Here is a 72089-nt window from a genome sequence, read left to right as displayed (position 1 = left end):
ACTGTACTGATAAATAACACAGACAGGGACTGTACTGATCAACAACACAGGGACTGTACTGATAAACAATACAGACAGGGACTGTACTGATAAACAACACAAGGCACTGTACTGATCAACAACACAGGGACTGTGCTGATAAAACAACACAGGGACTGTGCTGATAAACAACACATACAGGGACTGTACTGATAAACAACACAGGCAGGGACTGTACTGATAAATACCACAGACAACGACTGTACTGATAAATAACACAAACAGGGACTGTACTGAAAAACAACACAAACAGGAACTGTACTGATAAACAACACATACAGGGACTGTACTGATAAACAACACAGAGAGCAACTGTACTGATAAATAACACAAACAGGGACTGTACTGATAAAAAACACAGCCATGGACTGTACTGATAAACAACACAGGCAGGGACTGTACTCATAAATAACATAAGCAGCGCCTGTACTGATAAACAACACAAACAGGGACTGTACTGATCAACAACACAGGCAGGGACTGTACTCATAAATAACACAGGCATGGACTGTACTGATAAATAACACAGGCTTGGACTGTACTAATAAATAACACAGGCTTGGACTGTACTAATAAATAACACAGGCATGGACTGTACTGATAAACAACACAAGGCAATGTACTGATCAACAACACAGGGACTGTACTGATAAACAACACAGGGTCTACACTGATCAACAACACAGGCAGGGACTGTACTGATAAACAACACAGGCAGGGACTGTACTGATAAATAACATAAGCAGCGCCTGTACTGATAAACAACACAAACAGGGACTGTACTGATCAACAACACAGGCAGGGACTGTACTGATAAACAACACAGGCAGGGACTGTACTGATAAACAACACAGGCAGGGACTGTACTGATAAACAACACAGTTAGGGACTGCACTGATAAACACAGAGGAATGGACTGTACTGGTAAACAACACAGACACAGACTGGACTGATAAACAACAGACATGGACTGTACTGATCAACAACACAGGCAGGGACTGTACTGATAAAAAGCACAGGCAGGGACTGTACTGATAAAAAGCACAGGCAGGGACTGTACTGATAAAAAAACACAGGCATTGACTGTACTGATAAAAAGCACAGGCATTGACTGTACTGATAAAAAGCACAGGCATGGACTTTACTGATAAACAACACAGACACAGACTGTACTGATAAATATCACAGGCAGTGACTGTACTGATAAACAACACAGGCAGGGACTGTACTGGTAAACAACACAGACAGGGACTGTACTGATAAATACCACAGGCAGTGACTGTACTGATGAACAACACAGGCAGGGACTGTACTGATAAATAACACAAACAGGGACTGTACTGAAAAACAATACAAACAGGGACTGTACCGTTGAACAACACAAACTGGAACTGTACTGATAAACAAAACAGGCAGGGACTGTATTGATAAACAACACAGGCAGGGACTGTACTGATAAACAACACAGACAGGGACTGTACTGATCAACAACACAGGGACTGTGCTGATAAACAACACAGGGACTGTACTGATCAACAACACAGGGACTGTACTGATAAACAACACAGGGACTGTACTGATAAACAATACAGACAGGGACTGTACTGATAAACAACACAAGGCACTGTACTGATCAACAACACAGGGACTGTGCTGATAAAACAACACATACAGGGACTGTACTGATAAACAACACATACAGGGACTGTACTGATAAACAACACAGACAGGGACTGTACTGATAAACAACACAAGGACTGTGCTGATAAACAACACATACAGGGACTGTACTGATAAACAACACAGAGAGCAACTGTACTGATAAACAACACAAACAGGGACTGTACTGATAAACAACACAGACAGGGACTGTACTGATAAACAACACAGGCAGGGACTGTACTCATAAATAACATAAGCAGCGCCTGTACTGATAAACAACACAAACAGGGACTGTACTGATCAACAACACAGGCAGGGACTGTACTCATAAATAACACAGGCATGGACTGTACTGATAAATAACACAGGCTTGGACTGTACTAATAAATAACACAGGCTTGGACTGTACTAATAAATAACACAGGCATGGACTGTACTGATAAACAACACAAGGCAATGTACTGATCAACAACACAGGGACTGTACTGATAAACAACACAGGGTCTACACTGATCAACAACACAGGCAGGGACTGTACTGATAAACAACACAGGCAGGGACTGTACTGATAAATAACATAAGCAGCGCCTGTACTGATAAACAACACAAACAGGGACTGTACTGATCAACAACACAGGCAGGGACTGTACTGATAAACAACACAGGCAGGGACTGTACTGATAAACAACACAGTTAGGGACTGCACTGATAAACACAGAGGAATGGACTGTACTGGTAAACAACACAGACACAGACTGGACTGATAAACAACAGACATGGACTGTACTGATGAACAACACAAACAGGGACTGTACTGATCAACAACACAGGCAGGGACTGTACTGATAAAAAGCACAGGCAGGGACTGTACTGATAAAAAGCACAGGCAGGGACTGTACTGATAAAAAAACACAGGCATTGACTGTACTGATAAAAAAGCACAGGCATTGACTGTACTGATAAAAAGCACAGGCATGGACTTTACTGATAAATAACACAGACACAGACTGTACTGATAAATATCACAGGCAGTGACTGTACTGATAAACAACACAGGCAGGGACTGTACTGGTAAACAACACAGACAGGGACTGTACTGATAAATACCACAGGCAGTGACTGTACTGATGAACAACACAGGCAGTGACTGTACTGATAAACAACACAGGCAGGGACTGTACTGGTAAACAACACAGACAGGGACTGTACTGATAAATACCACAGGCAGTGACTGTACTGATGAACAACACAGGCAGGGACTGTACTGATAAATAACACAAACAGGGACTGTACTGAAAAACAATACAAACAGGGACTGTACCGTTGAACAACACAAACAGGAACTGTACTGATAAACAAAACAGGCAGGGACTGTATTGATAAACAACACACGCAGGGACTGTATTGATAAACAACACCGACAGGGACTGTACTGATAAACAACACAGAGAGCAACTGTACTGATAAATACACAGGCAGGGAATGCACTGATAAACACAGAGGAATGGACTGTACTGATGAACAACACGGACAGGCACTGTACTGATCAACAAAACAGACAGGGACTGTACTGGTAAACAACACAGACACAGACTGGACTGATAAACAACAGACATGGACTGTACTGATGAACAACACAAACAGGGACTGTACTGATAAACAACACAGACAGGGACTGTACAGATCAACAAAACAGGCAGGGACTGTATTGATCAACAACACAGGCAGGGACTGTATTGATAAAAAGCACAGGCAGGGACTGTACTGATAAAAAGCACAGGCAGGGACTGTACTGATAAAAAGCACAGGCATGGACTGTACTGATAAACAACACAGGCAGGGACTGTACTGATAAACAACACAGGCAGGGACTGTACTGATAAATAACATAAGCAGCGCCTGTACTGATAAACAACACAAACAGGGACTGTACTGATCAATAACACAGGCAGGGACTGTACTGATAAATAACACAGGCAGGGACTGTACTGATCAACAACACAGACATGGACTGTACTGACGAACAACACAAACTGGGACTGTACTGATAAATAACACAGGCAGGGACTGTACTGATAAATAACACAGGCAGGGACTGTACTGATAAACAACACAGTCAGGGACTGCACTGATAAACACAGAGGAATGGACTGTACTGATAAACAACACAGACACAGACTGGACTGATAAACAACAGACATGGACTGTACTGATGAACAACACAAACAGGGACTGTACTGATAAAAAGCACAGGCAGGGACTTTAGTGATAAAAAGCACAGGCAGGGACTGCACTGATAAAAAAACACAGGCATTGACTGTACTGATAAAAAAGCACAGGCATTGACTGTACTGATAAAAAGCACAGGCATGGACTTTACTGATAAACAACACAGACACAGACTGTACTGATAAATATCACAGGCAGTGACTGTACTGATAAACAACACAGGCAGGGACTGTACTGGTAAACAACACAGACAGGGACTGTACTGATAAATACCACAGGCAGTGACTGTACTGATGAACAACACAGGCAGTGACTGTACTGATAAACAACACAGGCAGGGACTGTACTGGTAAACAACACAGACAGGGACTGTACTGATAAATACCACAGGCAGTGACTGTACTGATGAACAACACAGGCAGGGACTGTACTGATAAATAACACAAACAGGGACTGTACTGAAAAACAATACAAACAGGGACTGTACCGTTGAACAACACAAACAGGAACTGTACTGATAAACAAAACAGGCAGGGACTGTATTGATAAACAACACACGCAGGGACTGTATTGATAAACAACACCGACAGGGACTGTACTGATAAACAACACAGAGAGCAACTGTACTGATAAATACACAGGCAGGGAATGCACTGATAAACACAGAGGAATGGACTGTACTGATGAACAACACGGACAGGCACTGTACTGATCAACAAAACAGACAGGGACTGTACTGGTAAACAACACAGACACAGACTGGACTGATAAACAACAGACATGGACTGTACTGATGAACAACACAAACAGGGACTGTACTGATAAACAACACAGACAGGGACTGTACAGATCAACAAAACAGGCAGGGACTGTATTGATCAACAACACAGGCAGGGACTGTATTGATAAAAAGCACAGGCAGGGACTGTACTGATAAAAAGCACAGGCAGGGACTGTACTGATAAAAAGCACAGGCATGGACTGTACTGATAAACAACACAGGCAGGGACTGTACTGATAAACAACACAGGCAGGGACTGTACTGATAAATAACATAAGCAGCGCCTGTACTGATAAACAACACAAACAGGGACTGTACTGATCAATAACACAGGCAGGGACTGTACTGATAAATAACACAGGCAGGGACTGTACTGATCAACAACACAGACATGGACTGTACTGACGAACAACACAAACTGGGACTGTACTGATAAATAACACAGGCAGGGACTGTACTGATAAATAACACAGGCAGGGACTGTACTGATAAACAACACAGTCAGGGACTGCACTGATAAACACAGAGGAATGGACTGTACTGATAAACAACACAGACACAGACTGGACTGATAAACAACAGACATGGACTGTACTGATGAACAACACAAACAGGGACTGTACTGATAACAAGCACAGGCAGGGACTTTAGTGATAAAAAGCACAGGCAGGGACTGCACTGATAAAAAGCACAGGCATGGACTGTACTGATAAAAAGCACAGGCAGGGACTGTACTGATAAAAAGCACAGGCAGGGACTGTACTGATAAAAAGCACAGGCAGGGACTGTACTGATAAAAAGCACAGGCAGGGACTGTACTGATAAAAAGCACAGGCAGGGACTGTACTGATAAACAACACAGACACAGACTGTACTGATAAATACCACAGGCAGTGACTGTACTGATAAACAACACAGACAGGGACTGTACTGATAAACAACACGGACATGGACTGTACTGATAAACAACACAGGCAGGGACTGTACTGATAAACAACACAGGCAGTGACTATACTGAAAAACAACACAGGCAGGGACTGTACTGGTAAACAACACAGACACGGACTGTACTGGTAAACAACACGGACATGGACTGTACTGATAAACAACACAGGCAGGGACTGTACTGATAAACAACACAGGCAGCGACTATACTGAAAAACAACACAGGCAGGGACTGTACTGGTAAACAACACAGACACGGACTGTACTGGTAAACAACACAGACACGGACTGTACTGATAAACAACACAGGCAGGGACTGGACTGATAAATGCCACAGGCAGCGACTGTACAGATGAACAAAACAGGCAGGGACTGTACTGGTAAACAACACAGACAGGGACTGTACTGATAAATACCACAGGCAGTGACTGTACTGATGAACAACACAGGCAGGGACTGTACTGATAAATAACACAAACAGGGACTGTACTGAAAAACAATACAAACAGGGACTGTACCGTTGAACAACACAAACTGGAACTGTACTGATAAACAAAACAGGCAGGGACTGTATTGATAAACAACACAGGCAGGGACTGTACTGATAAACAACACAGACAGGGACTGTACTGATCAACAACACAGGGACTGTGCTGATAAACAACACAGGGACTGTACTGATCAACAACACAGGGACTGTACTGATAAACAACACAGGGACTGTACTGATAAACAATACAGACAGGGACTGTACTGATAAACAACACAAGGCACTGTACTGATCAACAACACAGGGACTGTGCTGATAAAACAACACATACAGGGACTGTACTGATAAACAACACATACAGGGACTGTACTGATAAACAACACAGACAGGGACTGTACTGATAAACAACACAAGGACTGTGCTGATAAACAACACATACAGGGACTGTACTGATAAACAACACAGAGAGCAACTGTACTGATAAACAACACAAACAGGGACTGTACTGATAAAAAACACAGCCATGGACTGTACTGATAAACAACACAGACAGGGACTGTACTGATAAACAACACAGGCAGGGACTGTACTCATAAATAACATAAGCAGCGCCTGTACTGATAAACAACACAAACAGGGACTGTACTGATCAACAACACAGGCAGGGACTGTACTCATAAATAACACAGGCATGGACTGTACTGATAAATAACACAGGCTTGGACTGTACTAATAAATAACACAGGCTTGGACTGTACTAATAAATAACACAGGCATGGACTGTACTGATAAACAACACAAGGCAATGTACTGATCAACAACACAGGGACTGTACTGATAAACAACACAGGGTCTACACTGATCAACAACACAGGCAGGGACTGTACTGATAAACAACACAGGCAGGGACTGTACTGATAAACAACACAGGCAGTGACTATACTGAAAAACAACACAGGCAGGGACTGTACTGGTAAACAACACAGACACGGACTGTACTGGTAAACAACACGGACATGGACTGTACTGATAAACAACACAGGCAGGGACTGTACTGATAAATAACACAAACAGGGACTGTACTGAAAAACAATACAAACAGGGACTGTACCGTTGAACAACACAAACAGGAACTGTACTGATAAACAAAACAGGCAGGGACTGTATTGATAAACAACACACGCAGGGACTGTATTGATAAACAACACCGACAGGGACTGTACTGATAAACAACACAGAGAGCAACTGTACTGATAAATAACACAAACAGGGACTGTACTGATAAAAAACACAACCATGGACTGTACTGATAAACAACACAGACAGGGACTGTACTGATAAATAACACAGGCTTGGACTGTACTGATAATTAACACAGGCTTGGACTGTACTGATAAACAACACAAGGCAATGTACTGATCAACAACACAGGGACTGTACTGATAAACAACACAGGGTCTACACTGATCAACAACACAGGCAGGGACTGTACTGATAAACAACACAGGCAGGGACTGTACTGATAAATAACATAAGCAGCGCCTGTACTGATAAACAACACAAACAGGGACTGTACTGATCAACAACACAGGCAGGGACTGTACTGATCAACAACACAGGCAAGGACTGTACTGATAAATAACACAGGCAGGGACTGTACTGATAAACAACACAGACATGGACTGTACTGACGAACAACACAAACAGGGACTGTACTGATAAATAACACAGGCAGGGACTGTACTGATAAACAACACAGGCAGGGAATGCACTGATAAACACAGAGGAATGGACTGTACTGATGAACAACACGGACAGGCACTGTACTGATCAACAAAACAGACAGGGACTGTACTGGTAAACAACACAGACACAGACTGGACTGATAAACAACAGACATGGACTGTACTGATGAACAACACAAACAGGGACTGTACTGATAAACAACACAGACAGGGACTGTACAGATCAACAAAACAGGCAGGGACTGTATTGATCAACAACACAGGCAGGGACTGTATTGATAAAAAGCACAGGCAGGGACTGTACTGATAAAAAGCACAGGCAGGGACTGTACTGATAAACAACACAGGCAGGGACTGTACTGATAAACAACACAGGCAGGGACTGTACTGATAAATAACATAAGCAGCGCCTGTACTGATAAACAACACAAACAGGGACTGTACTGATCAATAACACAGGCAGGGACTGTACTGATAAATAACACAGGCAGGGACTGTACTGATCAACAACACAGACATGGACTGTACTGACGAACAACACAAACTGGGACTGTACTGATAAATAACACAGGCAGGGACTGTACTGATAAATAACACAGGCAGGGACTGTACTGATAAACAACACAGTCAGGGACTGCACTGATAAACACAGAGGAATGGACTGTACTGATAAACAACACAGACACAGACTGGACTGATAAACAACAGACATGGACTGTACTGATGAACAACACAAACAGGGACTGTACTGATAACAAGCACAGGCAGGGACTTTAGTGATAAAAAGCACAGGCAGGGACTGCACTGATAAAAAGCACAGGCATGGACTGTACTGATAAAAAGCACAGGCAGGGACTGTACTGATAAAAAGCACAGGCAGGGACTGTACTGATAAAAAGCACAGGCAGGGACTGTACTGATAAAAAGCACAGGCAGGGACTGTACTGATAAAAAGCACAGGCAGGGACTGTACTGATAAACAACACAGACACAGACTGTACTGATAAATACCACAGGCAGTGACTGTACTGATAAACAACACAGACAGGGACTGTACTGATAAACAACACGGACATGGACTGTACTGATAAACAACACAGGCAGGGACTGTACTGATAAACAACACAGGCAGTGACTATACTGAAAAACAACACAGGCAGGGACTGTACTGGTAAACAACACAGACACGGACTGTACTGGTAAACAACACGGACATGGACTGTACTGATAAACAACACAGGCAGGGACTGTACTGATAAATAACACAAACAGGGACTGTACTGAAAAACAATACAAACAGGGACTGTACCGTTGAACAACACAAACAGGAACTGTACTGATAAACAAAACAGGCAGGGACTGTATTGATAAACAACACAGGCAGGGACTGTACTGATAAACAACACAGTTAGGGACTGCACTGATAAACACAGAGGAATGGACTGTACTGGTAAACAACACAGACACAGACTGGACTGATAAACAACAGACATGGACTGTACTGATCAACAACACAGGCAGGGACTGTACTGATAAAAAGCACAGGCAGGGACTGTACTGATAAAAAGCACAGGCAGGGACTGTACTGATAAAAAAACACAGGCATTGACTGTACTGATAAAAAGCACAGGCATTGACTGTACTGATAAAAAGCACAGGCATGGACTTTACTGATAAACAACACAGACACAGACTGTACTGATAAATATCACAGGCAGTGACTGTACTGATAAACAACACAGGCAGGGACTGTACTGGTAAACAACACAGACAGGGACTGTACTGATAAATACCACAGGCAGTGACTGTACTGATGAACAACACAGGCAGGGACTGTACTGATAAATAACACAAACAGGGACTGTACTGAAAAACAATACAAACAGGGACTGTACCGTTGAACAACACAAACTGGAACTGTACTGATAAACAAAACAGGCAGGGACTGTATTGATAAACAACACAGGCAGGGACTGTACTGATAAACAACACAGACAGGGACTGTACTGATCAACAACACAGGGACTGTGCTGATAAACAACACAGGGACTGTACTGATCAACAACACAGGGACTGTACTGATAAACAACACAGGGACTGTACTGATAAACAATACAGACAGGGACTGTACTGATAAACAACACAAGGCACTGTACTGATCAACAACACAGGGACTGTGCTGATAAAACAACACATACAGGGACTGTACTGATAAACAACACATACAGGGACTGTACTGATAAACAACACAGACAGGGACTGTACTGATAAACAACACAAGGACTGTGCTGATAAACAACACATACAGGGACTGTACTGATAAACAACACAGAGAGCAACTGTACTGATAAACAACACAAACAGGGACTGTACTGATAAACAACACAGACAGGGACTGTACTGATAAACAACACAGGCAGGGACTGTACTCATAAATAACATAAGCAGCGCCTGTACTGATAAACAACACAAACAGGGACTGTACTGATCAACAACACAGGCAGGGACTGTACTCATAAATAACACAGGCATGGACTGTACTGATAAATAACACAGGCTTGGACTGTACTAATAAATAACACAGGCTTGGACTGTACTAATAAATAACACAGGCATGGACTGTACTGATAAACAACACAAGGCAATGTACTGATCAACAACACAGGGACTGTACTGATAAACAACACAGGCAGGGACTGTACTGATAAATAACATAAGCAGCGCCTGTACTGATAAACAACACAAACAGGGACTGTACTGATCAACAACACAGGCAGGGACTGTACTGATAAACAACACAGGCAGGGACTGTACTGATAAACAACACAGTTAGGGACTGCACTGATAAACACAGAGGAATGGACTGTACTGGTAAACAACACAGACACAGACTGGACTGATAAACAACAGACATGGACTGTACTGATGAACAACACAAACAGGGACTGTACTGATCAACAACACAGGCAGGGACTGTACTGATAAAAAGCACAGGCAGGGACTGTACTGATAAAAAGCACAGGCAGGGACTGTACTGATAAAAAAACACAGGCATTGACTGTACTGATAAAAAAGCACAGGCATTGACTGTACTGATAAAAAGCACAGGCATGGACTTTACTGATAAACAACACAGACACAGACTGTACTGATAAATATCACAGGCAGTGACTGTACTGATAAACAACACAGGCAGGGACTGTACTGGTAAACAACACAGACAGGGACTGTACTGATAAATACCACAGGCAGTGACTGTACTGATGAACAACACAGGCAGTGACTGTACTGATAAACAACACAGGCAGGGACTGTACTGGTAAACAACACAGACAGGGACTGTACTGATAAATACCACAGGCAGTGACTGTACTGATGAACAACACAGGCAGGGACTGTACTGATAAATAACACAAACAGGGACTGTACTGAAAAACAATACAAACAGGGACTGTACCGTTGAACAACACAAACAGGAACTGTACTGATAAACAAAACAGGCAGGGACTGTATTGATAAACAACACACGCAGGGACTGTATTGATAAACAACACCGACAGGGACTGTACTGATAAACAACACAGAGAGCAACTGTACTGATAAATACACAGGCAGGGAATGCACTGATAAACACAGAGGAATGGACTGTACTGATGAACAACACGGACAGGCACTGTACTGATCAACAAAACAGACAGGGACTGTACTGGTAAACAACACAGACACAGACTGGACTGATAAACAACAGACATGGACTGTACTGATGAACAACACAAACAGGGACTGTACTGATAAACAACACAGACAGGGACTGTACAGATCAACAAAACAGGCAGGGACTGTATTGATCAACAACACAGGCAGGGACTGTATTGATAAAAAGCACAGGCAGGGACTGTACTGATAAAAAGCACAGGCAGGGACTGTACTGATAAAAAGCACAGGCATGGACTGTACTGATAAACAACACAGGCAGGGACTGTACTGATAAACAACACAGGCAGGGACTGTACTGATAAATAACATAAGCAGCGCCTGTACTGATAAACAACACAAACAGGGACTGTACTGATCAATAACACAGGCAGGGACTGTACTGATAAATAACACAAACAGGGACTGTACTGATCAACAACACAGGCAGGGACTGTACTGATAAATAACATAAGCAGCGCCTGTACTGATAAACAACACAGACAGGGACTGTACTGATCAACAAAACAGGCAGGGACTGTATTGATCAACAACACAGGCAGGGACTGTATTGATAAAAAGCACAGGCAGGGACTGTACTGATAAAAAGCACAGGCAGGGACTGTACTGATAAAAAGCACAGGCATGGACTGTACTGATAAACAACACAGGCAGGGACTGTACTGATAAACAACACAGGCAGGGACTGTACTGATAAATAACATAAGCAGCGCCTGTACTGATAAACAACACAAACAGGGACTGTACTGATCAATAACACAGGCAGGGACTGTACTGATAAATAACACAGGCAGGGACTGTACTGATCAACAACACAGACATGGACTGTACTGACGAACAACACAAACTGGGACTGTACTGATAAATAACACAGGCAGGGACTGTACTGATAAATAACACAGGCAGGGACTGTACTGATAAACAACACAGTCAGGGACTGCACTGATAAACACAGAGGAATGGACTGTACTGATAAACAACACAGACACAGACTGGACTGATAAACAACAGACATGGACTGTACTGATGAACAACACAAACAGGGACTGTACTGATAACAAGCACAGGCAGGGACTTTAGTGATAAAAAGCACAGGCAGGGACTGCACTGATAAAAAGCACAGGCATGGACTGTACTGATAAAAAGCACAGGCAGGGACTGTACTGATAAAAAGCACAGGCAGGGACTGTACTGATAAAAAGCACAGGCAGGGACTGTACTGATAAAAAGCACAGGCAGGGACTGTACTGATAAAAAGCACAGGCAGGGACTGTACTGATAAACAACACAGACACAGACTGTACTGATAAATACCACAGGCAGTGACTGTACTGATAAACAACACAGACAGGGACTGTACTGATAAACAACACGGACATGGACTGTACTGATAAACAACACAGGCAGGGACTGTACTGATAAACAACACAGGCAGTGACTATACTGAAAAACAACACAGGCAGGGACTGTACTGGTAAACAACACAGACACGGACTGTACTGGTAAACAACACGGACATGGACTGTACTGATAAACAACACAGGCAGGGACTGTACTGATAAACAACACAGGCAGCGACTATACTGAAAAACAACACAGGCAGGGACTGTACTGGTAAACAACACAGACACGGACTGTACTGGTAAACAACACAGACACGGACTGTACTGATAAACAACACAGGCAGGGACTGGACTGATAAATGCCACAGGCAGCGACTGTACAGATGAACAAAACAGGCAGGGACTGTACTGGTAAACAACACAGACAGGGACTGTACTGATAAATACCACAGGCAGTGACTGTACTGATGAACAACACAGGCAGGGACTGTACTGATAAATAACACAAACAGGGACTGTACTGAAAAACAATACAAACAGGGACTGTACCGTTGAACAACACAAACTGGAACTGTACTGATAAACAAAACAGGCAGGGACTGTATTGATAAACAACACAGGCAGGGACTGTACTGATAAACAACACAGACAGGGACTGTACTGATCAACAACACAGGGACTGTGCTGATAAACAACACAGGGACTGTACTGATCAACAACACAGGGACTGTACTGATAAACAACACAGGGACTGTACTGATAAACAATACAGACAGGGACTGTACTGATAAACAACACAAGGCACTGTACTGATCAACAACACAGGGACTGTGCTGATAAAACAACACATACAGGGACTGTACTGATAAACAACACATACAGGGACTGTACTGATAAACAACACAGACAGGGACTGTACTGATAAACAACACAAGGACTGTGCTGATAAACAACACATACAGGGACTGTACTGATAAACAACACAGAGAGCAACTGTACTGATAAACAACACAAACAGGGACTGTACTGATAAAAAACACAGCCATGGACTGTACTGATAAACAACACAGACAGGGACTGTACTGATAAACAACACAGGCAGGGACTGTACTCATAAATAACATAAGCAGCGCCTGTACTGATAAACAACACAAACAGGGACTGTACTGATCAACAACACAGGCAGGGACTGTACTCATAAATAACACAGGCATGGACTGTACTGATAAATAACACAGGCTTGGACTGTACTAATAAATAACACAGGCTTGGACTGTACTAATAAATAACACAGGCATGGACTGTACTGATAAACAACACAAGGCAATGTACTGATCAACAACACAGGGACTGTACTGATAAACAACACAGGGTCTACACTGATCAACAACACAGGCAGGGACTGTACTGATAAACAACACAGGCAGGGACTGTACTGATAAACAACACAGGCAGTGACTATACTGAAAAACAACACAGGCAGGGACTGTACTGGTAAACAACACAGACACGGACTGTACTGGTAAACAACACGGACATGGACTGTACTGATAAACAACACAGGCAGGGACTGTACTGATAAATAACACAAACAGGGACTGTACTGAAAAACAATACAAACAGGGACTGTACCGTTGAACAACACAAACAGGAACTGTACTGATAAACAAAACAGGCAGGGACTGTATTGATAAACAACACACGCAGGGACTGTATTGATAAACAACACCGACAGGGACTGTACTGATAAACAACACAGAGAGCAACTGTACTGATAAATAACACAAACAGGGACTGTACTGATAAAAAACACAACCATGGACTGTACTGATAAACAACACAGACAGGGACTGTACTGATAAATAACACAGGCTTGGACTGTACTGATAATTAACACAGGCTTGGACTGTACTGATAAACAACACAAGGCAATGTACTGATCAACAACACAGGGACTGTACTGATAAACAACACAGGGTCTACACTGATCAACAACACAGGCAGGGACTGTACTGATAAACAACACAGGCAGGGACTGTACTGATAAATAACATAAGCAGCGCCTGTACTGATAAACAACACAAACAGGGACTGTACTGATCAACAACACAGGCAGGGACTGTACTGATCAACAACACAGGCAAGGACTGTACTGATAAATAACACAGGCAGGGACTGTACTGATAAACAACACAGACATGGACTGTACTGACGAACAACACAAACAGGGACTGTACTGATAAATAACACAGGCAGGGACTGTACTGATAAACAACACAGGCAGGGAATGCACTGATAAACACAGAGGAATGGACTGTACTGATGAACAACACGGACAGGCACTGTACTGATCAACAAAACAGACAGGGACTGTACTGGTAAACAACACAGACACAGACTGGACTGATAAACAACAGACATGGACTGTACTGATGAACAACACAAACAGGGACTGTACTGATAAACAACACAGACAGGGACTGTACAGATCAACAAAACAGGCAGGGACTGTATTGATCAACAACACAGGCAGGGACTGTATTGATAAAAAGCACAGGCAGGGACTGTACTGATAAAAAGCACAGGCAGGGACTGTACTGATAAACAACACAGGCAGGGACTGTACTGATAAACAACACAGGCAGGGACTGTACTGATAAATAACATAAGCAGCGCCTGTACTGATAAACAACACAAACAGGGACTGTACTGATCAATAACACAGGCAGGGACTGTACTGATAAATAACACAGGCAGGGACTGTACTGATCAACAACACAGACATGGACTGTACTGACGAACAACACAAACTGGGACTGTACTGATAAATAACACAGGCAGGGACTGTACTGATAAATAACACAGGCAGGGACTGTACTGATAAACAACACAGTCAGGGACTGCACTGATAAACACAGAGGAATGGACTGTACTGATAAACAACACAGACACAGACTGGACTGATAAACAACAGACATGGACTGTACTGATGAACAACACAAACAGGGACTGTACTGATAACAAGCACAGGCAGGGACTTTAGTGATAAAAAGCACAGGCAGGGACTGCACTGATAAAAAGCACAGGCATGGACTGTACTGATAAAAAGCACAGGCAGGGACTGTACTGATAAAAAGCACAGGCAGGGACTGTACTGATAAAAAGCACAGGCAGGGACTGTACTGATAAAAAGCACAGGCAGGGACTGTACTGATAAAAAGCACAGGCAGGGACTGTACTGATAAACAACACAGACACAGACTGTACTGATAAATACCACAGGCAGTGACTGTACTGATAAACAACACAGACAGGGACTGTACTGATAAACAACACGGACATGGACTGTACTGATCAACAACACAGGCAGGGACTGTATTGATAAAAAGCACAGGCAGGGACTGTACTGATAAAAAGCACAGGCAGGGACTGTACTGGTAAACAACACAGACACGGACTGTACTGGTAAACAACACGGACATGGACTGTACTGATAAACAACACAGGCAGGGACTGTACTGATAAATAACACAAACAGGGACTGTACTGAAAAACAATACAAACAGGGACTGTACCGTTGAACAACACAAACAGGAACTGTACTGATAAACAAAACAGGCAGGGACTGTATTGATAAACAACACACGCAGGGACTGTATTGATAAACAACACCGACAGGGACTGTACTGATAAACAACACAGAGAGCAACTGTACTGATAAATAACACAAACAGGGACTGTACTGATAAAAAACACAACCATGGACTGTACTGATAAACAACACAGACAGGGACTGTACTGATAAATAACACAGGCTTGGACTGTACTGATAATTAACACAGGCTTGGACTGTACTGATAAACAACACAAGGCAATGTACTGATCAACAACACAGGGACTGTACTGATAAACAACACAGGGTCTACACTGATCAACAACACAGGCAGGGACTGTACTGATAAACAACACAGGCAGGGACTGTACTGATAAATAACATAAGCAGCGCCTGTACTGATAAACAACACAAACAGGGACTGTACTGATCAACAACACAGGCAGGGACTGTACTGATCAACAACACAGGCAAGGACTGTACTGATAAATAACACAGGCAGGGACTGTACTGATAAACAACACAGACATGGACTGTACTGACGAACAACACAAACAGGGACTGTACTGATAAATAACACAGGCAGGGACTGTACTGATAAACAACACAGGCAGGGAATGCACTGATAAACACAGAGGAATGGACTGTACTGATGAACAACACGGACAGGCACTGTACTGATCAACAAAACAGACAGGGACTGTACTGGTAAACAACACAGACACAGACTGGACTGATAAACAACAGACATGGACTGTACTGATGAACAACACAAACAGGGACTGTACTGATAAACAACACAGACAGGGACTGTACAGATCAACAAAACAGGCAGGGACTGTATTGATCAACAACACAGGCAGGGACTGTATTGATAAAAAGCACAGGCAGGGACTGTACTGATAAAAAGCACAGGCAGGGACTGTACTGATAAACAACACAGGCAGGGACTGTACTGATAAACAACACAGGCAGGGACTGTACTGATAAATAACATAAGCAGCGCCTGTACTGATAAACAACACAAACAGGGACTGTACTGATCAATAACACAGGCAGGGACTGTACTGATAAATAACACAGGCAGGGACTGTACTGATCAACAACACAGACATGGACTGTACTGACGAACAACACAAACTGGGACTGTACTGATAAATAACACAGGCAGGGACTGTACTGATAAATAACACAGGCAGGGACTGTACTGATAAACAACACAGTCAGGGACTGCACTGATAAACACAGAGGAATGGACTGTACTGATAAACAACACAGACACAGACTGGACTGATAAACAACAGACATGGACTGTACTGATGAACAACACAAACAGGGACTGTACTGATAAAAAGCACAGGCAGGGACTTTAGTGATAAAAAGCACAGGCAGGGACTGCACTGATAAAAAGCACAGGCATGGACTGTACTGATAAAAAGCACAGGCAGGGACTGTACTGATAAAAAGCACAGGCAGGGACTGTACTGATAAAAAGCACAGGCAGGGACTGTACTGATAAAAAGCACAGGCAGGGACTGTACTGATAAAAAGCACAGGCAGGGACTGTACTGATAAACAACACAGACACAGACTGTACTGATAAATACCACAGGCAGTGACTGTACTGATAAACAACACAGACAGGGACTGTACTGATAAACAACACGGACATGGACTGTACTGATAAACAACACAGGCAGGGACTGTACTGATAAACAACACAGGCAGTGACTATACTGAAAAACAACACAGGCAGGGACTGTACTGGTAAACAACACAGACACGGACTGTACTGGTAAACAACACGGACATGGACTGTACTGATAAACAACACAGGCAGGGACTGTACTGATAAACAACACAGGCAGCGACTATACTGAAAAACAACACAGGCAGGGACTGTACTGGTAAACAACACAGACACGGACTGTACTGGTAAACAACACAGACACGGACTGTACTGATAAACAACACAGGCAGGGACTGGACTGATAAATGCCACAGGCAGCGACTGTACAGATGAACAAAACAGGCAGGGACTGTACTGGTAAACAACACAGTCAAGGACTGTACTGATAAATACCACAGACAACGACTGTACTGATAAATAACACAAACAGGGACTGTACTGATGAACAACACAAAGAGGGACTGTACTGATAAACAACATAGAGAGCGACTGTAGTGATCAATAACACAAACAGGGACTGTACTGATAAATAACACAGACAGGGACTGTACTGATGAACAACACAAACAGGGACTGTACTGATAAACAACACATACAGGGACTGTACTGATAAACAACATTATACAGGGACTGTACTGATAAACAACACAGAGAGCGACTGTACTGATAAATAACACAAACAGGGACTGTACTGATAAACAACACAGAGAGCAACTGTACTGATAAATAACACAAACAGGGACTGTACTGATGAACAACACAGACAGGGACTGTACTGATAAACAACACAAACAGGGACTGTACTGATAAACAACACAGAGAGCAACTGTACTGATAAAAACACAGGCAGGGACTGTACTGATAAAAAACACAGACAGGGACTGTACTGATAACAACACAGGCATGGACTGTATTGATAAGAACCACAGACAGGGACTGTACTGATAAACAACACAAGCAGAGACTGTACTGATAAATAACACAGACAGGGACTGTGGTGATAAGTAACACAGGCAGAGACTGTACTGATAAATAACACAGACAAGGACTGTACTGATAAGAAACACAGACAGGGACTGTACTGATAAATAACACAGGCTTGGACTGTACTGATGAGCAACACGGACAGGGACTGTACTGATAAATAACACAGTCTATCCACAAACTCCCTCCTTTCATAGTTCTGACACATAGCCTGCACTGCCATTTCTAATTTTTTTAATTTATTTTTAAAATTTATTTATTAGTAGTAATTTAATTCTAGATATAATACATTTACTTGAGATCTGGATTATATTTAGTAGATGGATCATCACTCTGTTTAGCAAGTCACTCCGTTTTGTAGATTCACCCAACTCTCACCAAGCTCTGTGCTTCAACCCTGAGTTGTGAATCACCACAGATTGCTGGACAATTTGCGCCACTCCGCCGTTATCCTCACGAAAATGGGATCTCGCCGTCAACCTCTCCATAAGTGTCAAGAAATTGTTGGATTTGCACCGTAAATACGAATTAAACTAGTCGCAGAAGTTAGGGCTGCTATTTCATGACGTAAGGACCCTGTTAATGGGGTGATTTATGGTCCTGACGTGCTCCTCAACCTTGGAGGCTCAGAAAGGGAACAATTGAAACTGTGGACTCTCACCACTGCAGGTAGTAAATTGTTCCTAGAGATTTTAAAATTTGAAAAAAATGTTCTTACTTTTCCTTTCTCTTTTTTCTCTTTCTCAACCCATTCTTTCTTCCCTTCTCTTCATTTCCCTTTCTGTACCCAATTTGACTCTAATTCACCCTATTGCCTTCTCCGTCGTTCCTCTGTTTCTTTCTCTATCCTTAAATCTCATTGTTTAAGGAGATAGACTGTTGGCCCCGTCATTCACCAAGGTCCCAGATGCCCCATTGACCCCATTATCAGCTCGCACTTCCAGCAATTTGCGGCCCAAAATTTTTCCAGCTGAACCATGAGGATAAAGATCTAACAAACGGGACAGGCTGCGAGATGCCCCGCTCTGAAAACATCTGAGCCAATACAACAGTGAAAGGAGGCACAGGTAGTGCATCAGACCCTCAGACATATTGGGGATGATTTTAAACCCCAAGAACGGGTGGGTTGGGGGCGGGTGGGAGTTGAAAATAGTTGTTTTTTGGGTCTCAACCGCAACCCGGTTTTATTTCCGGGTTTAACATCGACACGGAAAATACAGGCTTCACACTGGGAATGCAAAGTCCGAAAATTTTGCGGTTGCGGCCCAAGAAAACAACTATTTTCAACTCCCACCCGTCCCCAACCCACCCGTTCTTGGGGTTTAAAATCACCCCCATTCAGTCAAATCAAAGAGCAGATGGTGTCCGTCACTGACAGTGAGCCTATGGAAGGGGCTGTGAGTTCTCACTGAGTCACAGAGCTGCTCATTCTATTTTTACATTCCATGTGCATTGTCATAGTAACAAACAACGCAAAACACTGTAACACTGCAGGGGCACGTTCCATATGAATGAAATCGTTTACAGAGTGCATGTCAGTCCTACATTGCCTTCATTGAAGTAAATAAAAGCAGCAATAAAGACAGCACCACCTAAGCCCATAACACCAGTCAGTCTCAGTCTGAGCACTAACCGAGGTACACGTACACACACATGCAAACGTGTGCGTGCCCACACACAGACACACATGTGCACACACACACACATATGCCTGTGCACACATACATTTATATATCAGTAGTAAGGAGGATGAATGCATTGTTGAGCCCTATTGCTTACACGTCAACCTGTTTGCCCCCTCAGGTGGACATAAAAAATCCAATGACACTATTCGAAGAAGAGCAGGGGAGTTCTCCCAGTGTCCTGGCCAATATTTATCCCTCAACCAACATCACTGAAACAGATTATCTGGTCGTTTATCTCATTGCTGTTTGAGGGATCTTGCTGTGCATAAATTGGCTGCTGCGTTTCCTACATTACAACAGTGACTACACTTCAAAAGTACTTCACTGGCTGTGAAGTGCTTTGAGATGCCTTGAGAATGTGAAAGGCGCTATATAAATGCAAGTTCTTTCTTTCTTTATGAAACACAGTGCACATTGAGCACAGAGCAGGCCTTAGGCCTCTGCACTCAGTTAATATGGGATGTCTACAATGACATTATCAACTCCATGGTCACCACATCTGATTGCCTGGAAATAAATAAATCATGGGTGTTGCTAGGGTAACGAGCACTGGCTTGTAGTATTTTCTTCTTGTTATTACTCACCATCTGCATGTCGAATGGAATCCTTCCAACCCACATACACAGTGGGCCTACAGCTGGGAGTGTGAATGATCATGAGAATGGTGTCAATGGGCCTGCACTCTACGATACCTTGTCACCTATCGACATTGCTGTCGTCCCTGGTGAGGCCAAGGTATGGAGACGCGCTCACCGAGAACATGCGATTGTTTGATACATGCTCCCGCCCAGTGAGGCTCCCCGCCTAGGAGTACAGAAGCAAAATATTTAACAAATTGTTCTCCCTCGGCAGGTAGAATATCAATCACTTTTGACCAAGGCGGCAAATCCCTATGTATCAACTGACCTTTGTAGTGGCATCACTTTGATGCTTCAAAGAGATCCATTGGCATAAACACAAAAACAACGTGCATTTATAGAGCGCCTTTAACATTGGAAATCATCCCACGGCCTTTCACAGGAGTGTAACCAAACAAAAAATGCCAGCAAGCCAAAGAAAGAAATATTAGGACAGGTGATTAAAAGCTTGGTTAAAGAGGTAGGTTTTTAGAAGCGTCTTAAAGGAGGAGAGAGAGTTTGAGAGGAGGAAAGGTTTAGGGAGGGAATTCCAGAGCTTAGAGCCTAGACGGCTGAAGGCACGGCCGCCAATGGTGAAGCGATGGAAGTGGGGGATGCAGAAGAGGCCAGAGTAGGAGGAATGCAGAGTTGGGTCATTGAATGGCACTGTCACCTTTGTGGCAATTGACAAGGCCACTGATTGTAGACTGAGCTGACAGCTGTGAACAGACTAAGAAGCACAGGTCAGACGTAATGCCCTTTAATAGATATAGACTTCTCTCTGCAGTCACTGTAACCGCGCTGGGCCTGGTATGTCGTGTTCTGGAGGTTTTTTCTTCGCACTGCGATGCTCCTTCTCTGCCACTCCTCGCACCAGCTGCTCCTTCACCTCAAAGCCAATCAATGGTTCAGCAATGTTCTTGCTTTCAGAGATGCAGTTCTGAGCTGTTGTGTGAATCAGTTCTACAAAGAGTTCAACACAGACCAGTTCTATAACACACCAGTGTCTGCTCCGTAATGCCCGTGGTAACACTGCTTTTTTAACCTTTTTGCACAATGCAAATTCCAGCCATTTTTGCATAATCAGAACTCCACAAGGTGGTTTTGTTCCTCAGCAAGCCTTCAACAAGCTATTGTTTTTTGGGTGGGAGGGGAGGTGGAGGTTTGCTCAACTTGTTTTTCATTAAATATCATTTCATCTCATTGGAGGAATTTCCAACATTTCCCTAAATTATTTCTTCGGAAAGATATAAAGAAAGATGTCCCTGAGTTCCTAACACACAAAGGGGGCGATTTTAACCCTACCCACCCAAGGAAACTGGGCAGCTGGGCAGTTAAAATCCGCAGAGTCTATTGACAGCACTGTGTCAGCCAATGAGTTATCACTACATGCAGCCCATTTAAAAGGAGTCGCTATGAACTGCAGCAAACAGCACTCGTGTGTAAGATGATGTCATCGGGACCTGACTGCCATTTTAACTGGATGACCTGAGCAGGGAACCGGCTGTGACATTCCCGTCAGGCCAAGGGAGCAGGAAGAGAGTCCAGGAGGAGCAGGAGTGCCACAGAAGGAAAGCATAGTCCTCCCCTGCCGCGGACTCCCCACTTCCTGAACACAAGACAGCCCTGGAAGCCGATCCCGTCACCTGCCTTGTGTCAGCGGGCATCCCCCAGGCCGTGCGATTTTCTGCCACGTCACACCGACTTCCCTCCCGGAACGGCTGGCAGAATTTAAATGAGGCCTGGGAGTTAAAATAGCCCAGGTCTCAATTCTACAGCAGGGGATGAGATTTTAACTTAGCTTGTAGGTTAGTACTGTTGGAGAAACCAGCTTGGAGCTGTTGTCTCTGTGTCAGGAATTAAGGTTCTAAACACCAAGCCTTAGTTTTACAGATTTTATTATAGGAAAGTGATACTGAAGGATTTTGGACTTTTTCTACTTGTTTTAGAGAAGACTAAAAAAATGGACTTGAATGAAACCCTCGTTTTATTGGTAAAGGACACAACTGTCAGCTTGAGCGAAGTTAGGATGCAAATTGTCCAGGGTGCTGAGAGAGGTGACGGGATCGGCTTCCAGGGCTGTCTCATGTTCAGGAAGTGGGGAGTCCGCGGCAGGGGAGGACTATGCTTTCCTTCTGTGGCACTCCTGCTCCTCCTGGACCCTCTTCCTGCTGCCTTGGCCTGATGGGAACATCACTGTGGCTTCCCCTCTCAGGTCGCCAGTTAAAATGGCAGTCAGGTCCCAATGACATCATCTTACACATGAGTGCTGTTTGTTAGTTAGTTAGATGAAATGGAGCCTTCGTAAGATCACACCTGAAGTAGCTGATAAGAAGAAATAATGCAGAATATTGCAGAGATAAGGAAGCAAAGCCTGCAAACTGATAAAAGATCCTTTGATGTTTGATAATTAAACAGCAGATTTTAGATAGGAAATCATATAAAACAATTCATTCTACAAGGGTTTTCAGGAGAACCATGGACTATATCAGAACAAGGCGCAGTAGGAAAGGAACCTTCCTTTTCGCCCCAAAACAAAGAATTTGATCAATTCTTTGTCTTGAGTTATAATCGCTAGAAAGAGAAAGGTTGTATGAAAAGTTATTTCTTTCTTTCTGGTACAAACTGTCACGTTGTATGTCAAATTGAATTCTTTAAAGTTAGAAAATAAATAGTGTCTCGCTTGATTTCTTAGCCTTTTGTATTCTGAACAAGAGAAAAAAGTAGATACAATACTCACATACAATACACACAGCGATGTGAAGACAGCAGGAGAACTCACGTTACTGTTGCTGAGCTTAAGTTGCAGGGTTGCCAACCCTCGAACTCTTCCTTCCTTCTTGTTTTTTAAGCTCAACTAAAAGGCTATTACATCACGTCCCTTCCATGACCCTCACGCCTGCTTTCCATTAGGTATCATTAGCTCATCATTCCAAAGACTCACTGTCTATTGTATCAGGAGGTGAAAGGCTCTGCAACACAATCTCAGGACTTAACATAAACTATCTTATCTAAACGTATAGTTGTCAAACAGATAGATGTATCCATGAGAGGGTCAGAGCTTCCAAATCTATTTTAGGTGCCAACAGTACTACCGGTCTTACAGGTTTGACATTCTCCAGATATTAGCTGTTTCAACAAGTCACAGAAGAAACTTCAAGATTTCAACCACAAAATGGAGACTTTAATTCAAAATGGAATCCAAATACAACTTCACCATTCATAGCTTCTGAAATGCAGTTCACCACCCACCCGTCTAAAACCCATCCAGAATTAAAATCAGGGCCAAAGAAATTTTCCGAATTTGTGTTCCCAGCATGGAGCTTCACTCAACGGGAGCACAGGTCAGGATTTCAAGTTTCCGATACATGCTTCGAGGGAGCAAATCTGTGCACTGGGAGTGTAAAATTAACTCTTTAGTGCCTTGATGAAAATGTTGGCATTTAAGTTCTTCCCTGTATTTCTGTAATCTGTCAAGAGACGTCTAGGCTCAATGTTTGAACAGCTCACCTGTTCCTTCTATTAGATCAATTTGTCGCGAACAAATCTACCTCTATTTTCCAATGCTTAGCATGGATCCCACTGACGAGATATGGGAGAGCATAGGGTGGGAAATCAGATTGTCGTGAACTTGGTGGCTTCCAGGTGCTCAGTATTTTTCACAACTGAGTGCTGTGTGGGCCACAATTCAGGCACTCACTTCTGCACCCGAATTCCCAGTATTGCTGAGCAAAGCCTTTGTATCAGGAGCACTCAATTGTAAAATCTACCCTCATATATACAGGCCTAGGAACATCTACCTGGTAACATCAAAGGACAATTGTCTTCATAGGCTCGGGTTCAGCAGGGAAGCAGTGACAGAGTTGTGCCATCTGCTGCAAAAAGACCAATTACCAATTACCAGCAAACAGATCCATCAACCAGGGACTGATTCACTGTTCAACAGGGCCAACATCTTCATCACTTTCCTCAAAGAAAAGTGATAGCAGCAATTCCATCATATCACCGGATTCCCTGAAGAACAGAGGGACATTGATAATCCCCATATGGCCACCCAAGCCTCTCAGAATAATACCATGGTTTACAGAAAGGGCTTCCCCTCCATCAATATACAGCTGGCCAGTGCCAGCCTTATTTAAAAGTGAAGGGAACTTGAAAGGGGGTTCCTCGGAGATCCAGGATATCATTTTCAACCATAACTAATGATAGCTTTGTGCCAGCCACGTACAGAGGCTGACAGCAGATACAACGAGACCCATGCAGCTACCAGGACCGGGATAGGGCATTCCACTGGCATCTTGAAGCAACAATTCGAATGCCTGGATAGATTGAGGGCCACCTGACATTACATCCATGAAAGGGGGTAATTTTCACCTTCACTGCCTAGGCTGTAAGCTGACAGAGTGGATTGTCCGCCCATTATAGAAGCCGTCTTATTTTCATTCCATTGATTTCAAGGGAATACAAGGCAAGTTTATACAACCTGTCCTCATAATTGAACCCTCTAAGCCCTGGGTACTGATTTGTATGAATCCCCTTCAGAGGCCATGAAAACAGCATAGCCTAGGTCTGACAGCAGTGAGGCTTTGGGAATCTCTACAGTCTAGGAAAGTCTGACACAAACCAATTGGTAACAGTTGTGTACTTTATTTGGAATAAAACAGAGTCAAGTACACACAGTACATCAAACAGCGATTTATTCTGAACAACAAAGGCAAAGCTCACCTGGATGATGTTCAGTGCAGAGTTGTATTCCGGTGCCAACGCAGTCGTTCTGGACTGTCGCATCTTAGTCGCACTATTTCTCTACAAAAACATGATTTTTGAACTCATCTTTTTAGTAGAAATGATGCCTGATGATCGACCGGTGTTAACCCAAACAGATTACTTTCCCCTATCTCTAGTAAGAGTGGGCCAATGGAGGGCTGCCAACAGTGGGCCCTGGGCTGGTGATGTTCACATGCTCAAGGATTACCTCCTTCTAAGTTGGAGACCTTTAACCTTTCTTTGTCCAACTTTCTTGCTGACCCTATAGTTTTCATAAAGCTGCTAAGCATGTAACCATGCCTGTTCCCACACATGGGCCTCTGTGAGTTACTGTTTTGTCAAGGCCACTCTTGGCAGCTGCTCGCCCTATCTCTGTTGGGAAGGCTGTTGGGGCTTCCTGTCTTTTCTCAGACTGACAAAATTGCTATGTTCAAGAAACTTACAAAGAAACCTTATGCTTATTAATGTATTACAGAGGTATCTGAAAGCATGTGCAACTACATTGATGATTATATGATTCAAGCTACTGAAAGCTATCATGATCAAGTTTAAGTCACACATCGTTTGTTTGACCAAATTACCTACTCAATTGTCTTAATATACTAGTGATTTGGAAATATCATGGTTACATGTGGCTTTATATATATTGAGTGCAGTATAAACGAAGTTAACTGTGATTGAACAGAAGTAAATGGGAAAGCATAATCATATACCCAGTAACAGAGAGTCTCATTTCCTTTCAGTCCACCCTTTGGCAGTGTCAAACTATAAATGTAAGCTGTCATATAAACATAATGTTCGTCTGTTGGGGCGGCATGCACGCCTCTCTGGTTTTCCTCTAGCTGTAAGTTATCTCATCCCCATGCTGATTCTTAGAGTGTGCCCTTGTCTCCACCAGCACCGCCCTCTTGCTAAATGCCCAGATGCTACAGGGGCTGGAATAATTTACTATGCCCAGTTCAAACCAAGTTCTTCTAATTTCACTCCCTCTGAGTGATACTGCTGTGGGTTACACTGGCCACTCGCATGGCTTAAATGTGAGTATATAAGGTGGCCTGGATTCTCTGGTAGAGCCGGCGGGTCTCATACATGGCAATGACGACTGCAATTGTCACTTGGCGTTTAGGCAGGGCAGCCAGCCAAAGAGCCATCCAGGTGGTGAATTACCCGCTCCACAATCGCTATGGCCAGAGATTCTTCCATATCCTCCCCCACTCCATGATCGTTATGGCCAGAGATTTTCCCATATCCTCCCCCACTCCACGATCGCTATGGCCAGAGATTCCCCCATATCCTCCCCAACTCCACGATCGCTATGGCCAGAGATTCTCCCATATCCTCCCCCACTCCACGATCGCTATGGCCAGAGATTCCCCCATATCCTCCCCAACTCCACGATCGCTATGGCCAGAGATTCCCCCATATCCTCCCCCGTTCCACAATCGCTATGGCCAGAGATCCCCCATATTCTCCCAGACGTTCATTGATCGGGGGTACACACCGATAGCCGTGACCATGCCGGGACCATACTTGAGGTCAATATAATGTCTGTGAGACAATTACGAGTTTAGGGTGTGTGGATGCAACGCGTACAATCTCACCCAAGTACGGGATACCAATTCGTCCTGTGCACCCTCTATTAACACCCTTAACACTGCACTCCCAACTCCACAGGCTGCCAGAGATTATCCCAGGTTTCATGTCCTTTTTCATGCACTGACACTCCAGTTGAAGGCCATGGCCTTTTTCGACATACACACCCCAATCTGTCCATATCTCTTTATCAGTTCTAAGCATCCTGAGGCGAAAACAATGGTGAAACAGTACCATAAACTGGTGTTGTTTTGTACGACAAAGTTGGCATCTAGTGAATCGATGGCAAAAACCTGCTTTCCATCCCTCAGGGGGATGGGAACGTACTGGTTGACTTCCGCACATTCCCCTTTTTTAACAGGTGCAGGTCAGGCTTCTAGCAATAGCAGCAGCGTCACCAACAAGAGGTTGATCATGATAGCTGCTACCCTATGGCAGATCAAATGAACAATATCAGTGCTCATCACGTTACGTATCAACGACAGGTTTCAGTTGACTGATGTCATACTATTTGCTAATGGTAGAGCGCCCACGTTTGGCTGGAAATCGTACCCAGTATACGGACGGGCTGGCCCAGTCCATAATTGAAAACAGACCAAGCCACCTTGGTTCAAAGGCATGAGCCCTTTAACCGCAACTCAGTACAATTACCCGGTCTCCAACGTTGACTCCTCACAGGGCGGACCTTCTTATCAAAGTGTTGTTTAATCTGTGCTTTGGCCCTCCCTATATTGGTGGCAATGAAATGGTTCGTTGTGTTAACTTGTTCCACTAGACAGACCAACTGTTCCTGGCCGGCCATACCCAGCAGAAGGGGTGAGGCGTCGGGCACAAGCAGGTGCCCGGGGGTCTGCATCAACTGGCTGGTCATAGCTTGGTATGGCAAGATGCCAGTGGTTGAATGGGGGGTGGAGCAGATGGCCATCGGGCACATGGGAAGCAGCTGAGCTCACTGTGAAGGATTCTCAGTGCAAAACTTGCTAAGGGTCGTTTTTAAGGTCCTATTCCCCCACTCTTCCACCCCAGGCAACTGAGAGTGGTGGGAAATGTGGACCCCGTGTTCGACCTTCATGAACTCAGTTCAGTGAAGACCTTTCCTGTGAAGTGAGAGCCCTGGTCACTGTCGACCTGAATCGGCAGTCCCCACTTACAGAACACCTCAGAGAAGAGGAGTTTGGCTGCTGTCAGGGCGGTACTGTTTCTGCAGGAGAACACATCCATCTACTTAATGAACCGATCAACCACAACGAGGCAGTGCAGGTAGCCCAAGGGAGTACGTTGAAAAGGCCCAATGAAATCGATCTGGAGATGTGTCCACGGGCCATTGGGTGGCGGGGCACTCTGGAGAAAGGTCCAATTTGAATGTAACGTGGGGTCGAGCCGGAATCCAACAACTGACGTATCGGAGGGGGCCGAAAAATGTCATTGCGTAGACAACGGAGGTGCAGACAGTGAGACTGTTGGAGTTGTTGGGTTTACAAGAAACCGCAGCGACTATCTTGGGACCATTGGTCTCCAGGCTGGTGTCAGCAAAGAAAGGATTTTGTCAAGTTTTAACCTCATTTGGATTTATTGGTCTGGGGCCGTTTGTCACCAAGCTAGCAGTCAGCAAGGAAAGGATTTTATCCACTTTATCCTCACTCGGGTCTAGTGTTTTGGGGCCATTTGTCACTTTACCCCTTTGGAAGTCACGTTGTCGAGCACTGAGCTGACGGCAGTCTTGTGAAAAATGTCCAAGTCGGTGACAATTGTAACATGGAATACCGCAGAGATCAGGGTGGCCGGTGTGAGAGTCCCTCGGTCCCTCGACCACCGCGACCTGCTTGACAGAGTTGGGGTTGATGGCAGTGACCGCGGACATTAGTTTCACAGGCGGGTCTATGAGTCGCAACCTATCCCAGATCTTGGAGGCGGACGTGAGAACGTTGTCCCATGCATCCTCCTCACTAATCTGCAAACCTAAATTATTCACAGAGGCAGCACCCTTAAAGATGCCACTCAAGAATTCCTCTCTGGAAGTTTCTGTTGTGTGTTGCTCTTTGCGGATACACTGGCGGACTTTGGGCTGCATTGCACAGTGGAGGATGGACTTGATGTCCCGTGCGTTAAGGTCGGGATGGGCATTTATCAAGCAGCAATAGGCCAACGAGAGTTTGGAGGGATTCATATCCAAAGCAATCTCACCAATTTTGTGCGCCAACACAGTAATTTCATCATGCTGGAAGGGAGCAGGGGTACTGTTTCCACTCTGAGGTGGAACATCCTCCTGCCTTCTCCCCCGTTTCTTTATCTGACGGGGCAGACAGAGCGGCCTGTGCTAACAACCTGTACTGTCCTGGGGGTGATTACTGCGGCCATGGGTTAGGCTGGGTAAGGAGAGGTCTGTATCCCAGGCAAAGGTGGGTGAAGCTGGGAAACAGCACTCAGAAGGGGAGACAGAATTGCCCCTGTGGCGGAGATAGCACACACCAGAGCCTGCTATTGATGCAGCCGGCTCTCGAGGTCCTGAATCCGCATATTGCATCGGGTGTGATCAGCCAAGTGCTGTGGCTGATTTGCCAGCATGACTAATTCATGGCAAGAGCTGTGAGAATCTTCTAAGTCGTGCTGCGAGATGACCTTCTCAGACTCGAGTTGAGCTCGCACTTCCAGAGCTCGTGCTTCTATAGCTGCCATATAGGTGGTCGTGGCTCGAAGCTGACTACAGAAGGCCAAGAGTTCTTCGATTTTAAGCGACTGCTGTTTGATCTGTTCTTCGTACAAACAAAAGCGCTTATCGTTCAATTTACCTGTGGATTGCCCCGTATAAATGTGCAACCACTTGGTATATTTGGTCTTAATTTTGCCAGAATTCTAAATCTGATTAACAATAGAAACAAATGACACATTCAACTCTTTGGAAACGGTAAGCAAGTCACCGGCATTCGATTTCTTAAAACGTTTTCCGAGGGATAATTCGATCCCTAAACTCAATGCCATTCTGAATAACGATAATCACTGGCACCTCTGTCCCCACATTTCAGAACCATAGGTCAGACTCCTGGCTGGCTCGCCAATTTGTAAGAATCCCCTTTGGAGACCACGAAAATAGCACAGCCTAGGTCGCACAGCAGTGAGCCTTTAGGAATCTCTACAATCTAGGAAAGTCTGACACAAACCAATTGGTAACAATTGAGTACTTTATTTGGAATAAAACAGAGTCAAGTACACACAATACATCAAACAGCGATTTATTCTGAACATCAAAGGCAAAGTTCAGCCAGGTGGTGTTCAGTGCAGAATTGTATTCCAGCGCCAGCACAGTTGTTCTGGACTGTCGCACCTTAGTCGCACTATTTCTCTGCAACAAGCATGAGTTTTGGGCTCATCTTTATAGTAGAAATGATGCCTGATGATCAACAGGCATTAACCCATTCAGGTTACTTTCCCCTATCTCTAGTAAGAATGAACCCTGGACTGGTGATGTTCACATGCCCAAGGGTTACCTTCTTCTAAGTTGGAGACCTTTAATCTTTCTTTGTTCAACTTTCTTGCAGACCCTGTAGTTTTCGTAAAGCTGCTAAGCACATAGCCATGCCTGTTCCCAGACATGGGCCTCTGTTTTGTCAAGGCCGCTCTTAGCAACTGCTCGTCCTATCTCTGTTGGGGAGGGCTGCCTGTCTTTTCCCATACTGACAAGGCTGTTATATTCAAGAAACCTACAAAGAAACCAAATTGCCTTAACATACTAATGATTCGGAAATATTGTGGTTACACATTGTGATTTTATATATATTGAGTGCAGTATAAATGAAGTTAACTATGATTAAACATAAGTAAATGGAAAATATAAATGCACACCCAGTAACAGAGGGTCTCATTTCCTTTCAGATGGGTAGACTTACCTTGGCACCTTTCTTCAGGTCAGCAGACTTCTGGACTCCCTCCCATGTCCCCCTGGTTATTGCAGTTGGCATTTCCTCGGACTTGCCGAAAATATGCATTTCAATCCCGATGGCCGCTGTTCTTTAACAACACAGGAAGCCCCACTTCACTGCCCTAGAACTCAAAATGAACATATCATTAGGGGCACACAAGGAAGCTGCGGCTAGCAATAGCCATGGGCAAGTAATCGAGAGGATGGCCAAGGAGTGTCCGCTTCAGAAAACCCATCCATTAGTTGAGGAAGTTCAACTGCATGCTTTAAACTTAACGCAAATATCCCTTAGTTCATTAAATCTTCAGAGGATGAGTACCTGCCATGCTATCTTTGGCAGAGACTTGGTAACAACAGGTGGTTGGAAATGGATTGAGTGAGCGTTTGTCTATGTGGGTGGAAATACTTCCTCGCTTTTGCTCACAGCAAATGTGTTTTTGGGACTTTGGATGCATTTGTTGGCTGTCTGAAGAGCCTGGCTGTTCTTTGAAGAGACATTTTATTTCAAAAACATCTCCTTTCATTTGGGATTTGGACAGAGTAAATAAGGAGAAATTGTTTCCACTGGTGGGAGGGTTGGTAACCAGAGGACACAGGATTAAGATAATTGGCAAAAGAACCAGACGGAGATGAGGAGGATTTTTTTTATGCAGCGAGTTGTGATGATCTGGAATGCACTGCCTGAAAGGGTGGTGGAAGCAGATTCAACAGTAACTTTCAAAGGGGGAATTGGATACATACTTGAGAAGGAAAAATTTGCAGGGCTACGGGAAAAGAACGGGAGAATGGGACTAATTGCATAGCTCTTTCAAAGAGCCGGCATAGGCACGATGGGCTGAATGGCCTCCCTCTGCACTGTAAGATTCTATGATTCATTTCACTGTTATGCTCCCCTCCTTCTCTTAACGCTAAACAAAACAAAACTTCTTTGAAGCATGAGAGCCAAGGTCTCTATCTCTCGTTTGCCTCCTATTATTAGTAGATTGGCAGCCAGTCACTAAACAGAAGTGCTCCATTGATCATCAGCTAAGGTCGAAGTTGGGCGGCAGGAAGCTGTTACCAGGGACCTGTGGAAACGGTTGCCGGTAGTCAGGTGAGGGTGGGGGGGGGATGGTGATCCCAATTGGGGGAGGGAGGGGGAAGCCCAGGGCAAGGGAGGATCCAGGTTTCCTTGTAGGAGCACTCCTGCTCCTCCTGGCCACAAGAAAACTAAAACAAAATGTAAAAACTTACCTGCCTGAGCCTCTTCTGGTACCGGCAGTTTTGGCCTGGCAAGGAAGTCACCACTGCTCCCCCCCACTCAGGCCACCAGTTGAAATAGCAGATTTGGCTCCATTGACGTCAATGGAGCCTGATCTACATCTTTAAAGAGGATCCTGCTAGCTTGGGGTGGATGTCCTTATTGTCTGTAATTTAAAATTGCAGTCAGCCAGTTTGGGGCGGGAAAGGAGTAGGTAAGTCTCCCTACTCCATTTTAACTGCCCCCCTCCACCTGGTTTCCATCAGGCGGACAGAGTTAGAATTGGGGCCATTGCGTCCAGTGGCAAGAGCACTGATCAAGCTAACTGTTCTATCTTGGATGGTGTCAAGCTCCTTGAGTGTTGTTGCAGTTGCACTCATCCAAACCAGTGGTCACACTCCCGACTTGAATCTTGTGGATGGGTGGGGAGACTTTGAGGAATCAGGAGGTGTGCCACTCATCACGGAATACCCAGCCTCTGCCTTGCTCTTGCAGCCACGGTGTTGATATGGCTGGTCCAGTTCAGCTTCTGAGGTCTGAGGGAGATGGTTAGGCTGGCACTTATATGGTGGAAATGTTGGTTAGCCTATGCCTGGATGTTATCCAAGGTCCTGCTGTGGTCTGGCATGAGCTGCTTCATTATCAGAATTGAGCTGAACACAATGGAACTCCTGAGCTTATGATGGAGGCAGGTCTTGAATGAAGCAGCTGTAGATGCTTCCCTGAGAAGCTCTGCAGGATGTCCTGGGGCTGCGATGATTTTCTTCCAACAAACCATTACCATCTTCCTGTGTGTCAAGGATGACTCCAGCCACTGAAGGGTTTGCACTTTGACCTCAGTTTTGCTAGGGCAAGGTGCCATACTTAGTCGAATGCTGCCTTGATGTTAAGGGTTTTCAGCTGTTGCATCCATGTCTGGATCTAGGGTGTGATGCTTTTGGTGTTCAGTGTACAGGTAGACCTATATTATAACTTCATTAGCTTGGTGGGTCATTCATATTATTGATTGTGGCTTGTTGACAGCTACAATTCAACTGCAATTCTGAAGATGAATATCCTGCTGGATAGGCAAGGTCTCCATTTTTTAAAAAATTGTTCTTGGGACCTGGGTGACAATGGAAAGGCAGTATTTATGCCCATTTTAGGTGCCCTGAGGGCATTAAGAGTTAACATTATAATGTGGAACTAGAGTCACATATAAGATAGACCGGGTAGGAGTGGCAGCTTCCCTTCCCTGAAGCCCTGAAGGACATTAGTGAACCAGCTGGGATTTTACAACAAAACTGCAGGTTAAGTGATTATTTTTCTGGTGCCAACCCACAAATTATGAAATTTAATGAACTTTCTTTCCATGGTAGGATTTGAGCTCATAACGTCCCTGAGTTGGTGCTTGTGAATATAAGACGTGATGATGCAGTGCCAGGTGAGATGTCTGGGCACTGGCCCCAGAAGGGTTCTGCTGGTTATACCTGTGAATATATGAAGAGCTGACAGTTAGGAGAGACCAGGACAGACAGCAGGTACGCTGCATCAAATGGTTTTTAACTAGTGTGGTAGTGCCTTTGGTTGGGACAATGTACAAGTACTATCTGTTTTGTACATACCCTGCATATGCCCTCTTGCGACACCATCTTCAGCCTCCTGAAAGGCATCATGCCCTTGAATCTTCATGGCCCTTTCTTCAAATGATGTTCGATCATGTATTGCTAATGGGCCACCTCTAGTTGCACTTCTCTCCCTCCAATTAGGAATAATCTTCCTTCAGTCACATTTCCACATGGGCGAGCAATGGTTCCACTAAATATGTGATGGTGAATGCCATCAGGATTGTGAGGTCAAAGTATTTGGAGAATGCAGGTGGGCTGATAGAAAGGAGGTCAGCAGAATATCTTTGGTCCCAGCAACCTGTGGGGGGGACCATCCTGTGGAACGTCTGCTCCAGAACACTTTCTCCTTCCCGGACATTGTGGAGTGTGTCCACTTGACTCTCAAGCTTGGCAATTTTCTGCTCGAGGAGTGCAAACTTTGCATACTTTTGCATGCTTCATACGTGTGTATTCACCCTGCATGGTACGCAAGTCCAGGCAGATCCACATCATGCTTGTCACACACATCACCCATCCTGCCAAACCTATTTATATATTTAATCCAACAGATATTCTTTTTTGTTACGGTTTACTGGATTATTTCTATTTACTCACTCTTAATTTATTATTTTCACTTAATGGGGTAGAAATTGGACCTCTTTGCACAGATTTTATGGACGTAAAATGGGCGTAACAAGGGCCAATTTTGTGGACCAACATCCCATGCCCAAAGGATGTCCAGTCCAATATTAGGTTGAGCCATTTTTCAAGCATCCTTGGCGGCCACCTAAAATAGGCGATAGGACCTTTGCACATGTAACTGAGGGGCCTAACGCCTGTTTTAAATCCCCTTTCTTAAATTGCATTCTGATGAGTGGAGCTCTGCTTGGGATTCTTTAGCGACCACCACCAAAAGGTAGTTTTTGTTTAAAAAACATTTTTTAAATGTTGCTGTGGAGCCAGGAGGAGCGGGAGTGCTCCACAGGTTCCTGATCAGCCCTCCCTACTGGGACTTACCTTTGGGCGCTGCCGGTGAGGCAACTGGCCTGATATTCCTTTCTTCAAATGGGTGAGCTGCCTGTGGAGACACGACAGGTGCCGGCAGCTCGGAAAATTAATATTAATAAGGTCTGAGGCCTAATTGTGGGCCGGCCTCGAGCCTCCTGGTTTGGGCACGTCCTGCGGCCATACTTTCCCTTCGCGCCCAGAACTAGGTGCTGGCGAATTTCCACTCCTCTATGTTTTGAAAGTCGCTTTCTGTCCTACCCCCTGAAGCTATTCTATAGTAAAAAGTATAAATTAGAATTTAGATGAATAATTACTTCAAGAAATACTTAACCTTTTCTTGCTGCTCACTTGCAGGTAATTTTGGTGGGTGAGAAAATCAATCCAGTAATGGATTATTGGAACTTTTACTGTGGAAAAGGAGGTGGCGGACACACCTGTTAGCATTTCTAAGTGGTGGTGACATCGTATGCAAATTCCTGGCCTATGATTCGCTAAATCTCACTATGCTACTTAGCAAATCCGAGGGTTAGGGAAAAATCCCATCATTCATCCACCCTGATAAGTGTTTACCACATAACAGCTTAAAAATAAACGGGTAACCTTCGTCAAACTACCTACAAATAAATAAATAAATAAATCATTCTATCTTCACGCCAAATTCCTTCCTCTAAACTTCCATGATTAATTCATCTACCATGCACAATTCCTTATATTCCATATCAAATCCAAAGGGCGCTTAATTGGGCCGTGTAGCGCCCGTTGTTTCGGCGCTAAACCGCCTCTCCGACATCCAAGATGGACGCTGGAAGCATGTAAAGTAGGAAGAAAATGGCTGCAATCAGTGTGCAATGCTGATTTAAAGTGATACACACCATTTTCGACCTTCACGCTCAACTCAACGCACAGTCTTATCCCCGACCATCTAAACATTTCTTACTGTGCCTGAAGGATCCCCCCACCAGCGCTATTTGAAGGGACCATGCAGGTGTTGCAGGTTAGTTGCTGGATTATTGCTTCTGGCTGCTGGAGGAGTAGTAAGTGTTTTTTGAAGCTCCCTATTCTTATTGAGAGTTCCTACATTACTTTTGAGAGTGCTTTGGCAGGTACTGCCTTACAGGTCGGAAAGTTACAACCCTGATGGAACAACATTCCTGCCAACCATGGGCGGTCTGCTAGGGCTCCCATTGGGCATTGAGCATGACTGGGAGCATGAAGAGAGGCCACGCCCAGCAGGTCAAGCTGCAAGGAGATGGAGGACAAGGAGGCACAGGGCACTGAGCAGGAGGCCCTACCCAATGAGGGCCTTCTGGGATCAATTCTCTGACCTCAATATGACCGAGGAGGATTGCATCCAATGCCTGAGGTTCACCAAGGAAGCCGTCACCGAGATCTGTCAACTGATGTGGCCACAACTGCAGCCTCAGAGCAGGGCGAGGACAACATTGCCTGCGACTGTGAAGGTCACCGTGGCACTGAATTTCTACGGCTCAGGACCATTTCAGGCCTCTGCTGGTGACATGTGCAACATCTCAGTGTATGCAGTGCACTGTTGCATAAGGGAGGTCACAGATGCACTGTACCACATGAGGAACAGGTTCATCACCTTCCCTCTCAACAGAGACAATCAGAACGAGCGAGCATGGGGGTTCGCTCACATTGCTGGCTTCCCCATGGTGCAGGGTGCCATGGACTGCACACATATTGCCATGTGTGCCCCGCACATCAACTCGGCTGTCTTCGTCAACCGAAAGGGCTTCCATTCCCTCAACGTGCGGCTGGTGTACGACCACACGCATCACATCTTGGAGGTCGATGCCCGCTACCCTGGGAGTAGTCACGACGCCTTCGTCATGCGGCAGATCAACGTGCCAGCTATCTTTCATCTGACGAGGCAAGTCAAAGGCTGGCTACTGGGCGACAAAGGCTATCCCCTCACAATGTGGCTCATAACTCTGGTCAGGAATCCACGCACACGTGCACAGCAGGCCTATAATGAGAGCCATGCCGCCACACACAACATCGTGGAGCACACCATAGGCCTCCTCAAACAACGCTTCCGCTGCCTGGACTGGTCTGGAGGAGCCCTGCAGTACTCCCCTGAGTGGGTGGGCAGATTTGTGGTGGTCTGCTGCATGCTGCACAACCTCGCCATCATGAGGGACCAGCCTTTGCCACCAATGACTGCAGAAGATCCTGAGCCACAGGTGCAGAAGGAGGAGGCTGAGGAGGAAGAGGCGGAGGAAGACGCAAGGGTGCAGCAGGAACCACACGCCATGTCTGCAAGGGCTGTGCGTACTCGCCTGATCCGTGCCCACTATCAATAATTGGAACTACATCCTCCAACTCACCAACAGTCCTACATTCCCCACCTTTCCCCTCCCACAAGACAATCAAATTGCCCTCCATCTGATTACACATTGGTGTCCCTCTCAGCTCATTGCATGAATAAAAACCACCACCAAATGCAAAATCAAACTCTCATTTATCGATGAATAAATTAAATTATGCAAACATAACAGAACTATTCACCCTTGTGCATTCCCTTCATATCCAGCAAAAAAATAGCTTATTTCATTAAGAACATGTCAAAACTGACAACAGAGGACAAGCTTCACATTAAAAGTGGCACCGCTCAACTTACCCTGCGATCTCTCGTCATTTAGAATTAACGTTTACATCTGACTTTCACTAGTTTGTTTTACTGACTTGAGAGGGGGGAATTTTAACCCCCTCCCACAATCAGCTGGAGAGCAGAAGGGGAGCAGTTAAAATGGAAAGACTCCATTTCCCGCATTATTCCCGTTTTTTGGAAGTGGTTCAGGCTGCCGGCGGAGTCATTAATAAATGACGTAGGTGGAACCCTGATGCTGGAGCCCAGAGCCTGCATGGTGTCAGTATGTGAATCCCTGAGAGATGCTACTACTCATGCCAGAGGCTCCTGGATAGCAGTCCAAATGCAGTGGGCATAGAGGTGACCACACGCTCCATGGTAGACTGCAGTGATTCAATGCTGTGCATGAGCACTACACATTGGAAGTAGACTCATTCACCATGTCCAACATGGTGCATAACCCTCTGACAGGACATCCAGTGCAGCTACAATTTATCTTTGGTAGGCTGGGCACTAGGGATCCTCATCCGTGCCCTCTACAGCAGGGCAAGGACGCGAGCTTGTCCCCGGGCGAGCTGTGTCCTGAGGTGTCCTCTCCCCTTGCCCTTGCTCCTGGCCATTTGTTCTTGGTGCATCATCCAGTGCAGGCCCTTCTAAGTCACTGTCTACAGATCGTGGGGTGCCAATTTCTGAGCTGATGCTTGTAAGGATGAGGGTGAACTGTCCTCTTCCTTCTCTTCTGCCAACGGGCCCAGGACTTGCGCTGGACCAGGAAAGAGGGGAGAGAGAAAAGGGTTAATAGCTAGAGGGAAGGGTAAGTCATAGCAAAGGAGTACTCACTTGATTATGCACCAGGCTGTGGTGCAGATTGTGCGAGGGGGGAGAGTTCAGTGATAAAGGAAAAGGAAGGGTAGGGTAGAAAAGGAGGACCACCCTGTGGCATGTTTCCTCCCGGCTCGCCATCCGTGGCGGTTCTGTCTCACTCTCTGCCCATGACCTCCAAGGCAGCGTCTTCTGCTGGTGGCCCAGCTCCAGTGCGGGTCCTCTCCCTGGCATTGTGTGCCAGCTTGTCCTGCAAGAGGAAAGGGGAGTATGTTAGTGAGTGACCTACTGAAGAGTTGTGAAAGTGTGTGTGTGTGTGTGTGAGAGGAGAATTGTTTGGCTGGTGATATGACGGTGCATCGGGTGTGTGCAAGAAATTGTGAGAGCAGTGGAAGGTGCAGAGTGTGAGAATGGCAGCAGGAGGAGGGGAACTGACGTGTTTTGCCATGATTGGATGCGAGTTGTGTGAAGCAGAGGAGGATATACTTTTCACTGCTGTGTCGCCAATGATAATGATAAAACAAACTGCGAATGGGAGTCTTAACTTAGCAGCCCGGGTCAAGTCATTAAACTTACTTCTTCCAGGTGCGGGGCTCTATGCTTCCAGGGTTCAAATGCTCTGCCTTTCCGAACCTTGCTATCTGACCAGCTGGCATGGCACCCTTCTCCCATCCACACTGAAGAGGATGTTCATCCTCCTGGTGACCTTCTCCACTGGTACCTTCAGGACGGTCTAGCAGTAGTCTTCTCAACCTTGACTCAATGGGAGCACACTCGCCTCTGAGTCAGAATGGATGTGGGTTCAAATCCCACTCCAGAGACTTGAAGAACATAATCCAGGCTGACAGCTCAATGCAGTACTGTGGGAGTGCTGCACTGTCGGAGGTGCTGACTTTCAGATGAGACATTAAACCGAGGCCCCATCTGCCCTCTCAGGTGGATGTAAAAGATCCCGTGACACCATTTCAAAGAAGAGCAGGAGAGTTCTCCCCAGTGTCCTGGCCAATATCTATCCCTCAATCAACATCACTAAAACAGATTGGGGGTGAAGTTGGGCCGCATAGTGCCCGTTTTGTAGGCACTATGCAAACTCCTAAGCCCCGAAAATGGCGCCTGAGATACGCGCGCACACTTCCGATGTGAAGTGGTAAAGGTGGTTGCGCATCTAATAAACGCCGGCAGCATGTAGAGTAGGGAGATTATGACGTAAATCAGTGTGCAACGCTGATTTGAAGCTGGTGGCATTTGGGAACTCCACGCTCCAGTCAACGCTTAACCTCGCACAGCTGAACAGGATTTAAACGGCATGAAGGACCCCCCACCAGCACTATTTAAAGGGAGAATGCAGGAGTTACAGGTTAGATGCTGGATTAGTTACTCTGGCTGCTGGTGCAATTGTATGTGTATTTGGAAGTTTCCTATACTTGGAGAAAATTGCAATATTCTATACTGAGTAATCTGGCTGGTCTTGGAGTACTGTTAGTGGCATTTAAAATAGTGTGCTGACTAAAGTTGCTTCCAGGCATGGCTGGCCTGCTAAGGTTTCCTCTGGGAATTGAACATGACTGGGAGCATGCAGAGAGGCCACAAAGAGCAGGAAAAGCTGCCAAAAAAGGGTGGAGGAGGAGGAAGAGACGGAGGAGAAAGTGGAGGAGGAAGAGGAGGAGGAATTGGAGGAAGAGGCAGAGAAGCAATAAGGTAGACAGGTCCTGTCTGTCAGGGCTCTGCATGATCAGATGATTAATGAGCGATACCAGTAACCTCAATGACACCTCCCCATTCACCAACAGTCTCTCACTCCTTGCCTTTCCTCTCTCACATGACCATCAAATCATCCCCCTTATGATTACATATTTCTTCCTCCCTCAGCTCATCGCAGAAATAAAAACCACCACCAAATGCAAATTCAAATCCACATTTATATATTAACACACGAAATGACTCAAACAAACTGAGACTATTCACCCTGGTTCATTCCCTCAGTGCCTGTTGTTCGTGTGCCTTTACCTTTCCCAGTGCTTCTACGAGGTGCATCCCCAGTGGCCGGAGCATGAGTGGTGGAAGGCTGTTGACCTCCAATGGAGGAGCGTGCAGATGGCCTTGGAGGGCAACCTCAAGCCGCTCTGGGCCGGGAGGGTCCGGCTTCGGACTGCTCTATCTAGGCCTAGGCGGCAGCAGTCTGGTCTGGCTGGCTGACAGGCAACAGTAAGGGCACTGATGGAGTGGCAGGGGTGGGAGCAGGAATGCTATCATCCTGAGAGAGGACAGCAGGCTCACCTTCCATGGCGCCACTCTCCTGGGGCGGAGACTCAGCAATCCTGGTGATCTGCTGGAGAACAGATTGCTTGACTGCAATGATGCCCTGGAAGCCCCTTTCAACAGTGGTACCCAGAGCCAGGAAAGCAGCAGTCTGAGCTTCCAAAGCAGCAGTCAGACCTTGGATGGCAGCTGTTTGTGCTGCAATGGAAGATGTGACATTGATCATCAGACGCTGCATCATGGTGGGTTCCACAGGTGTGCTGATGAAGGTGACCACCCATTCCATGTGGGAAAGGATGGGCTCCAAGCTCTGTGCAAACCCCTGTGCCAAGTTGCAACTGGGCTCCTCCAGGCCCCTTGACACTGTGCGCAGACCTTCTGACAGGCTTTCCAGTGCACCAAGCATTTGGCTGTATACACCCACCAGCCTTCTTCTGTAGCCTGGGAAGCGAGAAGGAGGATTAGGTATGCAGAGATGCTCATCATCGATACCTCCAGCACCACCAGTGGCTACAGCCATAATATGTCTGGAGGGCCTCCTGCCCCCCTGCAGGTATAGGACGGCCCTCCGTCTGTCCACCTCTTCCACCAAGGCCTCTAGTGCACCGTCCGGGAACCTTGGTGCCGCTCTCTCCCAGGCGCGACCGTTCTTCAATATCTTCCAGCACTTCCCAAAGAACTTCCTGCAGCCAGAGTGCACCTCCCCTTTAAGAGGTGCAGGCTGCCTTTAAGAAGTGCGAGCTACTCCCGATATCAGGGCCCCCTGCTGGTGCGTGCAGCCAATCAACAGCACATGTAGCAATGGCTGCACGCAGCAAACACTGAAATCATCAGGCAGCATGAATGTTATGTGCTGCCTGCACCGCTACGGCCAGGCGCGGGTTAATCGTGTACCGTGATCCCAGTGCCCGTTTTTAGGGGTCATCCAGTATAACCCCCCATATCTAGTCATTATCACATTGCTGTGCACAAATTGGCTGCCATGTTTCCTACATTGCAATAGTGACTACACTTCAAAAGTACTTCATTGGCTGTAAAGCGCTTTGGGATGTCCTGTGGTCATGAAAGGTGCTGTATAAATGCCAGTTCTTTCTTCTAGTCATTTTATTCAAATACTGACCACAGATCCTTCAGTGGAGATCCACACTGCACACAGCATCTCCCCTTTAAGAGGTGCAGACTAACTTTGGATGATATCGCTCTTGCCTGAAATTCCTCCCCCCCCCACTCCCGCCAATGGACGAGTTGTCCAATGACCAGCGACCACCATATTGAAATGAGGCGCGCAAACCTGAAAACAGTGCGTGACTCCCACAAACGTCATCGGGCAAACGGCGTGCCCGTTTTGGGCAAAGCTCGAAAATCGCCCCCTATGGCTCAGATTTGAGCTTGCTACCACTGAGCCAAGGCTGACACTGAGCACCCTTATCAGGATTCCAGATGTGAGCCTCAGTTTCCGATGATCGCTCCTGGTGGCCAAAGCTCTTCGCTGGAAGGGTGAATTCTTAAAACTACCCTTATCCATGATGGAGAGAAAATGACATCGATCAAAGAAATGATGGGTGGAAGCATCTAGCTGGAAACAATAGCAAACTTCTATGGTGAGAAAATAAATTGTATAGCGAACTATTTAAAATTTACATGAAGTTCAATTCACTGCATAATCTTTAATCTTAAACACACCATAGCTATCAATAGCCTGTCAGCTTGGCTTGGTTGGTAGCTCTCTCCCCTCTAATTCAGAACGTTCTGGATTTGTATCCCACTTCAGGACCCTCGGTTGACAGTCCAATGGAATACGAAGGCTGCACTGCATTTTCAGAGCTGCCCGTAAGACAAGACGTTAAACCGAGGCCGTATTCCAGTAGCTTATGCGAGTGTTAAAATGCCACGACACAGCAGGGCGTGCTCCCAGTGCCCTGGCCAGCATTCTTCTGTCAACTGACATTATGAAACGAAACAGATTAACTGATCGTTCATCTTATTGCTGTGTGTGGGACCAAGCTGTGTGCAAAACAGCTGCTGCATCACTGCACTTCAGAGTAATTCATTGAGGATGTAGATGCTTCAAGTTGTTTCTAAGGCACAAGATAAGGGGATAAATTTTGAACTTGCTGCTCGGGCATAAACCGGCATTGTGGATCAACCACCCATTATACAGGCCAACCGTTTATCATTCCCTCTTCCTTTCCTACCAACCCCCTCACCCCACCACTACACCTACCTTTTCCCCTTCGAACTACCCACTCAACCCATTGTATCTTTCCCTCCCACTGACTCCCCCCCCTCCCACTCCCCCCATTGGAACTGGCTCATCCCAGGGCAGGTGGCAAGACACTCTCACCCTCAATTTGTTTCCATCCTACCCAGCCTGACTATCTGTTTCTATCCCTTTGCTTTCAAAGTTCAACTTGTTTATAACAACTAATTTTTTTTTATTCGTTCATGGGATGTGGGCATCGCTGGCGAGGCCAGCATTTATTGCCCATCTCTAATTGCCCTTGAGAAGGTCGTGGTGAGCCACCTTCTTCAACCGCTGCAGTCCGTGTGGTGAAGATTCTCCCACAGTGCTGTTAGGAAGGGAGTTCCAGGATTTTGACCCAGCGACGATGAAGGAACGGCGATATATTTCCAAGTCGGGATGGTGTGTGACTTGGAGGGGAATGTGCAGGTGGTGTTGTTCCCATGTCCCTGCTGCCCTTATCCTTCTAGGTGGTAAAGGTTGCGGGTTTGGGAGGTGCTATCGAAGAAGCCTTGGCGAGTTGCTGCAGTGCATCCTGTGGATGGTACACACTGCAGCCACGGTGCGCCAGTGGTGAAGGGAGTGAATGTTTAGGATGGTGGATGGGGTGCCAATCAAGCGGGCTGCTTTGTCCTGGATGGTGTCGAGCTTCTTGAGTGTTGTTGGAGCTGCACTCATCCAGGCAAGTGGAGAGTATTCCATCACACTCCTGACTTGTGCCTTGTAGATGGTGGAAAGGCTTTGAGGAGTCAGGCGGTGAGTCACTCGGCACATAATACCCAGCCTCTGACCTGCTCTTGTAGCCACAGTATTTATGTGACTGGTCCAGTTAAGTTTCTGGTCAGTGGTGACCCCCAGGATGTTGATGGTGGGGGATTTGGCAATGGTAATGCCGTTGAATGTCAAGGGGAGGTGGTTAGACTCTCTCTTGTTGGAGATGGACATTGCCTGGTACTTGTCTGTCGCGAATGTTACTTGCCACTTATCAGCCCCAGGTCTTGCTGCATGCGGGCTCGGATTGCTTCATTATCTGAGGGGTTACGAATGGAACTGAACACTGTGCAATCATCAGCGAACATCCCCATTTCTGACCTTATGTTGGAGGGAAGATCATTGATGAAGCAGCTGAAGATGGTTGGACCTCGGACACTGCCCTGAGGAACTCCTGCAGCAGTGTCCAGGGGCTGAGATGATTGACCTCCAACAACCACTACCATCTTCCTTTGTGCTAGGTATGATTCCAGCCACTGGTGAGTTTTCCCCCTGATTCCCATTGACTTCAATTTTACTAGGGCTCCTTGGTGCCACACTTGGTCAAATGCTGCCTTGATGTCAAGGGCAGTCACTCTCACCTCACCTCTGGAATTCAGCTCTTTTTTCCATGTTTGGACCAAGGCTGTAATGAGGTCTGGAGCCGAGTGGTCCTGGCGGAACCCAAACTGAGCATCGGTGAGCAGGTTATTGGTGAGTAAGTGCCGCTTGACGGCACTGTCGACGACACCTTCCATCACTTTGCTGATGATTGAGAGTAGACTGATGGGGCGGTAATTGGCCAGATTGGATTTGTCCTGCTTTTTGTGGACAGGACATACCTGGGCAATTTTCTACATCGTCGGGTAGATGCCAGTGTTGTAGCTGTACTGGAACAGTTTGGCTAGAGGCGCAGCTAGATCCGGAGCACAAGCCTTCAGCACCATAGCCGGGATGTTGTTGGGGCCCATAGCCTTTGCTGTATCCAGTGCACTCAGCCGTTTCTTGATATCATGTGGAGTGAATTGAATTGGCTGAAGACTGGCTTCTATGATGGTGGGTATATCAGGAGGAGGCCGAGATGGATCATCCACTCGGCACTTCTGGCTGAAGATGGTTGCAAATGCTTCAGTCTTGTCTTTTGTGCTCACGTGCTGGACTCCGCCATCATTGAGGATGGGGATGTTTACAGAACCTACTCCTCCTGTTAGTTGTTTAATTGTCCACCACCATTCACGTCTGGATGTGGCAGGACTGCAGAGCTTTGATCTGATCCGTTGGTTGGGGAGAATGGAAGATCAGGGGGGAGAGGGGAAGATCGGGGTTAGAGGGGAAGATCGGGGGAGAGGGGAAGATCGGGGGTAGAGAGGGGAAGATCAGGGGTAGAGGGGAAGATCAGGGGAGAGGGGATGATCGGGGAGGGGAGAGGGGAAGATCGGGGGGGATACAAATTAGAATGAGGAGGAATACAGAGGGCTCAATTTTAGGGGGAAATTGCGGGTGCGTTGGGGGCAGGGGGGGGGCTCTGAAAATCGCAGAAATCCCGTTCGGGTTCAGAAGCCGGCTCCAACTCGCCGACTTCCGAGTTTCCCAAGGACGCACCTGTGTGCACACGGGTGACCCGAAACCAGAACTCTCGCCGGCAATTAAAGCCGGCGGGATGACAGTTAAAGAGCCACATGTACCTCATTGAGGTACTTAAGGCACTTTACCTGTGACAGAGTAAGTGATTGTAATGATTTTTAACTTACCTGGCAGCCAGCCTGTCAATCACAGCAATCAACATGCGATTGCGTCGGAAACAGTAAGTTTTGTTCATGCAGGTTTGCCACACGCACCTTCAGCCCCCCCCCACCCCCGCCATCCCACCACCATTGTAAAATCGACCCCAGAGCGTCTGCCTCTTTCTTTATCTGTCTGTCTGTCTCTGTCTCACAGGTGTAAGCCATTAGCAATAACTTTTTCTGTCAACAAAACACATGTAAGGTAATTGTTCTATTCAAAATACAACTTTTTTTGAAAATTGACCTCTTTGCATGAAGAAAGATATATTTTATTTCCCTCTCTTTTTCTCTCTCCCCTTCCCCGCTCATTTTCCCTATCTCCGTCTCACCCCTCTCTTACTCTAGTCTCTCTGTCTTTCACTCCCTCAATTTAATACATTTTCTGAAGCTTATAGAATGTAAATTAAAGGTACAACTGACGTATAATTAGTACACTGTCATTTTTTCTCACTCCCACACACAAATGTGCACACAGACACAGATTGCCTCTTCTTTTTTAAAATATTCGGTATAAATTTTATCTGAATAAATTTTTAAAAATCTGTCATCTAGCTTTTCTTCAAACAATTAAAAAAAACACAACTGAACAAGAAGTACTAGAAGCTGAAGAGAAATATTCCATCCGTACAATTGACTGATCAGCGCTGTTGCGTCCCACTCGCTCATTGCTCCTGTGCTCGCTGACCTACATTGGCCTCCAAAGCCTCCAATTTAAAGCTCTTATGCATGTGTTCAAATACCTCAGAGGCCTCACTCCTCCCTGACTGTAACTTTCTCCACTGCTACAACCCCACACCTCCACCCCACACCCTATCACCAAACTCTCCGTACCTCTGACTCTGGTCTCATGTGCATTCCTTTCCCTTCAGCCCACCATTGGTGGACCTGCCTTCAGCTGTTCAGGTCGCATGCTCTGGAATTCCCTTGCTAAACCCTCCGCCTCTACAAACCGCAGTCCTCCTTAAAAAGCCTCCTTAAAACTCACATTTTTGAGCAAGCTTTTGGTCACTCCCTCCTTTTGGTTGAGATTCTATTTATTTCTTATGTCTCTGTGAAGCGCCTTGGGACATTTTTCTACGTGTTATATCGATGCGAGTTGTTGTTGTTGCTATGTACACTAATCATGCTGTCTGATCTGAATCCTGAAGGAGCTCTTTACAACAATACGGGGTTAATTCATTGTGAGTTTCATCTGCATATGATTGATGCAGGGATTGCTGTAGGGATACGGAGGGGATAGTATATATTCATCCCATGTATCTCTGATTCTATCTGACTCAAGGATACCATTTTACTTGATGAAATGTCAACTCCCTGTATGACCTTCCTGTGCAATCAATGAATCGCAAGAACACACAGTGCAGTGTATTGGACACAGTCTTCCCAAGGCTGTTTCCTCATAAAAATCTATTAAGCTATGACCCATGACAGTACCACAAAAAAACAACAACTTGCATTTATAGAGCGCCTTTAGCATAGGGAAAATTCCCAAGGCGCTTTACAAAGTCATAATCAGATGAAAATTGACACTGAGCTAAAGAAGGTGACTGAAAGCTTGGTCAAAGAGGTCGGCCTTAAGGAGAGTCTTAAAGGAGGATAGAGAGGTAGAGAGGCGGAGAGGTCTAGGGATGGAATTCCAAAGCTTAGGGCCTAGGCGGCTGAAGGCACGGCCGCCAATGATGGGGCAAAGAATGTGGAGGAACTGTACTCATAAATTCCTCTTGATAATGGTATTGCATGGATGTGTGCGTGAGAGGGATGAGTATATATGGAAGGTGCTGCGCATGTGACGTATTTGCTTACTGATCCTTTTGACTAGAACTGTGAGAATTTCACGTCGAGATGAAAAGATTTCTCTTCTTGTTTGTCATTTCATCTCCGGACTTAGATCTGTGTCTGCCAGTTTTAAAAATATTTCTCCAATAGTGCGAGGGGATCTTTTACATCCACTTGACAGGGCAGCTGGGGCCACATTTAACGTCTCATCTGAAAGACGACACCTCTGACAGTGCAGCACTCCCTCAGAACTGCACTGAAATATCAGCCTGGATTTTGTGTCTCTGGAGTGAGACTTGAACCACGACCTTCTGATACAGAGGCGAGAGTGAGACCACTGAGCCAAGGTGAAGTTATAAGAAGTGGTAGGAAGATATAGAAAAACCAGGTTATCCATTCTCAGAAGGGTTTATATACTGTAATGATTCTGAGGGGCTGGGCTGTGAGAAAATGGATCTGTGGTTCCTCCCACTCCTATATAAGGTGGAAGGTGAAGTGCCGTCGCAATTACAACCTCTCCACATCCCCACCTCTCTCTCCTCTGAAGATTCTCCTTGAAACCCACTTCTTTGATTAAACTGTTGTTCATATTCCTAATGTTTCCTTCTTTGGCTCAGTGTCCACATTTTTCATTATACCTCTGTGAAGTGCATTGGAATGTTTTTCTATGTAAAAGGTGCTATATAAATGCAAGTTGTTATTGAGTCAGGGCACCTGACATGGATCCTCACGGAGATTGACATGCCTGATTCACAGCCCTCCTGATTTTTTAGTCATTTAAGTTTTAAGTGGAAAATTGGGAGGGTTGTAAAATTGGATGCACTAACTTCCATGTTTGATTCTCTGATGCCCTCCCATCAAGCAATGTTCTATCCTAGCCACTGGTTCATAAAATTTACCTGTAAGTGCCGTGTTTCTAGGAACAGGAGTAGGCCATTCAGCCCCTTGAATCTGTTCCGCCATTCAATTAGATCGTGGCTGATCTGTACCTCAATCCCATCTACCTGCCTTTGGTCCACGTTCCTTGATACCCTTAACCGAACAAAAATCTATCACTCTCAGTCTTGAAAGTTTCCATTGACCCAGCATCCCCAGCCTTTTGGGGGAGAGAGTTCCAGATTTCCAGGTTTCTCACTTGTGTGCAATGGTTCAGGGATTATTTGTGTGCATGCAAGAGAATTTTGTATTGTGCATAACTTCCTCATGCACTTGTGCAAATGCAATGCCGTTGTACACGGCCACCTTCGTACAAACTGAATTTGATAACCAGGAGTGTAACTCATGTCATTTTACTTCTTGTACCAATTTCCACGGCAACTTGTTGGGCAAATTGTACATCTTGATAAAACCAGTGCCTCCTGTAGGCAGAATGGGGTCGATTTGAGTGCCTCCGCCTGGCGTTAACGGGGCAGTAACGGCCTCAAAATGGGATCAGTGGCCTTACTGCCCCGTTAACACCAGCAATTCGTCCGTCTGATTCAAGTGATGGGCCCCTTTTAGCATGGAAATCGGGGTCCCATGATGCAAATAGGACCCCGATTGCCATTTTAGGTAGGAGCTGATCGGTGCCTGCACAGGTTTTGATCAGTTCCACGGGCGATTGAGGAGAAGAGGCCCAGCAAAGGTAAGTCTTGAATTATTTTTGTGGGCCTGGAGGAGCAGGAGTGCGACCCCATCCCTTGACTTACCTTCTTGCTCTGACCCGTTTTCCTGTGCTGAACCTGGTGAGCTACATCGGGACGCCAGTTCAGTGCCCTGCAGCTCGCCTGGTGATTGGCAAATGTAAATAAGGCCAGAGTCTCAAAATCCACTGCCGGAGTGGGCGACTAATCAACGCACTCTGTCGGTCGGCCGCCCATGAGTCAAAATCGACCCCGATACAAGCAGTACAGTGCATGAACCAAACAGCAACCAGGGAAGAGCTTCATTTTAATCGGGGCACCGTGAGGCCAGCATGTTGAAGCTGGAAAACAGAGCTTGTTAGAGATTAGAGCCCAAAGCCTCCATATCAGTAGTGTGAGCATTAATGAGAGATACCCCACTGACCAAAAGGCCTCTGTCACTGGGATTTCTGCTGCAGATAGTCCTGGAGTTGCCACGTGTTGGGGTCTTTTGCGCAGTGGAAGTATTTCCTCACACTGCTTCCTAGGGTGGATGTAGCAGTGCTGGTACTTAGCACAGGCACAGTGAGTGGTGGAGAGGGCTGTCATGTGCTGGCTTCTTGCATTTCAAACAGTGCTTTCGTAGCAATAAATTGGGTATAATTTTAGCCCTGGGGCCAGGCGGTGGAATTCCTGTCGGGAAACCCAGAAGGACGGGTTTCCCAGACATCCTTACAATTTTGACGTAAGGATGTTTTTTCCTTTTTTGCCGGTATCCCGTCTGATGGGCCGACCTGATTGACAGGCTAGCCCTGAGTCGGACGGGAGAAGAGCCAGGAAGAGGACATGTTCAGGCAAGTGTTAGATTGGGGGGCGGGGGGTGGTTTGGGGGTCACCGGGGGGTCATCGGGGAGGAGGTTGGGGGTCATTGGGGGGATGGTCAGTCATCGGGGGGCCAGTCATTGGGGGACTGTCAGTTATCGGGGTGGGGGGGGGGGTCTGTCATTGGGGGTCAGTCACCGGGGGGATCGGGGGTCAGTCATTAGGGGAATCAGGGGTCAGTCATCGGGGGGGTCAGTCATTGAGGGGGGTCAGTCAACGGGGGGTCATCTGTGGGGGGAGGGTTTGGGGGTCAGTCATGGTGGGGGGGGGAGATTACGATCATCGGATGGGGGGGTGGTGAACGTTTAGAGGGGGGGTCGGCGATTGTTGTAGGGGGAGTCAGCGACCGTTATGGGGGTCCGCTGCAGGTAGGCTTGTTTAGGCCTGGGGGTAGCACTCCCGCTCCTCCGGGCCCAGAAGCTGTGCTATAAAAGCACTTTCCTGCAGTTTCGGGCCTTCTCGCCTCCTCTCACATGGTGTGAAGGAGAAGGCCGGGGAATCCCAGCCTCCAGAGGCTAAAGTCAAAAAAGCTTTGAAAATGGAGGCCCGCAGCCTCCTTAAAAGCTTTTAATGCTCGATCGGTCTCCTGAGAGCAGGTTGGTCGCCCGTGAAAACCGGAAATGGGTGGGTTGGAGGCGGGTTGGGGCGGGTTTTAGATTTTTGCAATTTTTACTGCTCCCCCGCCCCCAATCCACCCATTTTTCCAGGCTAAAATCATTGTGTGCCGTAGTGTGGTGCTCGGGTATGTGCCTCGGTGACTGTGAGTAGAGGATGAAAACAAAGATAATAACTAGCTCTCAGTTTGGGGAGGGCTCTGTCTTCATACTTCCCTGTGCCGCCCATCCCGTGATTTTGAGAGTGGCACCTTCAAAGGACACCAGGGCTTAAAGTTGTGGAGCTCCCCTGTGCAGGTTTGCTCCCTCCTGTTTATCCGCCACTGTGTTCTGCCAGCTGAGAAGTAGTGTTGAGATGCTGGAAGTTTGAGGAACACATACAGTGACACCCAAATGCTCATTCTGTATTGCAACATATACATGAGTGAAGCTGGAAAAGAGCTATAAAGATGTCTGAGTCCTTTGCACGTGGTCACAGTCAAGGTGTGACACATTGAGAGGGAAAGCTTTGTGACATGCATACTTAGAATAGTGAAAAGCTGGGTAGTCTTAGTCTGGCAGATTTTCTCAAACTGGCAAACTTCTTCCTTGTCTGGTCCAGTTCTTCTAAATGTGTGAGACAGTATTTACCCGTTCTCCCATGCAGTCTGCACCTCTCTCCAATATAGAGACTGCCCCGGAAAAAAACACTCCACAGCTGCATCTGTGAAGGATAGGGTTCTTACGTGCCCCTGCTACATTCTTTCACGATGTTTCCAGGCTCTGTAGAACTTTTGGCTGTCAAAAATAAACCTCCCCTTTAAAATGGCTGCTGCAGCCTATTTAAGAGCTGTAGCGGAGCTGACATTCTCACTCCCCCCTCCACCTCCCCCAGCGGAACAAGGTCCTAGAAAGAGACACGATCTATACTGGGAACACACCATGGATAGTACACTAGGACCGAACTCAAAGGATTACCAACACGAGCCGTCTTTCTTCTTTGGCAGTCCCTCAGGGTCCAGGATGACTTGCTTCCACTCCGGGAGGGTGGGTTCTGCGGTGGCTGAATAGTCCAATCCTGGAGCCGCAGACTCTGCCACAGGTGGGGCAGGTAGTGTTTAATAAGGCGGGTGGGTGAGACGCTCTGGATTCTGCGCGCTCTTTCCGCTGCTTACGCTTGGCCTCCACGTGCTCCATTCGGTGACGCTCGAGGTGATTGGCGCCTTCGCGGATGCTTCTTCTCCAGTTTGAGCATTCTAGGGCAGACGATTCCCACATGTCGGTGGGGATGTTGCATTTTTTTAGGGAGGCTTTGAGAGTGTCCTTATAGCATTTCCTGTGCCCTCCTAGTGATCGCCTGCCATTGCGGAGCTCAGAGTAGAGCACTTGTTTAGGGAATCTTGTGTCAGGCATGCGGACAATGAGCCATCCACAGCACGTGGCAAAGCCCGTCACAGAGTGTTTCAACTTCATAAGCTGGAATTGGACAGTCCACCCTTCTGTGAGAAGGAACTGACTTAATGGGCTGAATGGCCTTCTCTTATTCCAAATGTTCTTATGTTCTTACTAAGACCTATACACTCCTATCCGTGGTTATTATGGTCTGTGGTTGCCTGGTTTTGTGTATTATGATCGATACTCCCCTATGTATGACAAGAAATGAAAACAAAAAGCTGTCAGAAAGTATTCTCACGCTCTGTCGCTCTGATTTATAGTCGCTCTTTAAACACCATCTGCGAGCCAGGCCTCTGCAAAATATTTAGCAACACGCTGACAACAGAAAGTGTGTCCCCTAAAACGCATTGACCCTGCCTCAGGTGACACACTGTCCCCTTCCTCACACTTTGCTCCAAATTAAATGGGTTGGGGCAAAATGTCTCAAGAAATTCACCACATCACCAAATATACAGATTGAGAGCATTTTTGCTGCCACACAACTTTATCACGATTTAGTCAGGCCTTGAGATAACAAAAGTAACTTGCGTCTATATAAGGCCACCTCCAGTGATCCCTCAAACACACCGCCGGTGAGGCCGGTACGCATTGTTCCTCCGACATATCAGTCACCCGGCATAACCCAGGCCAGGAGCGAGAAAAGTTCTGACCTGGGAATTCCCTTCCCCAGCTACACTCAGTCTGAATTGGACCGTTCCATTCCCTACAGGGTTCCCACCTCCCCAGAAACTGAGAGCAAAGACTGGGACGTGGCATATCCACATCCTGGCATAAGTCCCAGGCCTTCTACTGCAGTCCTGGTTGGAAAGAGCTGTGGAAATTCAGGGAGTAGTATGGAATTATTGAAAAAGAGTAATAAATTCTCCTCCTTGGGTTGCTGGATTACTCAACTATTCAATACCAGGTTTATAATTTATCTCAGGCTACGCAAATCTGGCACCCAAGAACACTGTATATGTGCCAAATCGTTTCAATAAATGACTGATTTATAACATATTTAAACGATGAAATAGCTTTAAACTAGGGACAAAGGCTGAGGGGTTGTAGTGACTGATTTTGAAAAATAATTTATATAGTGGAGAACGTTGTCTTGGTTTTGAGATATTGAGAGTGAAATCGGTCTTGGACCACAGTGCAAAATGGGCACCAGCGAATCGTCCGCCTGTTTAACACTCTGCCCCATTTTCTTTCCCATTGACGTAACTTTCATCCCCATTAATCCCTCTTACTCTTCACTGTGGAGTCATGGCAACAGGAGTAGGCCATTCAGGCCCGCGAGCATGTTCCGTCATTCAATTAGATCATGGCTGATCTGTACCTCAACTCCCTTTATCCACCTTTACTCCATATCCCTTGATACCCTTACCCAACAAAAATCTAGCGATCTCAGTCTTGAAAGCTACAACTGCCCCATCATCCACAGCCTTTTGGGGGAGAGAGTTCCAGATTTCTACTACCTTTTGTGTAAAAAAGTGCATCCTGATTTCACTCCTGAATGGCAATCAAAATACACGGTTAAAACATAGAAAGGCTGAATTTAACCCTGCTTGCCTGGTGGAAACCAAGTTGGCGGGCAGTTAAAATCACATTTCCTCTTCACATGCAACAACGCATGTGCCAAGGGCATGGGCTCTGCGCCTGGCCTTTTTTTTTTATTCGTTCATGGGATGTGGGCATCGCTGGCAAGGCCAGCATTTATTGCCCATCCCTAATTGCCCTTGAGAAGGTGGCGGTGAGCCGCCTTCTGGAACCGCAGCAGTCCGTGTGGTGAAGGTTCTCCCACAGTGCTGTTAGGAAGGGAGTTCCAGGATTTTGACCCAGCGATGATGAAGGAACGGCGATATATTTCCAAGTCGGGATGGTGTGTGACTTGAAGGGGAACGTGCAGGTGGTGTTGTTCCCATGTGCCTGCTGCTCTTGTCCTTCTAGGTGGTAGAGGTCGCGGGTTTGGGAGGTGCTGTCGAAGAAGCCTTGGTGAGTTGCTGCAGTGCATCCTGTGGATGGTACACACTGCAGCCACAGTGCGCTGGTGGTGAAGGGAGTGAATGTTTAGAGTGGTGGAAGGGGTGCCAATCAAGTGGGCTGCTTTGTCCTGGATGGTGTTGAGCTTCTTGAGTGTTGTTGGAGCTGCACTCATCCAGGCAAGTGTAGAGTATTCCATCACACTCCTGACTTGTGCCTTGTAGATGGTGGAAAGGCTTTGTGGAGTCAGGCGGTGAGTCACTCGCTGCAGAATACCCAGCCTCCGACCTGCTCTTATAGCCACAGTATTTATATGGCTGGTCCAGTTAAGTTTCTGGTCAATGGTGACCACCAGGATGTTGATGGTGGGGGATTCGGCGATGGTAATGCCATTGAATGTCAAGGAGAGGTGTTTAGACTCTCTCTTGTTGGAGATGGTCATTGCCTGGCACTTGTCTGGCGCGAATGTTACTTGCCACTTATGAGCCCAAGACTAGATGTTGTCCAGGTCTTGCTGCATGTGGGCTCAGACTGCTTCATTATTTGAGGGGTTGCGACTGGAACTGAACACTGTGCAATCATCAGCAAACATCCCCATTTCTGACCTTATGATGGAGGGAAAGATCATTGATGAAGCAGCTGAAGATGGTTGGGCCTAGGACACTGCCCTGAGGAACTCCTGCAACAATGTCCTGGGGCTGAGATGATTGGCCTCCAAAAACCACAACCATCTTCCTTTGTGCTAGGTATGACTCCAGCCACTGGAGAGTTTTCCCCCTGATTCCCATTGACTTCAATTTTACTAGGGCTCCTTGGTGCCACACTTGGTCAAATGCTGCCTTGATGTCAAGGGCAGTCACTCTCACCTCACCTCTGGAATTCAGCTCTTTTGTCCATGTTTGGACCTAGGCTGTAATGAGATCTGGTGCCGAGTGGTCCTGGCGGAACCCAAACTGAGCATCGGTGAGCAGGTTATTGGTGAGTAAGTGCCGCTTGATAGCACTGTCGACGACACCTTCCATCACTTTGCTAATGATTGAGAGTAGACTGATGGGGCGGTAATTGGCCGGATTGGATTTGTCCTGCTTTTTGTGGACAGGACATACCTGGGCAATTTTCCACATTGTCGGGTAGATGCCAGTGTTGTAGCTGTACTGTAGCCTGTTGGTTGGCATCAGGAAGTTGGGAGCTGGGTTCCTGATGCTCCTCTGAGGGGAAATGGGGAGCAGGTGGGCTGCGACAACTGCCAACTGTGACCTGTGAAAGGGCAACTGCTGGCTCCATCAATGGAGGGTCATTCGGGTAACTGCAAGGCCTGTGCGTCTGGCATTATTGCCTGGGGGTGGAAGGAAGTGGCCCTTCCTTGATATCGAATGCATTTTTTTCACTGTTCATTATGGGCAAGGGCACAACCATCTCCAAGATTCTTAACAACACTTCCCTGAGTTTCACTAGATTGTACATTGATACCAGATTGATATCTTTTGGTGAATCATGCCCTGGTGATTTATGTTTCTCATGGATGCACTCACACATCTTTCCCTAACCCCTTCAGTTCGGTTCCTAAAATTCAGCCATAATCACCTTTTACCCCATTTGGCGATGTAACTTTCCTGTTTCTATCTCATACCGTCAATCACTTCCTCTCATCCAATTTTACACATCTCATTACATTACCATTTCATCACATTCGTAAGCCCTGGAGGACCCTTACTGTTCAATAAACTAAAAATCATTTCCCCTTAAAACATAGATTAAAAGTTCCTAACTTGGTCTAAGTTATCAATACAGTTTAAACATTTTTACTTAAACTCTTCTTGGACCTCGTCCCCCTTCCCCTCCCCCCAAATATCCCGCTACATTGTGCCTGAGTCCATTTTATCTTTCCAATATTCTCCCAATTCCAGAGGACAGTCCAGTTTGCAAGATGGGAATGTTAGTTATCTTTGATACAACAGTCTCTTCCCCTCGACACCAGGAATAAGTTCAAACTGGACTGGTATTGTTGGACTTACTGAACTTGTCAACGTTTAATTTTATTTCCAAAAAAAACATTCTTCCTTGATACACAGCACTGGGCAGGAACCACCTGGAATGGATTCTTTTTAAAAATAAGAATTGATTACCTTGTTAAACCCTTCTGGTAAATTTAAATTTGTGGAATGTAAATATATATCAGGCATTATTACATTTTAAGTTACTTCATTTGACACTCTGGTAAAAGCAACTCATATATCAATTTCAATTTCAGAAACAAATGATGCCCAGGTTTGGTGGTTTTACAGCAGAGACAGAAGTGCTTGCAATTACTTTTGGAGGTAACTCCCATATTGCCCCTCTTCAGCACTGTCTCAGAAGATAACAAATGAATGGGTTGTAGCTGAGCCTTTGAGAGGCAAAGTCTTAGTCCAATTTGTCACATTGCTGTGACATTTGATGAACTGTTGATGTTCAAAGATCTGAATTTAAATTCTTAACTCTACTGGATCTCCTCCTTGCACCAATACCTTTCCAGCAAAGGCTGCTCCATAATTCTGTGGAGTTACTTTCATGTCAAAGAACTACTCTCAATAATCCTCCGCCACCACCACTGATCTGGTCCAGAAAACCATGCTCACCTTTTTTTTTTAGAAAACCTAGAAAATCCAATGTGGCTCTTCTTGAGAGCCCAGTGGGTTAATTGCATAACATGCATTTGTCAATTCCAGATTTCCACTGATACCGTGGGGAAATAGCCACTCAAATTAAGTAACTTAAAATGTAATAATGCCTGATATATGTTTACATTCTGCAATGCAAATGTTGTTGCTCAGTGAATAGTTAAGCAGAGGTAACCTGTTACTAGAAAAATTAAAATCAGCTGCCTGTGGAAGAGGTTCACTTCTCTGCTATGAAAAGAAAGGGGTAGAGTCAGGTTCAACTGCAGACTCGCACAGCTTCCAAGTAAACAAAGAAACTTTGCCGAATTGAAAAGAACCAAAGTCTTTTCAAAATCTTTGTGCATTTAACAATGACCCTATGGATTTATCAAACTTGTTGCCATTGATTTTATTTAAAATAAAACATGCACAAACAATTTCATTCTGGCAAATAGATTTCAGCTCCTCTTTGACTTCCAATTTTCCAAACATGAGCCTTGAAGGCACAAAAAATCTATCAATTTTTACCATTGCTCCCTTAAATGACAAAGCATGCATCGTTTGGAAATGCAAATCTGTTAAAACAAGCAGAAACCATTAGTATCATCACTATTAACTTTAAACACAATCCAGAATTTTAGCTTGTCCATCTCATTTTAAAAAGAGTAGGTTTTTCCTGGCCTTGTACCTACAATTCAGATGAAACCCCAATTTTTGTTAAATCCTTTGTCATTTATTTAAGATGTGTCCAAAACCTCTTACATTATTGGCCTGAAATTTGCTCTGAGCTGTGAATGAATGGCACCTGCCACTCATCAGATTTAAACGTGCCCACGAACGATCCATGGGCTTTAGTGCGGGAACTTCCTCTAATGGTGAGCTGCAAAAAGTGCAGCATCCTCTCCCGTGAGCTGTGTGAACAGGGAAAGGAGCTCACTGGTCTCTCAACTAATCAGATAGAAGCATCCTTGACAAGCTGCGCAGAGTCAGAACCAGGAAGTGCAAGCTACAACAGTTAGTTCAATGTAAAATCAGTTAGAGAAAGTAAAATAAAGAGAGAGTAAGAAATATTGAATTATAAGACAGCGATAAAAGAGACAGAAAGAAAAAGTAAAAAAATAAAAATATATATTTTTTAAATGTCCAACAACAATTAAAATCGGAAGGAATGAGACTCCACATTTTTACAAGTTAATTTTCAGTGCCAGAGAGGTTGCTTGGCAGTCATTTAGACTTACCATGTCGTTAAAAGTTAGTTTCAACCTAAAAAAAACCAGAGTACTTTTTTCTGTGTAGATTAGTTTGTTTCCAGCTGGGCAGTGCAGCAACTTTGCCGGCAAGCTGTCCTTCCCGCGCAGCTTTCAAACGAGCAGAGAATCTCGTGGAGCAACTTCTGGATTTGCGCGTTTGACTGAGCATTTGCACTTGCCGGAAGTTGCTCTTCCATTTGCCCTTAAATAACGGTGAGTGCTTTTTCAATTTTTTGGGGGCAAATTCTGAGCCATTAACTCTTTGGTAGTTGGTACAGTCCATTCAAAAGATGTCTCCAGATTGTTGCCATAGAGGCGGGAGATCCTCGGATCCCTTTTTTTTGGGGACTCCGGTCACTAGTTCTTTGTTCTTGACCACAGTCAATCACAAGATCAAGAAGCACTGTCAGCTTCCTGACCAGCCATTGCATTCCAGTACAACCAAGATCAAGGAGCACTGTCAGCTTCCTGACCAGCCATTGCATTCCAGTACAACCAAGATCAAGGAGCACTGTCAGCTTCCTGACCAGCCATTGCATTCCAGTACAACCAAGATCAAGGAGCACTGTCAGCTTCCTGACCAGCCATTGCATTCCAGTACAACCAAGATGTTTAAACATGCAGAATCACCACAAATTTCTCAAGGTTTTGAAGGCACTAAATTAAGTCAAAATTAATGCCGTGTACTGAATTAGTTTTCTTAGATAACAATAGTATTCACATTCTCCAAAACTTAGCACAACTCCAGTTACAAAAATTACACTCAACACTAACACCGTATCCACCTTAAATCATTGATTCCTTGTCATGGGCGGTAAAAATGCCCTTTTTAAAAAAATACTTTAAAAAATATTTTAAATCATGTCCAGGACTATAGACTATTCATATAATTTACAATGACCAGAGTTTCACTCTGACCACAATAAAAGTCTGGTTTTCACAATTTAATAGGGTAGTTAACTTCAATAACACTAATTTAATTCAAACCCAAAAACAGAAGGGCTCAATATCTTAAACTAACACAATATAGAAAAGTTAAAAGTATAGGATAGCATGTGCTTACAATTACCCAGTACATTATAAGTCATCTTTCTTTTTGCTCTTTCTTCAGGCGCTTTTGCAAATGGCTGTAAAAGATACTGAATGTAACTGAAGAGAAAGTTAGCTTTTACAGTTAAACAAGATCTTTGCAACATTCTTACACAAAAGGGGTTAACACTGCAGGCTGAAAAAGGGCAGCAGAGCCTCCACGGCTCCTGGGCTTTGCACACAGACTTCTTAAAGAAACAGTCCACTGAAAAATAACCTACAGCTTTTTGCTTGTACCATTTTCTTCTCATAACTTTAATTTCTGATGCTTGCTGTGAGGTTTGAACCTTTCTCTTTTCCTTCTAACTTTGGAAAAAGGGAGGGTGCACCGACGCAGTATACAGGTGGATAGTGGCTGCGGGGCACCAGTCGACAGTCCCAGATTACTGATCTGTCCCTGCTGGTTCCAACTGGAAAACCATCCCGCATTCCAAACACTGTCTACACACCTCAATGAATTTATTACCATGTCGAGCACTGTATCAGGACTTGATAGATTATAAATATCCCACGGTGATCTGCTCTCATAGTTGCTTGTGTCTGAAGGTTTCTGTTCTAATAGTTGGCTGTGCCTGAAGGTTTCTGCTCTAATAGTTGGCTGTGTCTGAAGGTTTCTGCTCTAATAGTTGGCTGTGTCTGAAGGTTTCTGTTCTAATAGTTGACTGTGTCTGAAGGTTTCTGCTCTAATAGTTGGCTGTGTCTGAAGGTTTCTGCTCTAATAGTTGGCTGTGTCTGAAGGTTTCTGCTCTAATAGTTGGCTGTGTCTGAAGGTTTCTGTTCTAATAGTTGGCTGTGTCTGAAGGTTTCTGTTCTAATAGTTGGCTGTGTCTGAAGGTTTCTGCTCTAATAGTTGGCTGTGTCTGAAGGTTTCTGTTCTAATAGTTGGCTGTGTCTGAAGGTTTCTGCTCTAAAGAATTGTGTTATTTGGGGACCTGGGAGAAACAACTTCCCATTTTGCATTCATCTGCCTAGCGAACCATGTCCTGCTCACTACTTGCTGGCAGAGTAATATTAGGAACTATTATTAACTATTAATAATAATTAATACCATTATTAACTACTACTTGCACTACTGGCGCATTCTGCCAATTTTGAGCCTCCTCGTGTACTGCAAGATATATGACCGAGTGATGGTGCACTCTGTAGCTGCGGTAGGGGTATTTACCCATGTGTCCTGCTCCAAAGGCTCCTGCTCTTCCAAGTTGTCACCTTCACTTGCTCCTCCACTACTGCAATGAGGTTCACAACAATCACAAAGATTAGCTCAGATAAGACTCATTCTTCTGTAGAAACCTTCAGTCCCCCTCATCAAAGTATCCACTGCATCTTGAATAACTCCAGAGTTTTTTGCCCTCACTATCCTACCCAGAGATAAGTCAGTCCAGATATGAATCTCTCTCTCTGCAAAGAAGTGCTTCCTAACATCGGTCTTGAACTTGCCTTTTTACCAGCTCATCCTGCAGTCATGATTTAAGTGGAAATAACACTGATGATTAAACTAAGTAGGACACAGCTGCATCACCGACAGCTGCCGAGAGAGAGCTGCGAGACAAGCTAATCGGAGAGACTTTCAGCAATGTCTAATCATATTATCGCTATACAACATCTGCAATGACCAGGTTGCTCCACATAATTTAAATCTACAACCCTTCAGCACACTAATTCATCATTAAAAACAGAAATCCTATGAGGGTCCCAAGTTCACAAACATCTTTGTCCACTCCAGAGCAACTTTATGCTTCCAATTGAACAATCATGAACATCATCAATACGTTACACTCAACAAAAAGCATTTGAGGTTCTGGAACTTAATGGGCTCGATTTTACAATGGTGGCGGGTTGGCAGCAGGGGTGAAGGTGCGCATGGCAAACCTGCACGAACAAAACTTACCGTTTCCGACGCGATCGCATGTTGATTGCTGATGATTAACGTCCTCTCCGGGTTTCGCGCCCAGCAGCCAGCCTGATTGACAGGGCGAAGAGGGGAAGATCAGGGGGAGAGGGGAAGATCGGGGGACACGGGGGGGGGGGGTGAAGAGGGGGACATGGGGGGGGGGGTGTTGAAGAGGGGGACATTGGAAGGACATCGGGGGGGTGAAGGGGAGATATCGGGGGAGGATGAAGAGGGGGACATCGGAGAGGGAGACATCGGACATCAGAGCAGGGGGAGATCGGGGTGAAGAGGGGAAGATGGGGGGTTGAGGGAATGATTGAGGGGGGAGAGGGCGAGATCAGGGTGAAGAGGGAGAGATCGGGGGGATTTCGGGGGGGTGAAGAGGGGGAGATTGGGGGGACATTGGGGTGGGGGCAAAGAGGGGGAGATCGGAGAGGGAGACATCAGCTATCAGAGCAGGGTGGAAAGGTAGGTTGCTTTTTTGTTTTAACATCCTGCAATGGTTTTTGATGTAATTTATTTTGTTTCTTTTTCCCTGATCCAGCCCTTCATGCCTGGTTTCACCAGGTGTGAATCAGAAGCGATGTGCAAGCCGGCCAAGTAAGTTAAAAATCGTTCTAAGTACGTAATCTGTCACAAGTAAAGTGCCTTAAGTACCTCTTGGCTCTTTAACTATCATCCCACCGACTTTAACTACCGGTGAGACTTCCGGATTCGGGACGCCCGCGCACACACAGATGCGTCCTTGAGGAACTTGGAAGTCGGCGGGTTGGAGCCGGCTTCCGAACGCGAACGGGATTTCCCCGAATTTTGGAGCCCCCATGCCCCCAACACACCCTTCCTGTCAGACCCACACCCTGCTCCAATCCCATTGCTGCCAAATCCCAGGAATCCATCAGTTCCATATCCCACATTCCACCCCACCAAACCAATTTTGCCACAGCGCTGCCAAATCTAAGGACACTTTTCCCCAACGCCCCCCTCCCCCCCGCCCCCCGTGGCAAACCCCAAAATCCCTAACCCGCTGCTGCCAAATTCCCGGACCTCCGTACCCTAGTGCTTCCAAATTCCAGGTCTATCCTCACATTGCTGCCTAATCCTAGAACCTCCCCCAACAGTAGTGCTACACCCCACGTCCTCTCCTGCCATAACCGGTTTGAGTGCACTGGAAGGGCCGATACTAATTAGGCTGGGACCTGACTATGCCAGATCCCAGCCTTACCCTGGGGATCCCGCAGACCTTGCAGAGGGCAGAGCTTCTGCCCAGCCCTTTACACAGCCAGTGGTGTTGGAGGGGGCAGGGCTGGGATTGGAGAATCCCTATGCCAGTGGATCCCGCCTTCCCCCACCCCCTGCCTCACATGGACCCCGTGCAAAATTGACCTGGTAAGGCATAGCAGGCCTCTGACTGGTAGCATTTGGGCTCATGAGAGGATCCAGTCCTGGATCATGGCATGGAGCCCTGAGGAGGAAGGAGATTCTTCTTTTACATTTCAGCCACTGACCCCACCAAAGCTCACCAGGTCAGAGGGAGGTCCCTTGATTAACATGTGATTAGCAATCGCCTGCACCGCTAGAGGCGCATCTGGAGCTCCCACCCCCGCCCCCCAACTCTCCCCCAACAAAACTCCACTTATAAAGGGGTCTCAGCAGGTACCACTTCAACCACTTCCCCCCGCCCCCCACCTGGACTTGGCAGCATTTGCCGGCTTCCTGTGATTCGCGAATCAAGTGACCTCCCCTTGACCTGGTGGAGTCCATCGCAGACGTCCCGGGAAGGTGCATCTCATCAGATTTTTGGCACCCCAAATGTCTACCTCCAAGCAGTACATCTTGCATACTTTTTAGCGGTATATTGATTACATAGCTAAAGGAATATTTATTTATTATACATATATATATATATATATATATATATATATATATAGACATATGGAGCTCTGTATTGAGGCTAGGTCCAAGTTCTTAGCTTATTGAGGCTGGGCCCAAGCTCTGTTTATTGGGAACTCAGTGTAATATTTTTATACATATATAAAAAGAGAGAAGCTATCTTTCAGAAGATTATTCATGCATTATTCTGAGTTCCTGTGAGTGATTATTCTGAGTACCTGTATATCTCAGGCACCTATTGTTTGGTTGAGAAAGCCTACTAATGCACAAAGGCTGAGAACTTTTAGCAAAGACTTTGAGAGTAAGTGACATTAATGCTCTATAAAGGGAAAAAAAGACTCCCAGCTTCTTTGAAGTTATGGTAAAGTGGAAGCTGCTCCTCTGTGAAAGGTTTAGACATGAAAGGGAACATGATTAAAGCAGCTAATGAGATCTAGAAATCAGCACTCCATTATTTCAGAAGGGAGGGAGGGAGAAACCAGAAAACTATGGACCTGTCAGTTTAACACCAGTTGTGGGGAAGTAACTGGAATCTATAATCAAAGGCAGAGAGACTGAGCACTTGGACAAAATGAGTTGATCAAAGAGAGTCAGCATGAATTTGTGAAGGGTATGTCATGTCTAACTAATGTAGTTGAATTTTGTGAGATCACTAACAAGGCGAATAGGGGAGGGTCTATGGATGTTGTCCTTATGGACTTCCAGAAGACATTCGATAAGTTTCTGCACAAGACATAATTAGCAAAAATGAAAGTATACGGAACCTTGTGACATGGGTTGGTAATTTGTAGGGAGGTAGGAGACAGAGAGCAGGGGTTAAGGGAATGAACTGTGATAGGCGGGATGTGACAAGTGGTTTTCCCAGGGATCTGTACTGGGGCCTCAGATTTTCAACGTATATGTTAATGACTTGGATGATAATAGAAAGTTCTATATCTAAGTTTGCAGATGACACTAAGTTAGGAGGTACAGTAAATTGTGTGGATGGGAGCAGGAAGTTAAAAAAGGACATTGTCAGATTAAGTGAGTGGGCAAAACTGTGGCAGGTGGAGTTCAATGTGGGGAACCATGACATCATTCACTTTGGATTCAAGAAAGACAAATCAGAACATTTTCTTAATGGTGAGAGACTAGGAACTGTGGAGGAATGAAGAGATTTAGGTGTCCATGTACGCAAATCACTGAAATCTCGTGCACAAGTACAAAAAGTTATCAAAAAGGGGATTGGAATTCAAAAGTGAAGAAGTTATGCTTCAGTTGAAATGAGCCTTGGTCAGGCCCAATCTGGAGTGCTGCGTTCAGTTTTGGGCACCACAACTCAGGAAGGATATATTGGCCTTGGAAGGGATTTAGGAGGTTGAGGGATGATCTAATTGAGGTGTTTGAAATGATAAAGGAATTTGATAGGTATATACAGAGAAGCTATTTCCTCTGGTGGGGGAATCCAGAACAGAGGGGCACAATCTTAAAATTAGAGCTAAGCCATTTAGGAGTGAAATCAGGAAGCACTTTATCACACAAAGGGTATTGGAAATCTGGAACTCGCTCCCTCAAAAGGCTGGGAATGCTGGGTGAATTGAAATTTTCAAGGCTGAGATTGATGGATTGTTGTTAGGTAAGGGTATCAAGGGATATAAAGCAAAGACGAACAAATGGGGTTGAGGTACAGATTTAATTGAATGGCGGAACAGGCTTGAGGGGCTGAATGGCCTACGCTTGTTGCTATGTTTCTATGAAGGGATTTTCAGCTTGTGTGTGCAAGGAGTTCCCTTTAGGTGAGATGACATCACCTCTTGTAAGATACAGAGTTAGTAAACCTCTGAATCTCAGTGCAACATGAAGGAGGACTTATGTAGGAAGTCATATTAGAAGGTTAATAGTATATTGGTACCCAAGAAAGAGATGGGACAGCGGCCTGTGTTACTTTGCCTGCCCTCGTCAGATCATTGAACTTTTTCATATATTGGTCTACAATCCCGAGGCTGAGAGGTAGCACTCAGTGTCACTGCCATCACCCTCCACATGGCATCCAAGGTACTCTTTCTGTGGTTTCCTGCCCTGGGCACCCAGCAGCCTTTCTCTCCTCTGCTACATTTCGTTCAGGAGTGTCTGAAGGTCAGCCTCTTATTTTCTGTCTCCTTCCAATGCCTTGCTCCTTTTCTTTGGGTGCCTCTGCCTTCTCCTTCCATAAAAGACATGCTTCAAAAGTGGCACAATGCCTCACATCAGCCAACCATTACAACTGCCAGATGGTCCTCTCAGTCTAGCCTCAGGTTCACGACCCAGCCTGCCGTTGCAATCTTCAGCCATTTCTTCTTGTTTAAAGGCCGCACCAGTAGTTCACACCCGTCCCCTGCAGCACAGTACCCCCATGTTATACTGGAATTGCGCTACAGAAATGCCACAGGGTATTTAAACAAGCCGACCCCACATTTTACAGTACTGCAGGGAGGTGGGGGGAGTCGGAGGGGGAGGGTCGGTAGGGGTACGTACCATCTTTGGGGCATAACACTGCTGTGACTGGCCCAATATATTTCCAGGGCAGGATGTTGCTGTCACGTAGGGGATATCATCAGGGCCACAGTGATAGAATAAGGCAACTTCCATTTCTATTAAATGGCATTCTGGGAGTTTTCCTGGGTGCTTTGGGATCAAATGCTACGACTAGTCCATTATTTCAAGAGAATTGTTAATGAGTGGTGCTTCTGAGTGAGTTATGTTTTTAGCCCGTGGTATTGGTTGGTGAGGTATATAAATATATTTACTTACACACGCACACACATTGGCACATTTCAGTGAGCGTAAAGAACAGTCGTGAGTGAGTATTCAAAACTAAGTGCTAAGACTTGATTAAATAATGTATAGCTTGAAGAAAATGAATACTTTATTGAATTTTTGAAAGTTGGGTTTGGTAGCATTACTAAATAATTTTCATGTTGGTCGGAATTTAATTTAATGATTGGGATTCAATTTATGAATGTGCAAATGGAAGAGAATTATACATGTATTCCTTTGTTTGTCAGTGGACTTGGAGTAGCAGTGAATGAATTATTCATTTTAATTTAAAATTTAGACACGTTGGAGGAAAAATTGGATAAGGGTCCATTCTGGGCGATGGTAGCGTAATGCACGTGAACTTCGTGCTGCCTGCTACTTACCATGAAATCTCCGTGCAGCAAGCGTGCTCCTCACTGCTGAGAGGCTGCAGGGAGAATGAAGAAGTTGGAAATGGGGCGTGCACAGCGCACGTCATCAGCAGCCTGCACTACTTAAAGGTGCAGGCACATTTCCAATGGCAGGTACACAGCCAAGTAGGAGAAGGGAGAATGGCATTGCGAGTAGCTGCACCTACAAGAGAGAGGGCTCCACGATGCTCTGGAGGCCCTGGCGGAAGGTGTAGACCAAAGGAGGGCAAGCATGTACCCTCAGGGTGGCCAGTGACACTCCAGACTACAGCTGCGTAGGCATTGACAGGCTGTGGCGCAGGAGGTGAATGCTAGGAGCATTGCACCACGCACGTGCGGTGCTGGAAGAAGTTTAATGATTTGACACGAGTAGTCAAGGTGAGTGAATGCAAGTGTCAAGTGGCACATCCAACCAACTGCACCAATACTCCACGTATGACACCCACGTCACCCACCCACCCACCAACAAACACTGCCCATCCATATGCAATGCTGCATCTCACCCGCACATAGTACCACACTTGCAGGCCACACAACCACCACTCACAAGTCACACAAACTGGCAGCTTTCGACCATGACAGGCACATCACCCACACACCTTGCAGGACACTCACTGACACACTGTCCTCTGTCCAGCTCCAACTTGACGCAGAGCTTTGCGCAGAGCTTTGCGCCCATCCTTTCCAAAATGGAACAGGTGGTCACCTCCATCAGCGCACCTGTGGAACCCACCATGATGCAGCGTCTGATGACTGATATCACACCATCCAAGGTCTGACTGCTGCATTTGCAGCTCAGACTGCTGCCTTAGACACTCAGACTGCTGCTATTGTGGCTTTGGGAACCACTGTGGAACGGGGCTTCCAGGGCGTCACAGCACTCCAGCAATCCGTTCTCCAGCTGATCACCAGGATTGCTGAGGCGCCGCCCCGGGAGAGTGGCAGTGGAGCCATGGCAGTCGGTCCTGCTGTCCTCTCTCAGGATGACAGCATTTCTGTTCCCACCCCTGCCACTCCTCCAGTGTCCCTGTTGTTACCTCTCTCAGCCAGCCCGGCCAGACTGCTGCAGCCCATGCTGAGGTGGTGCAGTCTGAAGCCGGGCCCTCCAGGCCCACAGCTGCTCGAGGTTGTCCTCCAAGGCCATCTGTACGTTCCTCCATTGAAAGCCAGCAGCCTTCCACCACCCATGCTCCAGCCACTGGAGGCACTAGGATAGATAAAGGCACGCAAACAACAGGCACAAACGCCACCTGTGTGATCTGAGTCTGATAGTTTGCGTCCGGCCAAGTAGAACCTTGTTCACATTGCCTGGTTCCTGGAGCTGGAGCAGTCTTCCCCGTGAGAGATCTGTGAGCTGCCTGGATACAGGTGTGGGGCAGATCTCTCTCTCTCTCTCTCTCTCTCTCTCAACAAGGGGGAAGTGGGGAAGAGGAGAATCCCCATTCTCTAAACATTTCAATTGAGGTGAGGCAGGTTTGCAAAGTGCTTTGGGGTGCTGGGGGTGGTCCAAATGAGCACTTTGTAAACCACTTTTGACACCACACTTGACTTACATTCCAACTGAAGCCGTGAGGCTGTCACCTCCAGGGACTCTCACTTCACTTCCCTCCGGAGTTGGATCAGGCCCTGACTCCAAGTTTGCTCTGCCAGTTCAAACTCGGCTTCAAACACAGCCAGTGCCTATTCAGTGACACATCCAACAGTCCAGCCACCTTGGTTTTGACCTTCCACATCATCTGCTGGTAAAGTTCAATCATTTCAGATGTGGAATAATCAGATGTGCTACAGGTGACTTTCAGTATGCCCTCCCCCCTCCTCTGATGCCGCTGTGGCCAGTTAGAAGATGTAGGCTACATACTTGCAGACTGCACCCATCGGCAAGGGCTGTCTGGTTCCCTAATGGACCTGTACAAAGTCCTGCACTCAGTTGCTGAATGGTTAGGACACTTAGACGAACATGTTTGACTTTGACAGTCGATGTAAATGCAACCGCAATAAAAAAAACGCCAATGAGAAGTTGAAAACGTTTCATATTACACAAAGCTTCTGATGTAAATAAAGTCCAAGAGTAACCATATCATGGGGTGGTATTAATTAACCACCTTTTCAAATCAACACTTGACGTCACCATTGACCAGAAACTTAACTGGACCAGCCATATAAATACTGTGGCTACGAGAGCAGGTCAGAGGCTGGGTATTCTGCGGCGAGTGACTCACCTCCTCACTCCCCAAAGCCTTTCCACCATCTACAAGACACAAGTCAGGAGTGTGATGGAGTACTCTCCACTTGCTTGGATGAGTGCAGCTCCAACAACACTCAAGAAGCTCGACACCATCCAGGATAAAGCAGCCCGCTTGATTGGCACCCCATCCACTACACTAAACATTCACTCCCTTCACCACCGGCGCACAGTGGCTGCAGTGTGCACCATCCACAGGATGCACTGCAGCAACTCGCCAAGGCTTCTTCGACAGCACCTCCCAAACCCGCGACCTCTACCACCTAGAAGGACAAGAGCAGCAGGCACATGGGAACACCACCTGCACGTTCCCCTCCAAGTCACACACCATCCCGACTTGGAAATATATCGCCGTTCCTTCATTGTCGCTGGGTCAAAATCCTGGAACTCCCTTCCTAACAGCACTGTGGGAGAACCGTCACGACATGGACTGCAGCGGTTCAAGAAGGCGGCTCACCACCACCTTCTCGAGGGCAATTAGGGATGGGCAATAAATGCTGGCCTCGCCAGCGACGCCCACATCCCGTGAACGAATAATAAAAAAATAATAAAAATTTAATCGGTAAACTTGGGGAGGGGAGGGTTGCATACTTGCAAAAATAATCAATAGAAGGGCTGGTTCTACAATCGGGAGCTCCCAGCAAGGAGCAGTGCTCGTAGGGAGCGGACGTCAGGGCGTCACGGTCAGGCAGCCCATAGCTTTCTGTCGAGCTGGCGATTTTCTCACCTGTGCTCCCTCTTGTCGCCAAGAGCGTCTGATTAGAAGATCAGCTCTATAACTTCATGGATTACTTATAGAAGATGGCTGAGAAATTCGGGAGTGATTTGAGTGCTCGGGGGGGTGAAGAGTAAAGACCCTGTGCCAAAATGGTGACGTCCGATGCTCCCGAGATATTGGGCCTTGGAACCTCAGAGTGTTAGAGCCGGCAAAGTGCGTAGGCCACCGGTGAAGACCGGAGGAAGTGATCGGAGGGCAGCTGCTAGCGACGGGCGATCGAGGGTCAGGGACAGGGTTGGGTGGGGGGTGGGCGTCAGGACCGGGGGTGGGGGAAGGATCGGGTGGTCAGGACCGGGGGGTGGGGGATGATCGGGGGTCAAGGCCGTGGGGGTGATCGGGGGCCAGAGCCAGAGGGGATGGGAGTCAGGGCCAGGTGGAGGGAGGATCGGGGGTCAGGGCTGGGGTGGGGCGAGCGGGGGCCAGGCCGGGTTGGTGATCGGGGGTCAGGGTCAGGTGGGGGGAGGATCGGGGGTCAGTACCAGGTGGGCGGAGGATTGGGGGTCAGAAGTGGCGGCGATGGTGGGGGGTCGGTAGCGGTGTTCGGGTCCTTTAATGTGGGGTCAGGAGGAGCATTCCTGCTCCTCCCAGCTCCACATTCAGGTAAGTTACTTACCTTCTTTGTTTCAGGCAATCTCTAGGGTTGTTTTCTCTGAGTGAAGCTGCGATGGCACTGGTTGCCTCAAGGCAAACCAATGGAGCGAAGAGCTCAACTGGACGCTAGGCCCCTTATTTGTGTATGCAAAGGGCCTAACGCCTGCTTCAGGTGTGGGTAAAGGGCATCTCTTTATTGTCCTTATCCATTATGGCGGTCAGCGCAATTCCGGCTGTAAATTTGCGTATGTTTCCTGCCCATTTTGGGGCTTTGGTAGGCCGTGTAGCACTGAAAAATGGTGCTCTAAGGCCTAATTTCTAAACCGATGAGTTTAAAACTCCCGATGTATTAATGTAGGAGCATTATTAATGGGGAGTGAGAGACAAATGTTTTTTTTTTAATTGTGGAAATTGAATGGGTGCCCTGTATAATTTAACGGAGGTGGATACTAATAATAGCTGACAGTTAGCACATATCTAGGGAGAGCAATTTGATGGATCATTTCATATGGCAATGAAAGCTCTTCTCTCCTGTCCTGCTATTTCTAATGAATGACTCAGATGCTGTAGAGAAATATTCACTGATAATTAAACCAAGCTCACAGTGCAGAGTGTGTCAGTATTATCCATAATTAATGAGGATAAGATAAATTTCATGCCTATGAACGGTTCACATCACAATGCAAAGAAAGTTCAGTGAAATGCAAAATAAACTGTGTCCTTGATTTGAGATGAGGAACTAAATCTAAGTGGGTTCAGAACGGTGGCAGTTCTTGAGGAATAACTGGTACAAAATAAACAAAGATAATTGGCTTGCAAGCCTACAACTCCAACCTGGCTATTTCAATTTGCACCCTTTCTATCACTAAGGTGGCACCTAAAAAGAAAGACTTGAAAGAACTTGCGTTTATATAGCACCTTTCACAACCTCAGGATGTCCCAAAGCACTGTACAGCCAATGAAGTACTTCCTGAAGTGCAGTCACAGTTGTAATGTAGGAAATGTGGCATCCAATTTGCACACAGCAAGATCCCACAAACAGGAATGTGATAATGACCAGATAATCTGTTTTAGTGATGTTGGTTGAGGGATAAATATTGGCCAGGACACTGGGGAGAACTCCCCTGCTCTTCTTTGAATAGGGATCTTTTACGTCCACCTGAGAGGGCAGATGGGGCCTCAGTTTAATGTCTCATCCGAAAGACTTCAGTGCAGCACTCCCTTAGTACTGCACTGAAGTGTCAGCCTAGATTTTGTCTCTGGAGTGGGAAACAGTGCAGGTTTTGCACCAATGCTAAACTGGCAGCGTAAATCCAGAGTCAGGACCTTACCTGACTGCGGAATGAAACCAAGTCAGAATCCCTAGAGCCGGTTGGCTTCAGTTTGACTTTGTACAGAGTGTGAATCAAACCTCGTTTACAAAGTGCTTGGGGCTCTGCTGGGAGCTCTCGGCCATTTTGTAAACACACCCGACCTCGGTTTGAATGTTTAAAGAACTGGCGTTTCTCTTCTCCTCACTGTCAAAACATTTCAAGGTAAAAATATAACAGATCAAATAAAGAATTTAGGGGGAATTTCATTACATTATACAGAGAGTGGTGAAAATGTGGAACTCGCTGCCACGTGGAGTGGTTGAAGCAGATAGCATTGAAGCATTTAGGAATGTAGGAACAGGAGAAGGCCATTCAGCCCCTTGAGCTTGTTCTTCCATTCAATTAGATCATGACTGATATCTACCTCAACCCCATTTCCCCACCTTCGCTCCATATCCCTTGATATCCTTGCCCAACAAAAATCTATCGATATCAGTATTGAAAGCTTCAATTGACCCAGCATCCGCAGCCCTTTGGGGGAGAAAGTTCCAGATTTCTACTACCCTTTGTGTGAAAAAGTGCTTCCTGATTTCACTCCTGAATGGCCTAGCTCTAATTTTAAGATTATGTCCCGTCATTAAGAGAAGGCTTTGAGCATACATGAGGGAGAAGGGAATAGAGGGATATGGGGGCAGGGTGGGAAGAGGTAGGCTCGCGTGGAGTATAAACACCGGCAGACAGCACCTCCAACAATGCAGCACGCCCTCAATACTGCACTGGAGAGTCAGCCTAGATTAGGGACTTGAATCACAACATTCTAGCTTCAATTGCTTC

This window comes from Heptranchias perlo, chromosome 4, assembly GCF_035084215.1.
Source record: "Heptranchias perlo isolate sHepPer1 chromosome 4, sHepPer1.hap1, whole genome shotgun sequence".
Lineage (NCBI taxonomy): Eukaryota > Metazoa > Chordata > Chondrichthyes > Hexanchiformes > Hexanchidae > Heptranchias > Heptranchias perlo.
The sequence above is the reverse complement of the archived record's forward strand: the minus strand, read 5'-3'. Positions refer to the sequence as shown.